The 59,241-nt window shown below is 37.1% G+C and overlaps 5 pseudogenes; all 5 read left to right on the top strand.

The window, feature by feature from the left end:
• Positions 1-5,307: 5,307 nt before the first annotated feature.
• LOC145035012 (berberine bridge enzyme-like 8 pseudogene) lies at positions 5,308-7,230 on the top strand (annotated as a pseudogene).
• A 13,099-nt stretch (positions 7,231-20,329) lies between these two features.
• On the top strand, positions 20,330-22,252 carry LOC145035011 (berberine bridge enzyme-like 8 pseudogene; annotated as a pseudogene).
• A 13,051-nt stretch (positions 22,253-35,303) lies between these two features.
• On the top strand, positions 35,304-37,226 carry LOC145035010 (berberine bridge enzyme-like 8 pseudogene; annotated as a pseudogene).
• A 13,041-nt stretch (positions 37,227-50,267) lies between these two features.
• On the top strand, positions 50,268-52,212 carry LOC145035009 (berberine bridge enzyme-like 8 pseudogene; annotated as a pseudogene).
• A 1,496-nt stretch (positions 52,213-53,708) lies between these two features.
• LOC145035324 (syntaxin-23-like) lies at positions 53,709-55,724 on the top strand (annotated as a pseudogene).
• The last annotated feature ends 3,517 nt before the right edge of the window (positions 55,725-59,241 follow it).

The following is a 59,241-nucleotide window of genomic DNA, read 5'->3' as shown; positions in this document are numbered from 1 at the left end:
ACGCTTATGGGTGACTTCGGCTATGACTACAACTATTGTCATGACAAAAATAATTTGGCTAAGGAGTGCATGTTAAGGAGATTAAATGAGAAGAAAGAGGGAGAGGATAATGAGGCTTATTATCTCCGAAAGCTTGAGGAGTTCAAAAAGAAGAGAAATGTTGATGACACTAAACCTGCTTTGATTGTGTAGGAATAGGATGATGAGTTTGGAAGAGTCGAAGTTTGGTCGACTAATTTAGAGAACAAAGAGGTTCGAAGGCCAACTCACGGGAAAAGCTTCGTTGCGAAGGATTAAGTTTCACAGTTCAGTGGAAGATGCTTAATGGTTATCAAAGACATTTTAGAGAGAAAGGGTTACGCCACTGATGACAGTTGGGTCCCTAACAACTGCTTCGTAGCGAAACTTGTCTTGGAGCAGATCAGTGAATGTGAAAAGATGATCCGTAAGATAAATTCCATTCTTAATTCTCTAAATAATCCTGCATCTCAGATGAAACTGAATTAAATGACTTAAAATTCACATTTTAAAGTTTCAGTGATAGTCTAAAACGAACCCGTTTAACTAATTCTAATTTAACTTATCAACTCGGCAGGGTTTCGAACAAAAGTGAAGAGAGGCGCATATGGATTGAGAAGTTAGAATCAGATTTAGCAAGGTCTAGGGATGATTTAATTTATTCACAATGTGACAATGTGGGCATTTTAAAACAACGTAATATTTTTTGTTTGATTGCTAAACGTCTTTACTTTAATATCACTCAACTTCATATCGATTGTGAGATAGGAAAGAAAATTCATAAAATGATTTTGCTATTTCTTGAATTGAAAGAGGACGAAATCGATGCAGACTATTACAAGTGCGAATCAACCGTATCATCAGATGAAGTCTCAGATGCCTACAGAATTGGTCATGACAAAATTGAATCTTACATACAGTCCAAAGAACATAAAGAAATGTTAATACAAATTTTGGATGAAAAAGATACAGAAAAGATCAAATCTGAAACTATACCAAAATTTGACTCTCTATGTACTAATTTGAATTCAGAAAATAAACTTAATGTTGAAAATGTGTCTGAATTCAATGACAGTAACATGAGTGAGATTTCTGTAGAGGATGAGGTTGACTATTCATAATTTGTTAAAAGTGAACCTGAACCTGCGAAAGTCTTAATTTCTGAAAATTCAGTTGAGTTTGCTCGTATTTCTAAAAAATAAATCAAAGGTTTTAAAAGAAAAGGCTTTAGTTATCCAAAAGGTTAGAATTGTTCCTAACCAAGTATTTGCAACTAAGGGACTAAACAAAAATCAGACATTAGAACTAACGTCCCTGGTGGAAGAAGACAATGATGATGGGTGCGACAAATATTTTTGGACTGCCCCTATTGGCAATGCAGACGAAACCAAAGGTCTCTTTGAAATGATCTCTTGGAGAATGTAGGGAAGATACGTAGTAGAACCGTTGAACAAGGTAAACTCAACCTACAAAAAGGGAAGTCTGAGTGGAAATAAGAACTTTCCAAATGATACATCATCCGAAAAGGCTGAAACTCCTGTTAGAAAGTCAAAATCTAAGGCTAGTTTTCATAAGTCATCTAAGGAATTTGTTGCTCAAAAACGTCGAAGAAATGCCAGATATAATAAAAATCTAAAGGAAAGAAAGCATTTTTGGAGTCTAAAAATCCTAACTTCGTTTATCAAGGAAAATCATCCAATCCAAGTGCTAAAGTCTCCTCACATCCGAAAACTAAATGTTTTTCAAAAGCTCAGTCTTAGTGTCCACAGGTTTCAAAACAAAAAGTTTTTCAAAAATCCTCTATTTCAAATCAAGCAAAACCTATGGAAAAGTCATAGTCTCACTTCTCTTCTAACAAGAATGGTTCACATTCTGCCAAGATATCAAAAGATGTTAAGGGCAAAGGAAAGGTAGTTTCGAAGCCTAAAATTCCATTTGAGAGGTCCGAAACTAACTCAAAGAAAGTTGAGAAGAAGTTGGTAAAGCAACAAATCAAATATAATCAAGGAAAAATATCCTCAAAGGATAAGAAATCAAAAGATAATATGGTCACTGTTTTTCAAATCGCAAAGAAAGATAACTCCACCTTGATTAAACGATCTTATTTAGTTGATGTTGCAATTACTTTTCCTATTTTTGTGAAAGCCTCACGTGGACCCAAACAAATTTGGGTTCCTAAATCTCTTTGATTTTTGTAGGTGATTCGTAACAAGCAGTTTGGCTCCAAATGGTACATTGACAGTGGCTGCTCACATCACATGACAATAAGGAAGGAAGAGCTGAGAGAGTTTAGAGAACTGAAGGACAGAGGAAAAGTGAAGTTTGAAAATAATTCACTTGGAGAAATCAAGGGATACGATATGATTATGAATGAGGAATTTTCCATTCGCAAGGTAGCATACGTGGAAGGCTTGCAACACAGCCTAATAAGTGTTTCTCAATTGATTGTGGGTACCAGATTAAAAGTATCATTTGATGAAGAGGGATCAGAGATCATTGAAAAGGAGACCAAAACAGTGCTCCTAAAGTCTAAGCGAAAAGGCGAGATGTATCCACTAAATTTGAAATCCATCAAAGGGAAACCTGCTATCTACCTACTTACGAAAGCTTCTCCAGATGATAGTTGGCTGTGGCACCATAGACTCTCGCACCTCAATTTCAAATACATCAATAAACTCATTCTTGGTGATCATGTGCGAGGACTTCCACGCTTGAAATTCGATAAGGAACATCTTTGTGCAGCCTGCAAATTAGGGAAGCAGAGCAGGAAGAGTCATCCAACAGTTGTGAACACCAAAGTCATAGAACCACTTGAACTTTTGCATATAGACCTTTGTGGTCCTTCTACAATTGAAAACATTGGTGGTAACAAATATATCCTTGTAATTGTTGATGCTTTTTCTAGATTTACCTGGGTGCATTTTCTTAAACAGAAATCCAAGGCCACTACCTAGCTCAAGGATTTTATAAAGCAGATAGAGATTCAACTACGAAAGTCGGTTCGTAACATTCACAGTGACAATGTTTGGAATTCAAAAACCAAGCATTTGAAGAATTTCTGACTGCGAAAGGAGTAACTCACAACTTTTTGGCTCCTTACGCTCCTCGACAGAATGGGACAGTTGAAAGACGAAATTGATCTTTGTTCGAAGCTGCGAGAACCATGCTATCATTTGCGAATCTACCACTTTACTTCTAGGTGGATGCTATTGGAACAGCCTGCTTTACTCAAAATCGATCAATCCTCAATAAGCGATTGTCTGTTACTCCCTATGAAATATTGAATAATCGAAAACCTAATGTCAAATTCTTTCATGTATTTGATGGGTTTTGAACAAAAGAACATTCTTATGTGCACATGTTTAATCCTAAAGCTTTGGATCTAGGTTTCTCTATTGTATATACAAATTTATCCAAAGCTTGTAAACCCTAATCTAGAATACTATAAAATTCGAAATCTACATCTAATGCAAGTTTAGATGATTACCTTTGATAGTAGCAAGAATCTTCAATCTTCAAGAGCTTAGTATCACAAGTGTAATACCTCCAATAACCAAAGTAAGAAGATGATTGAGAAGAGAGGGTGAGGAGGCATAATTTCAGCTATTGTAACTCTAGGGTTCCACTGGTGGCCGAAATCTGTATCCCTAGGGGTCCTTCAATAGCTGAGCTGCTACGGTTTCAGTCAAAACCCTAATTGGATAGCTTAGGTCCTAAGCAGCTCCAAGAACCTTCTGGAATAAGGCCCTTGGACGAAATCATAGTGGGCTTCCACTCTAATTTCATCCCCCTCATTTCCATAGGTATCCACAACCCAAATTCAACTATCTTATAATTGGCAATACCAGTCCCCCTTAGTTCAATCAATCTCTTTTAATCACATAATTAATTTCCTAATTAATTCATGATTAATATTAACTAACTAATATGATTTCTCTTCTAAAATATTATTCATACTATATATTAATAAACCATAATAACCTCTCTCTCTCTCTCTCTCTCTCCATAAATCATCTTTCCAGTTGCTTTGGTAAAGGCAACCCAAAAGGACGATGCACAACTGGGTCAAGTACATACCAAACATAGTTATGGACTTAGACACTAATCCAATAATCTCCCACTTGGATAAGTCTAATAACTATAAATTCAAATATAGTTAGTAGCACGTTGATCAAATCAAATGTACCATGCTTTCAGGGCCTATTTAAGACAACATAATAGTTTCTAAAGGTATCAAATATGATTCAGATAGATACTTGATATCCCCGAAAACATGGTGGTCGATGCATGTACAATGCCACCTTCATGTGGTTGTGTACAAATGATTTCTTCACATCTAGCAGATAGATAGGCTGTTATACTGCTGATAACGTATTTTTTTTTGGTTTGACAATCGGCCTGAATGTCTCATCACAATCTACTCATTGATGTTGAAACGATAGTTAGCAGCCAAACAGGTCTTATATCTCAATAGAGAACCAACTGCATGAGTTTCTCATTGTTTAATCTTGCAAACGACCCTTGGCTGGGACCGTAGGCGGTAGCAACCAAACAGGCCTTGAGTGCATAGGCACTTTGCCGATCTTTGATCCCCAAATTTCACCATATAAGTCTCCAAATTTTATTTTGTATAATTATCACACAATTTCTATTTTTATTTTATTCTATTTTTATTATGTGTTTTGATTACTTTATGAATATTCTGCCTTTATTTAGGGGATTTTAAATGTGAATTTTTGTTCTAAAGAAATCTATAACTTCTATTAAATAAGAATTATTAAAAGTGTATAATTAAAAAACTTAATCATATTTTTTAGGTTTTGAGTATTAATTAAGAACGGTGAGGAGCCCATGATTTTAATTGATGTTAAAATTAAATCGCTTTGTAATTTGTATGCTTAGATTCCAAAGTCAAAGTCAACCCTTTATCTACGAACTAGTCACAGGACCTGGTATACGGCGCCAGGAAATTAACCACATATATTCGTATGAAATATTTTCAATTTATGTTTTGAGAAAAATATACTTTTGATGAGATACGTTCTATTTATGAGTTTGATAATTATTATATATTTTAGCAAAGATTTCAATCCGAAAGTTAAAAGAAAAAGGCTAAAAATCTGAACATATGTAATATCAATTTGTTCACTGCTTCATTGGTTTTTAGAATGCGAATTTAGTAGTCTATAGGGAAAAAGTCAACACGCCATATATCTTCAACGCTGCACCTGTATACCCTAAAATAGAATCAGTTGAACACCATCCTCCTTCCCGCATTTTTCAAACATCTTTGAATTGATCACCATCCTCCTTCCGAGGTTTTTCAAACACCTTAATTTGAACCGATCACAATTTTTATAACCCCATTTGAAGTCAACTGTATGCTCTCTGCTGTATATAAATACGCCATTGCTATTGATCAAGCTCACCAAATTAACTAAACATGAAGAAGTCTCAACTTAGATCTTCAGTTTTGCTCATGGTTCTAAGTTTCTTGTTTTCTGTTTCATGGGCAACGTCCTTATCAACCTCAAGTTCTGGCGATCTAATAAGCTGCCTACAGTCCAACTCCAACAATGTCACTGCCATTTCTCAACTCATTTTCAGCCCTGTCAATGCTTCCTTCCTACCCATTTGGCAAGTGGCAGTTCAAAACACCAGGTTCCTTAAACCCTCCACGCCTAGACCATCAGTGATCGTGACACCTATGGAGGAAACCCTTATAAAAACATGTGTATACTGCGCCAAGAAACACGGCTACGAGATCAGGATCAGGAGTGGGGGCCATGACTACGAGGGCCTCTCATACACTGCTGATGTTCCCTTTGTTATGCTTGATTTCACCAACATGAGGTCTATAGACGTGGACGTAGCAAAAAGGACTGCTTGGGTCCAAGCAGGCGCTACGCTTGGTGAACTCTACTACAAAATTTCACGAGAGACGGATACCTTGTATTTCCCGGCAGGTGTTTGCCCTACGGTGGGTGTTGGTGGTTACATGGGCGGTGGTGGCTACGGAAACCTGTTGAGGAAATACGGTACTGCAGCCGATAATGTTCTGGATGCTCGCTTCATGGATGTTGATGGGAATATTCTCGACCGGAAATCAATGGGAGAAGATTTGTTTTGGGCGATCCGAGGAGGTGGATCTTCAAGTTTTGGAATTGTTCTTGCATGGAAGCTGAGCTTGGTTCCAGTTCCAAAAAAAGTAACTGTCTTTATACTCAATAAAACTTTGGAACAAGGGGCAACCGAAATCTTCCATAAATATCAATACGTTGCACCAAATATCGATAGAAATTTGCACATAAGAACTCAAGTTTTTGCCGAATATATCGGCAACACCACCAAGAAAACCATAAGAATTATGTTTGAAGGAATATATCAGGGCACAACAGACACATTGCTTCCGTTGCTTTACAGAAAATTTCCAGAGCTCGGTGTTACCCGAGAGATTTGTGAAGAAATTAGAATGGTGCAGTCGACCCTTGTGTTTTGGGGGTTGCCAAGCTCAACCCCGACCGAGATTCTTACGAACCGATCTGCCATTGCCAAGCTGAACAACAAAAGCAAATCAGACTACACCCGGGCACCCATCCCCATAAGAGGACTCAAGAAGATATGGAGAAAGCTTATCCAAAACGATGAATCGGCGCTTCTGATGATCAATCCATTTGGCGGAAGGATGGCTGATTTCTCCGAGACAGCAATTCCGTATCCTCATAGAGCGGGGGTGTTGTTACAAATTCTAAAGACTGTCAATTTTAACGGTCAACCTTCAGACACAACCCCTACGTCCCTCAGGAGGATAGCTTGGCTGCGAAGCTTGGATGCGTTAATGACGCCTTATGTGTCAAACAACCCCAGAGAGGCATATTCCAACTACAATGATCTGGATTTGGGTGTTGGAAGTACTAACTACCAAGAAGCAAGTGTTTGGGGTGAGAGATACTGGAAGAGGGACAACTTCAAGAAGTTGATTCGAATCAAGGCCAAAGTTGATCCTCACAATTTCTTTAGGCGCCCACAGAGTATTCCTGTTTTCTAAAACCCCCGATCATTTTATTAATTCTTTTAATTGTTTTCATGAAAAACTAGCAACAATGCTACTTTCTGTCAGCTTCTTTTCCTAGTGTATATGATCTCCATGCTAACAAAGATGTTTAAAAGCATGTGGTCAAATTCTAATTATGAATTTATCTAATAAATACATTGTCTTATTAAGACATTTTACATCATATTTCTTTCTTATACTTCCTCTTGTCTAAAAATTATGTTTTTTTTTTATTAAGATAGTTTGGGTCAATACAACTTTAGACTTGGGATACGTACTGTGAAAAAAAAAATGTATCATTTGGACGGCCTACACCGAACCCGCCATAGAGTTATCATGTGGGAATAAATGCTGAAATATTACGATCAATATTTTGGCAGAACAATAACGTTAAAACTAGGGATGAGCAGCGGAAGCGGGTACCTGCTTACGAAACCGGAACTACCTCAGAACTGTGAGTTCTGGAACGGGAACCGCCTTAGGCGGTTCCGGTTCCAATTTTTATTTTTACGAAACCGATACCCGCTGGATACCCGCTGGTTCCGATTCCAATTTTTATTTTTACGAAACCGATACCCGCTGGATACCCGCCGGTTCCGATACTGGGTACCCGGAACCAGCAGTTAACCGGAACAGGTACCTCCGAGTACCCGTCTTTTTTTTAAAAAAATATATATTAAATTTTTTTATTTTGTTAATTTTGTTTTTAAAAAAATAGGGCAAAAGAACTTATACCTGATTTCCTTACCTTAGTCGTTTTAGGGTTTTTGATATTCATTTTTACGAAAAGAAAAAAGAACACGCCGACACCATAGCCTCTCTTCTTGTCGTCACTCTCCCTATCAAACCGGCAATAGTTTGTTCAATCGAAGCTTCAATCGCTCCCGTTACCGATTAACCAGAAATACCACAGTAGTCTTCAATCGTTATGTTCAATCGACGCGTCAATCAGTAGGCTCAATTGGTAGGCTCAATCGAAGTCAGTTTCCAATCTAAATCTCTTCACTCCTCCTTTTCCCTACGTCCCTCCACCTTCCATCGGAATGGATTCGTCGTCAAAGTTGTAAGTAGCTCCGAATCCCTCACTTTGTTTAGTTGTGTGGTGAGGATCAAACATTAGACATTAGTTCATTCAAAAAATTGAAACTATGTTGTACAACACCATTATACCAATATCTAAATTATATTATCATGTTCTCGTTGATTATGGAAGTAGATGTATTCGGTATGGATTTGAAATTCTGGAATGTATTTTAGTGTTTATAGGGCCTTCCACTGGTCGGAAATGTTGCACCAGATTTTGAAGCCGAAGCTTTTTTTTTGAGCAAGAATTCATCAACGTAACTAAATCGACTCATAATGATTACATATACATAATGATTATATATACATAAAATCCCAGATTTCATAACTTTGTAAGAACTTTATGAATTATAGGTTAAGCTCTCTGACTACATTGGCAAAAAAATGTTGGATTAGTGTCTAAGCCCGTAACTATATTTGGTAAAGTACTTGACCCGGTTGTGCATGGTTCTTTTGGGTTGTCTTCACCGAAGCAACATGATAGGATGATTTATTAAGAAAGAGGTTATTATGATTTATTAATATGTTATATGAATAATATATTAATGGAGAAATCACACAATTAAATTAATATTAGACAAGAATTAATTTTGTGGCTAAAAGATATTAATTTAATATTAGGGACTTCAACTGTCAAATGTGTGATAGTTGAGTATTGGGTTGAGGAGCCTCTTGGACTAGGCATGGATGAAATTAGGGTGTGTCCATCCATAATTTCGACCCTATGGCCTCATTCCAAAAGCTTCCTTGGATAGCTTAAGGCCTAAGTTGTCCATTAGGGTTTTTGACTGAAACCCTAACATCTCCAATATAAATAGGACCCTTAGGCCCCAAAATTCGGCTACCCTATTCCTAAGAGTGCAAGAGTCAAATTCAAGAGCCTCCAGCCTATCTCCAAGACCATTCTTTTGCTATTGGTGTTTGTAAACCATTAGATGAGTGACACTTGTGACTCTAAGCTTCAAAGACAAGAAGATTCAAGCAAGCAACAAGAGGTAATGATCTAGAACTAATTTGTTTAATTAATTTCGAATTATACTCATTAGATCTAGGGTTTGAAAGTCTTGGATAAATGAATGTATAATTAGAGAAACCTAGATCCAAGAATTAGGGTTTGCATGAGCACATAGGATGTTCTTTTGGCTCAAACCCATCAAGAAATATGTCATTTTCTTTTTCTACCCTCGTGATTTCACTTTCGTTTGTCCAACAGGTGAGTTTCACTTTCACTTTCACATTACTTTTAAACATAATTTGATCCAATTTTTCTCTTAATTATGTGTTTATCATGTAGAAATCAATGCATTCAGTGATAGATAGGCAGAATTTGACAAGAAAAACACAGAGATATTGGGTGTTTCAGTAGACAGTGTGGTAAATTCAAATCCTTCCTTTACCATGATTTTTTCTTAATACAAAATTTTACATTATGATTTATGAATTTATGATTCTATTTTCTTTTTTCTTAATACAAATATGACCCAATTGATTCGTGTTGTTGTTGTAGTTGTTGTGTTGTCTTTTGGATGAGCTCAAGCACATACAACAAGCTATTGCATTCCTGGTATGCATATAGATATTATTGCCTAATAAAAATCATTTAATAATCATGTATATGAGTCGTAATGTTGGTTTTTTTAGGTTACCCAGCAAAAGCAAAACAGGACAGTGCATGAAATACCTGTAAGTTTGTGGAGATTTTGAGATTATATTTTATCATGTTTAAACTTTCAGGTTTTTGCTAATCAAATGGTCTAACTTAAAGATTGTGATGGAATATGCATGCAATATACTGTTCTCGATGAGCTGACAAGATCAATGGATCTAATTCAAGGCTATGTTGTTTTTGCTGGGTTGTTTTTTCCTGTTGTTGTTTTATGTTTATTGTTTGTAATTTTTCATTTTCATCATCTTTACTTGTTAAATTTCACTTGAATTGAAATGTTTTCTATGATTTTTTTTAATTATGGGAAGTGTTTTTAATTTTTAATAGGTTGTTATGTAAAAGATCAAGTTATTATAATGGTTTTATTATCATATCTTATACATTTGATGTTTGTAAATGTTAATATCCATGCCATACACTCTATAATTTATAAATAAAAAGTTTTATATTTAAGAAGTCGGGTACTTGGAACCGGAACCGGTCCCGGCGGTTCCGGGAGCGGTTCCAATTTTCTAGGAACCGATGTAGGCGGTTCCGGTTCCAATAATTTAAGAACAGCCGGTTTCGGAAGCAGTTCTCGTTACAACAAATTATACATAACAATATGAATAAATTACTTAATTAAGTATAATGATTTTTCAAAGCATAAATAACATGAGTATGTTTGTTCGTTTGACATCTACTTTCAAATAAAAATTGATTTGATCAAAAGTGGCATCTTTGAATAAAAAGTTAGTTAAATTATCCATAACTTTACGCGATCCATATTTACTTATTATATATTCTTTTAGTTTATTTAAATAAGAATTGACGTGACTATCCAAATAACAACATTCTTTAGTCAACATTGTAGTTGTTAATTTGAACAAATTAAATTTAAATAGTAGAATGCATGCGACCTAGCATTTTGATTCCACTAGCTAGAAATAGTCAATTAGGCACTACATATTATGCGTTCATTCCTTTTATAGATTTTATTTCAATAGGAAAACTTGTGTCTTGAAGGTATGATATGACTAATTATATTTTGGTTAAGTTGGTCTCGTTAAATATTTTTGAATAATCGTTAAAAGTATATTACTTTGTTAACTAGAAGCATCGTGTTACAATTACTAGTCATGTGGGCTAATATGGATCGGAATCATGAATAAGAACAATAGATGTGTTTCTGTTTCTTGCCTGCCTAAAGATTTGGTAATTATGGATCTTCTTCTCGATTTCTAAATCATATAATTACAAATATAATAACACTTTTACAAGAACCGGCCATGGGCAGGCTATACACTAACACCTGCCGTAGTTTGATCAGAAGAGGAGACTTTCAAATGTTCAAACTTAATTAGATATTAATGAATAGAGAATTCAATACACCAATGTTGAAGATTTCCGCATGTTTGGTGCTTGAAGGAATATACATTAATTTGGTGTCGATTGCCGCTCCGATAGCTAAGGCACCTTACCGTCTAGCTCAGCCCGAGATGCAGGAGCTGTCTATGCAGTTTCAGGAGCTGCTAAACCGAGGGTTTATTCGTCCGAGTAGTTCCCCTTGGGGAGCATCGATCCTGTTCGTGAAGAAGAAGGACGGGTCACACAAGATGTGTATTGATTATCGGAAGCTAAAAAAGATAACGGTCGAAAACCGTTATCCGCTTTCGAGGATCAATTATTTGTTCAATCAGCTATTGGGTGCATTTGTGTTTTCCAAGATTGATCTTTGGTCGGGGTACCATCAGATGAGGATATACTGAGGACAACTTTCAAGACTCGGTACGGGCACTATAAGTTTGTGGTGATGCCATTCAGGCTCACCAATGCCCCAACAACATTCATGGATCTCATGAACAGAGTGTGTAGGCCGATGTTGGATCTGTCAGTGATCGTGTTTATTGATGATATCTTGGTCTATTCTAAGACCAAGGAGCATCACGAGCAACATCTGAGGGAGGTGTTGGAGACATTGAGAATATAAGGGCTATATGCCAAGTTCTTAAAGTGTGATTTCTGGTTGCGAGAGGTATAGTTTTTAGGGCACATCATCAATGAGGAGGGTTTTTCGGTTGATCCAGCCAAGGTTGAGGTGGTGGTGCAGTGGGAAGTATCGAATAACACATCAGAGATTTGTAGCTTCTTCGTTCTAGCGGGGTATTATTAGAGATTGATCTAGGATTTTTCCAAGGTCGTTGTACCATTGACCTGTTTGACCAAAAAGAATGCGACTTTTTGGTGGGGCCTAGACTAGCAGTCGGCATTCGAGACCTTGAGGTAGAGGTTATGTGAGACCCTGATTCAAGTACTACCTGAGGGGCTTGATGATTTGGTGGTGTATTGTGACACATCGATCTCAGGGTTAGGGGCAGTACTAATGCAGAGGGGACATGTGATCGCATACACCTTGAGGCAGCTGAAGCCTCATGGGGAGAACTACCCCACTCATGACCTTGAATTGGGGGCGGTGGTGTTTGCCCACAAAATCTAGAGGCATTACTTGTATGCAGTGCGGTGAACCCATCTTTGCTGACCACAAAAGTTTGAAGTATTTGATCGATCAGCAGTACCTCAACATGACAGAGGAGGTGATTGGATGTGCTAAAAGATTATAATTGTGAGATCTTATACCATCCAGGGAAGGCCAACATGGTGGCCGATGCTTTGAGTCAAAAGGCGGTTGGTTCTCCGATCGGGAACATTTGTTTGAGGATGACAGTGATCTCTCCATTGTTGGATATGATCTAGGAGGCTTAGGTGGAGGGTTTGAAGAGAGAAAATTAGAAGTTGGAGAGGATTTAGGATCAGATTCCCTTGTTTGTTCGACATGGTTGGGGTCTTTTGGCACACTGTAGCCGAGTGTGGGTTCCGATATCTGGAGGATGAGATAGAGGATATTGGAAGAGGCACACAAGTCTAAGTTTACTATACATCTGGGGCCACAACAATGTATAGAGACCGGAGACTGAGTAACTAGTGGCCCTGCATGAAGTGGGAGATCATCTGGTTTGTGGATTGGTGCTTGACCTGCAGGAAGGCCAAGGCCGAACATCAGCGGCCTCATGGCAAGGTTCAGCCGATCTGTTTATGTTTGCGTACTTCGAGGATGAAGTCTAGTTCAAGTGGGGGAGAGTTGTAACACTCCAAATCAAGTGTTACCTTTGAAGCCCTTGAAATTATAAATATGGCATAATGTTCCCTTAAGTATGTTGGGCGTACTCATGATATGGCATAATGTTCCCTTTGGTATGTTGGGCGTACTTCATGAGTACGCTTAGCATACCATGCATGGATGATCGCTGAGGGACAACACATATGTTGCGCGTACCAAAGGGTACGCGGGGAGTACGTGACAAATGCTCAAACCCTAATTTCTGAACTTAAGACCTATATAAGCATCCTTATCTCATTTAAGCTTCACCTTAACCAGCCTCCTTCACTCTCAAACGTCCCTGAAAACCATAAAATCATCAGAGAGTGTGTTCTTGAGCTTGTGGGTGTTTAAACATCATCCTTTTGGTGTGCTAGCTACAAGGAAGAAGAGGAATCAAGCTTGAACGACGAAGACCTTGTGGATCTTACATTTTCAGCTGCTTAGGGAGCTTGAGGAGGTAAAAATCTTTCACCTTGGTCATCATTTTCATTCCTAGAGCTAGGGTTTTCTCTTTAGTCCCTTTTTGTGTTCTTGAACCACCTCTTGAGAGTTTAAGAAACTCCAGAGCTTAGGGAGGATAAATCTAAAGTCCTTTGGTCCATTCATAGCATAAAAATGGAGTCTTGAAGGGTGTTTTGACCTCATGCATGGATTAAGACTCTTGGAAAGGTCTTAATGGGTTGTTGGGAGCATATGGGACATGCAAAGGCATAAAGTTGCCAACTTTATGCCTTGGGACGTCTTAATGTACTCAGATCTAAAGATTGGACATTGGAACATCAAGTATTAAGTAGTTAATGTAAAAGGTGCTTAAGCGGTTTGTACGTTGGGCGTAGTATAGCGTACGCAACGCGTACAACATACGGACCCAGTACGCTAAGCGTACAGGAGTGGTACGTAGGGTGTACGCACTCAGATAGGTTTGGACTTGTTTTGGGCATGTAAGCCCTTTGGGCCCTAATCAGTCATTGGGCCTGGTTATGTTTTGAGTTAGTGGGCTAATTTATCTATTGTGGGCCATGAATGCTATGGTTTGGCTTTATTCGACCATGAGGCCTATTAATGATATTTGGACATGGACTTTGGGCCCATCAACAATAAGACACTTTTGGGCCATAAGGAAAGGACTTGGGGCTTGGGTCATTTAATTGTATTATGTTGAACCCTAACCTTGGTTTATTGGTATTATTGCTCAGCATGGGTGGTCACATACTGTTAGGAAAGCGGCTTCGGATTCAGCAGACAGAGGTGAGTCTCCTCACCATACCAATAAGTTGAAGGCACCAAGGTCGGCCCATTATGTGTTATGTGCAATGCGAATTTATATAGTGATATGTGGTAAATTAGTTGGTTATATGTTATGTGGTATGTTAGTTAGTTCTTTATGTTGCATGAATGGCACTTGGTTGTAAGAACATGTAGGGGTGCCCATGGCATTCCAGGTAAAGACCATGGGGGTGCCCATGGAACATGGCTAAAAGACCATGTGGGGGTGCCCATGGAATTCCAAGTAAGACCACGGGGGTGCCCATGGCACATAGGTATAAGACCATGTAGGGGTGCCCATGACATCCTGGATAAAGACCCTGGAGGGTGTTCTGGGCATCCTTATATGTTTATATGCATGGTTTATGTGATTGTTATGGATTATGAGGTTATGTGGATTATATGGGGTATGCTCTTGGGAACTCACTGAGCATTAACTTATAGTTTGTTGATTGTTTTAGGTACTTCAGATCCTAAGGGCAAGGGTAAGGTTTGATGGTGCGGCGTGCACTCTCCCGCATTTCATATGGGGACACTCTGATATTTAAAATAAAATGTTGATATTATGGATTTTGAAAACAATGCACTAATGAATAAGCCACTCTGCAAATGTGCTTATGGTTGTATTACTCGTGATGGTGCACTAATGAATGTAAAAGCATATTTTCCAATTATTCCACTTACACTTAATCAACACCGTGCATTTTTTAGGGTGGTTTGACCATTATTAACCACCACAACACAACCATCCGACCACCAATAGGTGTTGGTTTTAAGAAGGACTTATTTCTCATCCATTTGGTATCATAAGGAGCACAATTGGTTGTAACCTAACCCTAATACGATGATTTTGAACGTAAAGTTCCTAACTCTAAATCCTCATTAAGCTAAGTATCATGACCTTTAGGTTAATTTGAATTACATATAAAGACAGCCTAATGAGTAACCACTAATTATGATAAAAGTATTAAAGTGAAAGCTTAATCACTAAGTCCTTCATGGGACACCTAAAGTGACCTAAAGGTTAATATGATCAATTTCACTGAATCTGTCCTCGAACTTCTAGAAATCATACAAGACTATCAGAAGCTCCAAAAATCATAAAGGTTGGTTTTCTAGAAAATTTGATGAGTCTAGTTTCTCTAAACTTTGAATCAAATTACCAAATTACAACTCCTTGAAAGGTATTATTCACAATCTTCTTAAACTAGTATGTATTGTCACATATTTCATATGTTGTGTTTCAAAAATTATTATAAATTCAATAGAACTCCAAATGTCAAAATTCCAGGGTCTATAGTTAGATATGGATGTCTAGTTTACTCCATCTCATGGGCTTGATGAAATTCATAGTGCTACTAACATCAGTTTTAACCATAACCAAACCGATCCATCTATGTTTATCTAAGAATCATTTCATGTTACCATATACCGACTTCTCTATGCATATGAAATTATTTTCACAATAGCTTCCATCGACCTTATGTAAGTTCGGTAGTGAATTTACTATGATAGACCAGGCTAGACATACCGACTAAGCTACGATATAAAGTAGGATAATCTATCGGGATGCCTATCGAATCCAATTTTGGAACTTAATCGAATGGTGATATGGGATTTTAGTGTTGTATAATAACACACATAGAATCTATGTTCCATACTTTTGTTGATATAAAAATAGTCGTTTAAGTGAATAAACAGGAAATGCCTAAAATATAATTTAAGTGTGCCAAGGGATATTATAGCAAATTCACTAGTGAACTGACTATTAAAGAAGCTCGATGGAAAGCATTGTGAAAATAATGTAATGCATATAGAAGCTGGTATCTGATAGCATTGAATGATTGTTAGATAAAAATAAATGAATCAGTTTGTGTAACACCGATTCCATGTATGACTCTAAATTTCAGTGATTTATGTTTCTGGGTGGTCACGGAATAGTAGAGTTCCATCACGGCGTGGTAATTCTTTTTGGGTCGCAGGTTTTTGAAAGACCACCACGAAATGGCAATATGTGGCACGATGTGTTAGCCGCTGTTGGACAAACCCTAATTTCTAGGGTTTGCACCCTATTTAAGACTCATAAACCCTGAAGACCTTTTACCCTCATCAGCCTCCATTGCCCACTTAGTTCCTTTCAAACCCTAATCTCCATTAGTGGTGTTTTGAGCTCATTTTGGTGTTTGGTGTCTATTTTAGAGGGAAGGAAGCCATTGGAAAGCAAGAACGAAGCTCCAAGCCTTGTAGATCTAAGTTGTAGACTTCTTGAGCAACCCCTAGGAGATATAAAGTTTTCAACTTGATGATTATCTCTCTATATCTTGCTAATGTTAGAAAGTATGTGCTTTTGTCCCATATTTTTGGTCTAAATGAGTATGATGTGGCGGACCCCCACTTAGGAGCCAGGGGAGGCCATGCCCCCCCCCTGCTTTTGAAGCTCATAATACCTATTATACATAATCAAGTTAAAAAATATTTACTAGAATGAAAATTTTGCCCTCCCGTTTTCCAGATTTTTAAGTATAAGCAATACATTTAATTTATACAATTTAGTTTTTAACTAAAACAATAAATACCTGATGACAAGCTTTCAGAAAATCACTAAACAAAATCACACATCAAAACTAATTCTCTTTTTTTGAGGAATCTGCTGTAAATAAAAGCTATATACCGATTAAATCTATAAAATAAATAATATCCAAAGATACAATCAAATTTAAAACCATTTAACTTTGAGTTTAAGAAATCTATAAACCTAAAATTATATTTTTGACGCGGTGAAAGACCTCTCAAAACACACCAGAAGAACAATGTCGTACGCTTAAATCGCTGCTACCTTTGTACGCCCTTTTGGTGTTCATCGCATGTGTTTATGGTATGGTCTCTATTTCTCTCACTCGTCTTTGTTGGATGTCAGAGCTGGTTTTCCTCAAGTCCCACTGCTCTGTGGGTAGCCTCTTTTTTCCTTTTCTCTATTTTTTTCTTGGTTATTTAATACATAAAGAAGAGCTTAAAATTGTGATTAAACCTAGTCCCTATAACTAGTCCCTATAGTTTGCAATGTGACTACTCCCTGTAAAACTGTAAAGTTGTCAAGCTAACAGGCTCACATTGCTCTTTTATTGGATTAAACTATTTATTTTTATATGTAAGTTTATTGTTTATTAATATCTATAAATCAATTCCGACATTTTAAATATTTAGATGCTTATTACTTGTTTGTTGATTTATTTAAAAGATATAACTGTGAATAACTACATAAACATTAAAATAATCCTTAAATTTACATATATGATCCATTTCATATAAGATTTACATATATGATCCCTTTCGTACCTACCAAATGGAAGTAATTTAGTATGACTAAAAATTTACTTATAATTGTCATAATTTTGAACCATATAAAACAATTTTTATATTGAAGTTTTGATTTCGGCCCCTCTAGTTCTAATATTCGTGTTCCGCCCCTGTGAGTATGGACTACTCAAGATCCAATGAGTTTCCTTTTTAGATGTTTTTGGGTGTTTAGAGTTATAAAATAGAATCTTGACCCTTTCTTTTCCTCCATGCATGCATTTGATTACTTGTTGCATTTTGAAATGTTAGTGTTTATGATTTGGACACTTTATAGCCATGAAAGTTCATAAAGTTTTAAACTTTATGGATTAGAATGTTATTTGGGATCAAAAATGAGTTTTAGAGGAAAGGACTTCAAGGATTAGGAGCTTAATGTTTAAGCCATGTTGAGAGTTTGCTCTTTTGAACATAGAATTTAAGATCCTTATTCGTTGGATGGACTTAAGGGATAAAGTTGGAACTTTATCCATTTAGACCCCATAATAGACCAGATTTAGGCTTTGGAGCCCAGAGATGGAAGAAATCGGCTTATTCCATTAAGAGGTTCGAGGAATAGTAACCATGGTGTGGTTTGGACAACCATGTCGTGACGATTGGGTTAAGGCTCGTCTGTTTTGGCATTTTATGGCCACAACATGGCCAAGGAAGGCCACAACGTGGCGGTTAGCTATACGTTGAATTTTGGACTTTGACCAATTTTAGCCAAGTTAACCTAAGTGTATTTTGGGTATTTTGAGTTGTATTTGAGATTGGTTTGTATCTATTGTATAGGTGACAAGTAGAGCTGAGACTCGTAGTAGAGATCTATTCATCTATTTGTTCAGACTAAGATGTGCGTTTTCCTTACTGTACTTATGGGTCGAAGGCCCCAAGGTTTGCCCATTGAAGTTGATCTACTGATATGTATTGATTGATGATATGTTGATTATGTGGTAGACATGTATGATTATATGATGGCTGTTGATATGCGTTAGACTAATAGATTTGTAGGACTACCTGTGATTCCTAGCTATATGATTATATGTCCGTTGAATATGTTTGTTATCAATTATATGTGGACATATTATGTTTTGGTTGAGACTACTCCTTTGTGTTGTCAGTCCACAGATCGGGGCAATCCAACTAGGAGGTTGTGGGCCAGAGGAATCCAACTGGGAGGTGATGGGCCAGGGTAATCTAACTGGGAGGTTGTGGAACCAATACGTTATATGCAAGGTAGTCCAACCCAGATGTTGTGGGCCATGGTAAGCCAACCAGGAGGTTATGGACCCAACATGCAAAATTTCATATAATATTATTTGTGTTGTGGTAATTTGGGGGAACTCAGTAAGTTTTGGCTTACAGTTTCAGTTTATTCTTTCAGGTACTTTTGATGATCGTGGAAAAATGAAGGTGTGATCATATACATTTTCCTGTTTTTATGATATTAGATCTTGGGAAAAGCTCTGATTGTGTTTATACATTTGAAATTATGGTTTCGTAAATACCATATGGTTGAAATGGGTTCTTTCTTTGAAAATTTTAATTTTCTATGTTTTTGGGATGTTATAGTTTAATTATGTTGAAAGCCGATGTTAATAGCACGTTGATCAAATCAAATGTATGATGCTTTCGGCATTTATTAAGACAACATAATAGTTTCTAAAGGTATCAAATATGATTAAGATGTATACTTGATATCCCAAAAACATGTTGGTCGATGCATGCACATTGCCTCCTTCATGTGGTCGTGTACAAATGGTTTCTTCACATCTAGCAGATAGATAGGCAGATGATAATGTGTTCTTCTTTTCGGTTTGACAACCGGTGTGAATGCCTCATCACAATCTTCTCATTGACATTGAAACGACCGTTAGCAGCAAAACAGGTCTTGTATTCGGATAGAGAACCAACTGCACGAATGTTTCACTGTGTAAACCTCCAAACGACCATTGGCTGGGACCGTAGGTGGTAGCAACCAAACAGGCCTTGTGTGCGTAGGCAACTTGCCGATGTTTGATCCCCAAATTTCACCATATAAGTCTCCAAATTTTATTTTGCCTAATTATCACACAATTTCTATTTTTATTTTATTCTATTTTAGATTATGTGTGTTCATTACTATCTGAAAATTCTACTTCTATTTAGGGAATTTTAAATGTTAATTTTAGTTTTTCCATATATTAAATAATAATGTATTAAAAGTGTATAATTAAAAAACTTAATCATATTTTTTAGGTTTTGAGTACTAATTAAGAACGGAGAGGAGCGTGAAGCCGGTTCCCAAAATGCCTATATAACAGCACAGCATTTGAATTGATGTTAAAAGTAAAATCGCTATGTTATTTGTATGCTTATATTCCAAAGTCAAAGTCAACACTTTATCTACAAACTAGCTAGTCCCAGGACTTGGTATACGGTGCCAGGAAATTAAAGCACATATATTTGTAAGAAATAATTTCAATTTATGTTTGAGAAAAATATACATTTGATGAGATACGTTTTATTTATAAGTTTGATAATTATTCTAAAAAACGTGTGTTGTTCAAATTTTTGCAAAGATTTCAATCCGAAAGTTAAAAGAAAAAGGCTAAAAATCTGAACATATGTAATATCAATTTGTTCACTGCTTCATTGGTTTTTAGAATGCGAATTTAGTAGTCTATAGGGAAAAAGTCAACACGCCATATATCTTCAACGCTGCACCTGTATACCCTAAAATAGAATCAGTTGAACACCATCCTCCTTCCCGCATTTTTCAAACATCTTTGAATTGATCACCATCCTCCTTCCGAGGTTTTTCAAACACCTTAATTTGAACCGATCACAATTTTTATAACCCCATTTGAAGTCAACTGTATGCTCTCTGCTGTATATAAATACGCCATTGCTATTGATCAAGCTCACCAAATTAACTAAACATGAAGAAGTGTCAACTTAGATCTTCAGTTTTGCTCATGGTTCTAAGTTTCTTGTTTTCTGTTTCATGGGCAACGTCCTTATCAACCTCAAGTTCTGGCGATCTAATAAGCTGCCTACAGTCCAACTCCAACAATGTCACTGCCATTTCTCAACTCATTTTCAGCCCTGTCAATGCTTCCTTCCTACCCATTTGGCAAGTGGCAGTTCAAAACACCAGGTTCCTTAAACCCTCCACGCCTAGACCATCAGTGATCGTGACACCTATGGAGGAAACCCTTATAAAAACATGTGTATACTGCGCCAAGAAACACGGCTACGAGATCAGGATCAGGAGTGGGGGCCATGACTACGAGGGCCTCTCATACACTGCTGATGTTCCCTTTGTTATGCTTGATTTCACCAACATGAGGTCTATAGACGTGGACGTAGCAAAAAGGACTGCTTGGGTCCAAGCAGGCGCTACGCTTGGTGAACTCTACTACAAAATTTCACGAGAGACGGATACCTTGTATTTCCCGGCAGGTGTTTGCCCTACGGTGGGTGTTGGTGGTTACATGGGCGGTGGTGGCTACGGAAACCTGTTGAGGAAATACGGTACTGCAGCCGATAATGTTCTGGATGCTCGCTTCATGGATGTTGATGGGAATATTCTCGACCGGAAATCAATGGGAGAAGATTTGTTTTGGGCGATCCGAGGAGGTGGATCTTCAAGTTTTGGAATTGTTCTTGCATGGAAGCTGAGCTTGGTTCCAGTTCCAAAAAAAGTAACTGTCTTTATACTCAATAAAACTTTGGAACAAGGGGCAACCGAAATCTTCCATAAATATCAATACGTTGCACCAAATATCGATAGAAATTTGCACATAAGAACTCAAGTTTTTGCCGAATATATCGGCAACACCACCAAGAAAACCATAAGAATTATGTTTGAAGGAATATATCAGGGCACAACAGACACATTGCTTCCGTTGCTTTACAGAAAATTTCCAGAGCTCGGTGTTACCCGAGAGATTTGTGAAGAAATTAGAATGGTGCAGTCGACCCTTGTGTTTTGGGGGTTGCCAAGCTCAACCCCGACCGAGATTCTTACGAACCGATCTGCCATTGCCAAGCTGAACAACAAAAGCAAATCAGACTACACCCGGGCACCCATCCCCATAAGAGGACTCAAGAAGATATGGAGAAAGCTTATCCAAAACGATGAATCGGCGCTTCTGATGATCAATCCATTTGGCGGAAGGATGGCTGATTTCTCCGAGACAGCAATTCCGTATCCTCATAGAGCGGGGGTGTTGTTACAAATTCTAAAGACTGTCAATTTTAACGGTCAACCTTCAGACACAACCCCTACGTCCCTCAGGAGGATAGCTTGGCTGCGAAGCTTGGATGCGTTAATGACGCCTTATGTGTCAAACAACCCCAGAGAGGCATATTCCAACTACAATGATCTGGATTTGGGTGTTGGAAGTACTAACTACCAAGAAGCAAGTGTTTGGGGTGAGAGATACTGGAAGAGGGACAACTTCAAGAAGTTGATTCGAATCAAGGCCAAAGTTGATCCTCACAATTTCTTTAGGCGCCCACAGAGTATTCCTGTTTTCTAAAACCCCCGATCATTTTATTAATTCTTTTAATTGTTTTCATGAAAAACTAGCAACAATGCTACTTTCTGTCAGCTTCTTTTCCTAGTGTATATGATCTCCATGCTAACAAAGATGTTTAAAAGCATGTGGTCAAATTCTAATTATGAATTTATCTAATAAATACATTGTCTTATTAAGACATTTTACATCATATTTCTTTCTTATACTTCCTCTTGTCTAAAAATTATGTTTTTTTTTATTAAGATAGTTTGGGTCAATACAACTTTAGACTTGGGATACGTAGTGTGAAAAAAAAATGTATCATTTGGACGGCCTACACCGAACCCGCCATAGAGTTATCATGTGGGGGTAAATGCTGAAATATTACGATCAATATTTTGGCAGAACAATAACGTTAAAACTAGGGATGAGCAGCGGAAGCGGGTACCTGCTTACAAAACCGGAACTGCCTCAGGACTGTGAGTTCTGGAACTGGAACTGCCTTAGGCGGTTCCGGTTCCAATTTTTATTTTTACGAAACCGATACCCGCTGGATACCCGCCGGTTCCGGTTCCGATACTGGGTACCCGGAACCAGCGGTTAACCGGAACAGGTACCTCCGAGTACCCGTCTTTTTTTAAAAAAAATATATATTAAATTTTTTTATTTTGTTAATTTTGTTTTTAAAAAAATAGGGCAAAAGAACTTATACCTGATTTCCTTACCTTAGTCGTTTTAGGGTTTTTGATATTCATTCTTACGAAAAGAAAAAAGAACACGCCGACACCATAGCCTCTCTTCTTGTCGTCACTCTCCCTATCAAACCGGCAATAGTTTGTTCAATCGAAGCTTCAATCGCTCCCGTTACCGATTAACCAGAAATACCACAGTAGTCTTCAATCGTTATGTTCAATCGACGCTTCAATCAGTAGGCTCAATTGGTAGGCTCAATCGAAGTCAGTTTCCAATCTAAATCTCTTCACTCCTCCTTTTCCCTCCGTCCCTCCACCTCCCATCGGAATGGATTCGTCGTCAAAGTTGTAAGTAGCTCAGAATCCCTCACTTTGTTTAGTTGTGTGGTGAGGATCAAACATTAGACATTAGTTCATTCAAAAAATTGAAACTATGTTGTACAACACCATTATACCAATATCTAAATTTTATTATCATGTTCTCGTTGGTTATGGAAGTAGATGTATTCGGTATGGATTTGAAATTTTGGAATGTATTTTAGTGTTTATAGGGCCTTCCACTGGTCGGAAATGTTGCACCAGATTTTGAAGCCGAAGCTTTTTTTTTGAGCAAGAATTCATCAACGTAACTAAATCGACTCATAATGATTACATATACATAATGATTATATATACATAAAATCCCAGATTTCATAACTTTGTAAGAACTTTATGAATTATAGGTTAAGCTCTCTGACTACATTGGCAAAAAAATGTTGGATTAGTGTCTAAGCCCGTAACTATATTTGGTAAAGTACTTGACCCGGTTGTGCATGGTTCTTTTGGGTTGTCTTCACCGAAGCAACATGATAGGATGATTTATTAAGAAAGAGGTTATTATGATTTATTAATATGTTATATGAATAATATATTAATGGAGAAATCACACAATTAAATTAATATTAGACAAGAATTAATTTTGTGGCTAAAAGATATTAATTTAATATTAGGGATTTCAACTGTCAAATGTGTGATAGTTGAGTATTGGGCTGAGGAGCCTCTTGGACTAGGCATGGATGAAATTAGGATGTGTCCATCCATAATTTCGGCCCTATGGCCTCATTCCAAAAGCTTCCTTGGATAGCTTAAGGCCTAAGTTGTCCATTAGGGTTTTGACTGAAACCCTAACATCTTCAATATAAATAGGACCCTTAGGCTCCAGAATTCGGCTACCCTATTCCTAAGAGTGCAAGAGTCAAATTCAAGAGCCTCCAGCCTATCTCCAAGATCATTCTTTTGCTATTGGTGTTTGTAAACCATTAGATGAGTGACACTTGTGACTCTAAGCTTCAAAGACAAGAAGATTCAAGCAAGCAACAAGAGGTAATGATCTAGAACTAATTTGTTTAATTAATTTCGAATTATACTCATTAGATCTAGGGTTTGAAAGTCTTGGATAAATGAATGTATAATTAGAGAAACCTAGATCCAAGAATTAGGGTTTGCATGAGCACATAGGATGTTCTTTTGGCTCAAACCCATCAAGAAATATGTCATTTTCTTTTTCTACCCTCTTGATTTCACTTTCGTTTGTCCAACAGGTGAGTTTCACTTTCACTTTCACATTACTTTTAAACATAATTTGATCCAATTTTTCTCTTAATTATGTGTTTATCATGTAGAAATCAATGCATTCAGTGATAGATAGGCAGAATTTGACAAGAAAAACACAGAGATATTGGGTGTTTCAGTAGACATTGTGGTAAATTCAAATCCTTCCTTTACCATGATTTTTTCTTAATACAAAATTTTACATTATGATTTATGAATTTATGATTCTATTTTCTTTTTTCTTAATACAAATATAACCCAATTGATTCGTGTTGTTGTTGTAGTTGTTGTGTTGTCTTTTGGATGAGCTTAAGCACATACAACAAGCTATTGCATTCCTGGTATGCATATAGATATTATTGCCTAATAAAAATCATTTAATAATCATGTATATGAGTCGTAATGTTGGTTTTTTTAGGTTACCCAGCAAAAGCAAAACAGGACAGTGCATGAAATACCTGTAAGTTTGTGGAGATTTGAGATTATATTTTATCATGTTTAAACTTTCAGGTTTTTGCTAATCAAATGGTCTAACTTAAAGATTGTGATGGAATATGCATGCAATATACTGTTCTCGATGAGCTGACAAGATCAATGGATCTAATTCAAGGCTATGTTGTTTTTGCTGGGTTGTTTTTTCCTGTTGTTGTTTTATGTTTATTGTTTGTAATTTTTCATTTTCATCATCTTTACTTGTTAAATTTCACTTGAATTGAAATGTTTTCTATGATTTTTTTTAATTATGGGAAGTGTTTTTAATTTTTAATAGGTTGTTATGTAAAAGATCAAGTTATTATAATGGTTTTATTATCATATCTTATACATTTGATGTTTGTAAATGTTAATATCCATGCCATACACTCTATAATTTATAAATAAAAAGTTTTATATTTAAGAAGTCGGGTACTTGGAACCGGAACCGGTCCCAGCGGTTCCGGGAGCGGTTCCAATTTTCTAGGAACCGATGTAGGCGGTTCCGGTTCCAATAATTTAAGAACAGCCGGTTTCGGAAGCAGTTCTCGTTACAACAAATTATACATAACAATATGAATAAATTACTTAATTAAGTATAATGATTTTTCAAAGCATAAATAACATGAGTATGTTTGTTCGTTTGACATCTACTTTCAAATAAAAATTGATTTGATCAAAAGTGGCATCTTTGAATAAAAAGTTAGTTAAATTATCCATAACTTTACGCGATCCATATTTACTTATTATATATTCTTTTAGTTTATTTAAATAAGAATTGACGTGACTATCCAAATAACAACATTCTTTAGTCAACATTGTAGTTGTTAATTTGAACAAATTAAATTTAAATAGTAGAATGCATGCGACCTAGCATTTTGATTCCACTAGCTAGAAATAGTCAATTAGGCACTACATATTATGCGTTCATTCCTTTTATAGATTTTATTTCAATAGGAAAACTTGTGTCTTGAAGGTATGATATGACTAATTATATTTTGGTTAAGTTGGTCTCGTTAAATATTTTTGAATAATCGTTAAAAGTATATTACTTTGTTAACTAGAAGCATCGTGTTACAATTACTAGTCATGTGGGCTAATATCGATCGGAATCATGAATAAGAACAATAGATGTGTTTCTGTTTCTTGCCTGCCTAAAGATTTGGTAATTATGGATCTTCTTCTCGATTTCTAAATCATATAATTACAAATATAATAACACTTTTACAAGAACCGGCCATGGGCAGGCTATACACTAACACCTGCCGTAGTTTGATCAGAAGAGGAGACTTTCAAATGTTCAAACTTAATTAGATATTAATGAATAGAGAATTCAATACACCAATGTTGAAGATTTCCGCATGTTTGGTGCTTGAAGGAATATACATTAATTTGGTGTCGATTGCCGCTCCGATAGCTAAGGCACCTTACCGTCTAGCTCAGCCCGAGATGCAGGAGCTGTCTATGCAGTTTCAGGAGCTGCTAAACCGAGGGTTTATTCGTCCGAGTAGTTCCCCTTGGGGAGCATCGATCCTGTTCGTGAAGAAGAAGGACGGGTCACACAAGATGTGTATTGATTATCGGGAGCTAAAAAAGATAACGGTCGAAAACCGTTATCCGCTTTCGAGGATCAATTATTTGTTCAATCAGCTATTGGGTGCATTTGTGTTTTCCAAGATCGATCTTTGGTCGGGGTACCATCAGATGAGGATATACTGAGGACAAATTTCAAGACTCGGTACGGGCACTATAAGTTTGTGGTGATGCCATTCAGGCTCACCAATGCCCCAACAACATTCATGGATCTCATGAACAGAGTGTGTAGGCCGATGTTGGATCTGTCAGTGATCGTGTTTATTGATGATATCTTGGTCTATTCTAAGACCAAGGAGCATCACGAGCAACATCTGAGGGAGGTGTTGGAGACATTGAGAATATAAGGGCTATATGCCAAGTTCTTAAAGTGTGATTTCTGGTTGCGAGAGGTATAGTTTTTAGGGCACATCATCAACGAGGAGGGTTTTTCGGTTGATCCAGCCAAGGTTGAGGTGGTGGTGCAGTGGGAAGTATCGAATAACACATCAGAGATTTGTAGCTTCTTCGTTATAGCGGGTTATTATTAGAGATTGATCTAGGATTTTTCCAAGGTCGTTGTACCATTGACCTGTTTGACCAAAAAGAATGCGACTTTTTGGTGGGGCCTAGACTAGCAGTCGGCATTCGAGACCTTGAGGCAGAGGTTATGTGAGACCCTGATTCAAGTACTACCTGAGGGGCTTGATGATTTGGTAGTGTATTGTGACGCATCGATCTCAGGGTTAGGGGCAGTACTAATGCAGAGGGGACATGTGATCGCATACACCTTGAGGCAGCTGAAGCCTCATGGGGCGAGCTACCCCACTCATGACCTTGAATTGGGGGCGGTGGTGTTTGCCCACAAAATCTAGAGGCATTACTTGTATGCAGTGCGGTGAACCCATCTTTGCTGACCACAAAAGTTTGAAGTATTTGATCGATCAGCAGTACCTCAACATGATAGAGGAGGTGATTGGATGTGCTAAAAGATTATAATTGTGAGATCTTATACCATCCAGAGAAGGCCAACATGGTGGCCGATGCTTTGAGTCAAAAGGCGGTTGGTTCTCCGATCGGGAACATTTGTTTGAGGATGACAGTGATCTCTCCATTGTTGGATAGGATCTAGGAGGCTTAGGTGGAGGGTTTGAAGAGAGAAAATTAGAAGTTGGAGAGGATTTGGGATCAGATTCCCTTGTTTGTTCGACATGGTCGGGGTCTTTTGGCACACTGTAGCCGAGTGTGGGTTCCGATATCTGGAGGATGAGATAGAGGATATTGGAAGAGGCACACAAGTCTAAGTTTACTATACATCTGGGGCCACAACAATGTATAGAGACCGGAGACTGAGTAACTAGTAGCCCTGCATGAAGTGGGAGATCATCTGGTTTGTGGATTGGTGCTTGACCTGCAGGAAGGCCAAGGCTGAACATCAGCGGCCTCATGGCAAGGTTCAGCCGATCTGTTTATGTTTGCGTACTTCGAGGATGAAGTCTAGTTCAAGTGGGGGAGAGTTGTAACACTCCAAATCAAGTGTTACCTTTGAAGCCCTTGAAATTATAAATATGGCATAATGTTCCCTTAAGTATGTTGGGCGTACTCATGATATGGCATAATGTTCCCTTTGGTATGTTGGGCGTACTTCATGAGTACGCTTAGCATACCATGCATGGATGATCGCTGAGGGACAACACATATGTTGGCGTACCAAAGGGTACGCGGGGAGTACGTGAAAAATGCTCAAACCCTAATTTCCGAACTTAAGACCTATATAAGCATCCTTATCTCATTAAGCTTCACCTTAACCAGCCTCCTTCACTCTCAAACGTCCCTGAAAACCATAAAATCATTAGAGAGTGTGTTCTTGAGCTTGTGGGTGTTTAAACATCATCCTTTTGGTGTGCTAGCTACAAGGAAGAAGAGGAATCAAGCTTGAACGACGAAGACCTTGTGGATCTTACATTTTCAGCTGCTTAGGGAGCTTGAGGAGGTAAAAATCTTTCACCTTGGTCATCATTTTCATTCCTAGAGCTAGGGTTTTCTCTTTAGTCCCTTTTTGTGTTCTTGAACCACCTCTTGAGAGTTTAAGAAACTCCAGAGCTTAGGGAGGATAAATCTAAAGTCCTTTGGTCCATTCATAGCATAAAAATGGAGTCTTGAAGGGTGTTTTGACCTCATGCATGGATTAAGACTCTTGGAAAGGTCTTAATGGGTTGTTGGGAGCATATGGGACATGCAAAGGCATAAAGTTGGCAACTTTATGCCTTAGGACGTCTTAATGTACTCAGATCTAAAGATTCGACATTGGATCAAGTATTAAGTAGTTAATGTAAAAGGTGCTTAAGCGGTTTGTACGTTGGGCGTAGTATAGCGTACGCAACGCGTACAACATACGGACCCAGTACGCTAAGCGTACAGGAGTGGTACGTAGGGTGTACGCACTTAGATAGGTTTGGACTTGTTTTGGGCTTGTAAGCCCTTTGGGCCCTAATCAGTCATTGGGCCTGGTTACGTTTTGAGTTAGTGGGCTAATTTATCTATTGTGGGCCATGAATGCTATGGTTTGGCTTTATTCGACCATGAGGCCTATTAATGATATTTGGACATGGACTTTGGGCCCATCAACAATAAGACACTTTTGGGCCATAAGGAAAGGACTTGGGGCTTGGGTCATTTAATTGTATTATGTTGAACCCTAACCTTGGTTTATTGGTATTATTGCTCAGCATGGGTGGTCACATACTGTTAGGAAAGCGGCTTCGGATTCAGCAGACAGAGGTGAGTCTCCTCACCATACCAATGAGTTGAAGGCACCAAGGTCGGCCCATTATGTGTTATGTGCAATGCTAATTTATATAGTGATATGTGGTAAATTAGTTGGTTATATGTTATGTGGTATGTTAGTTAGTTCTTTATGTTGCATGAATGGCACTTGGTTGTAAGAACATGTAGGGGTGCCCATGGCATTCCAGGTAAAGACCATGGGGGTGCCCATGGAACATGGCTAAAAGACCATGTGGGGGTGCCCATGGCATTCCAAGTAAGACCACGGGGTTGCCCATGGCACATAGGTATAAGACCATGTAGGGGTGCCCATGACATCCTGGATAAAGACCCTGGAGGGTGTTCTGGGCATCCTTATATGTTCATATGCATGGTTTATGTGATTGTTATGGATTATGAGGTTATGTGGATTATATGGGGTATGCTCTTGGGAACTCACTGAGCATTAACTTATAGTTTGTTGATTGTTTTAGGTACTTCAGATCCTAAGGGCAAGGGTAAGGTTTGATGGTGCGGCGTGCACTCTCCCGCATTTCATATGGGGACACTCTGATATTTAAAATAAAATGTTGATATTATGGATTTTGAAAACAATGCACTAATGAATAAGCCACTCTGCAAATGTGCTTATGGTTGTATTACTTGTGATGGTGCACTAATGAATGTAAAAGCATATTTTCCAATTATTCCACTTACACTTAATCAACACCGTGCATTTTTTAGGGGTGGTTTGACCATTATTAACCACCACAACACAACCATCCGACCACCAATAGGTGTTGGTTTTAAGAAGGACTTATTTCTCATCCATTTGGTATCATAAGGAGCACAATTGGTTGTAACCTAACCCTAATACGATGATTTTGAACGTAAAGTTCCTAACTCTAAATCCTCATTAAGCTAAGTATCATGACCTTTAGGTTAATTTGAATTACATATAAAGACAGCCTAATGAGTAACCACTAATTATGATAAAAGTATTAAAGTGAAAGCTTAATCACTAAGTCCTTCATGGGACACCTAAAGTGACCTAAAGGTTAATATGATCAATTTCACTGAATCTGTCCTCGAACTTCTAGAAATCATACAAGACTATCAGAAGCTCCAAAAATCATAAAGGTTGGTTTTCTAGAAAATTTGATGAGTCTAGTTTCTCTAAACTTTGAATCAAATTACCAAATTACAACTCCTTGAAAGGTATTATTCACAATCTTCTTAAACTAATATGTATTGTCACATATTTCATATGTTGTGTTTCAAAAATTATTATAAATTCAATAAAACTCCAAATGTCAAAATTCCAGGGTCTATAGTTAGATATGGATGTCTAGTTTACTCCATCTCATGGGCTTGATGAAATTCATAGTGCTACTAACATCAGTTTTAACCATAACCAAACCGATCCATCTATGTTTATCTAAGAATCATTTCATGTTACCATATACCGACTTCTCTATGCATATGAAATTATTTTCACAATAGCTTCCATCGACCTTATGTAAGTTCGGTAGTGAATTTACTATGATAGACCAGGCTAGACATACCGACTAAGCTACGATATAAAGTAGGATAATCTATCAGGATGCCTATCGAATCCAATTTTGGAACTTAATCGAATGGTGATATGGGATTTTAGTGTTGTATAATAACACACATAGAATCTATGTTCCATACTTTTGTTGATATAAAAATAGTCGTTTAAGTGAATAAACAGGAAATGCCTAAAATATAATTTAAGTGTGCCAAGGGATATTATAGCAAATTCACTAGTGAACTAACTCTTAAAGAAGCTCGATGGAAAGCATTGTGAAAATAATGTAATGCATATAGAAGCTGGTATCTGATAGCATTGAATGATTGTTAGATAAAAATAAATGAATCAGTTTGTGTAACACCGATTCCATGTATGACTCTAAATTTCAGTGATTTATGTTTCTGGGTGGTCACGGAATAGTAGAGTTCCATCACGGCGTGGTAATTCTTTTTGGGTCGCAGGTTTTTGAAAGACCACCACGAAATGGCAATATGTGGCACGATGTGTTAACCGCTGTTGGACAAACCCTAATTTCTAGGGTTTTCACCCTATTTAAGACTCATAAACCCTGAAGACCTTTTACCCTCATCAGCCTCCATTGCCCACTTAGTTCCTTTCAAACCCTAATCTCCATTGGTGGTGTTTTGAGCTCATTTTGGTGTTTGGTGTCTATTTTAGAGGGAAGGAAGCCATTGGAAAGCAAGAACGAAGCTCCAAGCCTTGTAGATCTAAGTTGTACACTTCTTGAGCAACCCCTAGGAGATATAAAGTTTTCAACTTGATGATTATCTCTCTATATCTTGCTAATGTTAGAAAGTATGTGCTTTTGTCCCATATTTTTGGTCTAAATGAGTATGATGTGGCGGACCCCCATTTAGGAGCCAGGGGAGGCCATGCCCCCCCCCCCCCCCCTGCTTTTGAAGCTCATAATACCTATTATACATAATCAAGTTATAAAATATTTACTAGAATGAAAAATTAGCCCTCCCGTTTTCCAGATTTTTAAGTATAAGCAATAAATTTAATTTATACAATTTAGTTTTTAACTAAAACAATAAATACCTGATGACAAGCTTTCAGAAAATCACTAAACAAAATCACACATCAAAACTAATTCCCTTTTTTTTAGGAATCTGTTGTAAATAAAAGCTATATACCGATTAAATCTATAAAATAAATAATATCCAAAGATACAATCAAATTTAAAGCCATTTAACTTTGAGTTTAAGAAATCTATAAACCTAAAATTATATTTTTGACGCAGTGAAAGACCTCTCAAAACACACTGGAAGAACAATGTCGTACGCTTAAATCGTTGCTACCTTTGTACGCCCTTTTGGTGTTCATTGCATGTGTTTATGGTATGGTCTCTATTTCTCTCACTCGTCTTTGTTGGATGTCAGAGCCGGTTTTCCTCAAGTCCCACTGCTCTGTGGGTAGCCTCTTTTTTCCTTTTCTCTATTTTTTTCTTGGTTATTTAATACATAAAGAAGAGCTTAAAATTGTGATTAAACCTAGTCCCTATAACTAGTCCCTATAGTTTGCAATGTGACTACTCCCTGTAAAACTGTAAAGTTGTCAAGCTAACAAGCTCACATTGCTCTTTTATTGGATTAAACTATTTATTTTTATATGTAAGTTTATTGTTTATTAGTATCTATAAATCAATTCCGACATTTTAAATATTTAGATGCTTATTACTTGTTTGTTGATTTATTTAAAAGATATAACTGTGAATAACTACATAAACATTAAAATAATCCTTAAATTTACATATATGATCCATTTCATATAAGATTTACATATATGATCCATTTCGTACCTACCAAATGGAAGTAATTTAGTATGACTAAAAATTTACTTATAATTGTCATAATTTTGAACCATATAAAACAATTTTTATATTGAAGTTTTGATTTCGGCCCCTCTAGTTCTAATATTCGTGTTCCGCCCCTGTGAGTATGGACTACTCAAGATCCAATGAGTTTCCTTTTTAGATGTTTTTGGGTGTTTAGAGTTATAAAATAGAATCTTGACCCTTTCTTTTCCTCCATGCATGCATTTGATTACTTGTTGCATTTTGAAATGTTAGTGTTTATGATTTGGACACTTTATAGCCATGAAAGTTCATAAATTTTTAAACTTTATGGATTAGAATGTTATTTGGGATCAAAAATGAGTTTTAGAGGAAAGGACTTCAAGGATTAGGAGCTTAATGTTTAAGCCATGTTGAGAGTTTGCTCTTTTGAACATAGAATTTAAGATCCTTATTCGTTGGATGGACTTAAGGGATAAAGTTGGAACTTTATCCATTTAGACCCCATAATAGACCAGATTTAGGCTTTGGAGCCCCAGAGATGGAAGAAATCGGCTTATTCCATTAAGAGGTTCGAGGAATAGTAACCATGGTGTGGTTTGGACAACCATGTCGTGACGATTGGGTTAAGGCTCGTCTGTTTTGGCATTTTATGGCCACAACATGGCCAAGGAAGGCCACAACGTGGCGGTTAGCTATACGTTGAATTTTGGACTTTGACCAATTTTAGCCAAGTTAACCTAAGTGTATTTTGGGTATTTTGAGTTGTATTTGAGATTGGTTTGTATCTATTGTATAGGTGACAAGTAGAGCTGAGACTCGTAGTAGAGATCTATTCATCTATTTGTTCAGACTAAGATGTGCGTTTTCCTTACTGTACTTATGGGTCGAAGGCCCCAAGGTCTGCCCATTGAAGTTGATCTACTGATATGTATTGATTGATGATATGTTGATTATGTGGTAGACATGTATGATTATATGATGGCTGTTGATGTACGTTAGACTAATAGATTTGTAGGACTACCTGTGATTCCTAGCTATATGATTATATGTCCGTTGAATATGTTTGTTATCAATTATATGTGGACATATTATGTTTTGGTTGAGACTACTGCTTTGTGTTGTCAGTCCACAGACCGGGGCAATCCAACTAGAAGGTTGTGGGCCAGAGCAATCCAACTGGGAGGTGATGGGCCAGGGTAATCTAACTGGGAGGTTGTGGAACCAATACGTTATATGCAAGGTAGTCCAACCCGGATGTTGTGGGCCATGGTAAGCCAACCAGGAGGTTATGGACCCAACATGCAAAATTTCATATAATATTGTTTGTGTTGTGGTAATTTGGGGGAACTCAGTAAGTTTTGGCTTACAGTTTCAGTTTATTCTTTCAGGTACTTTTGATGATCGTGGAAAAATGAAGGTGTGATCATATACATTTTCCTGTTTTTATGATATTAGATCTTGGGAAAAGCTCTGATTGTGTTTATACATTTGAAATTATGGTTTCGTAAATACCATATGGTTGAAATGGGTTCTTTTTTTGAAAATTTTAATTTTCTATGTTTTTGGGATGTTATAGTTTAATTATGTTGAAAGCCGATGTTAATAGCACGTTGATCAAATCAAATGTATGATGCTTTCGGCATTTATTAAGACAACATAATAGTTTCTAAAGGTATCAAATATGATTAAGATGTATACTTGATATCCCAAAAACATGTTGGTCGATGCATGCACATTGCCTCCTTCATGTGGTCGTGTACAAATGGTTTCTTCACATCTAGCAGATAGATAGGCAGATGATAATGTGTTCTTCTTTTCGGTTTGACAACCGGTGTGAATGCCTCATCACAATCTTCTCATTGACATTGAAACGACCGTTAGCAGCAAAACAGGTCTTGTATTCGGATAGAGAACCAACTGCACGAATGTTTCACTGTGTAAACCTCCAAACGACCATTGGCTGGGACCGTAGGTGGTAGCAACCAAACAGGCCTTGTGTGCGTAGGCAACTTGCCGATGTTTGATCCCCAAATTTCACCATATAAGTCTCCAAATTTTATTTTGCCTAATTATCACACAATTTCTATTTTTATTTTATTCTATTTTAGATTATGTGTGTTCATTACTATCTGAAAATTCTACTTCTATTTAGGGAATTTTAAATGTTAATTTTAGTTTTTCCATATAATAAATAATAATGTATTAAAAGTGTATAATTAAAAAACTTAATCATATTTTTTAGGTTTTGAGTACTAATTAAGAACGGAGAGGAGCGTGAAGCCGGTTCCCAAAATGCCTATATAACAGCACAGCATTTGAATTGATGTTAAAAGTAAAATCGCTATGTTATTTGTATGCTTATATTCCAAAGTCAAAGTCAACACTTTATCTACAAACTAGCTAGTCCCAGGACTTGGTATACGGTGCCAGGAAATTAAAGCACATATATTTGTAAGAAATAATTTCAATTTATGTTTGAGAAAAATATACATTTGATGAGATACGTTTTATTTATAAGTTTGATAATTATTCTAAAAAACGTGTGTTGTTCAAATTTTTGCAAAGATTTCAATCCGAAAGTTAAAAGAAAAAGGCTAAAAATCTGAACATATGTAATATCAATTTGTTCACTGCTTCATTGGTTTTTAGAATGCGAATTTAGTAGTCTATAGGGAAAAAGTCAACACGCCATATATCTTCAACGCTGCACCTGTATACCCTAAAATAGAATCAGTTGAACACCATCCTCCTTCCCGCATTTTTCAAACATCTTTGAATTGATCACCATCCTCCTTCCGAGGTTTTTCAAACACCTTAATTTGAACCGATCACAATTTTTATAACCCCATTTGAAGTCAACTGTATGCTCTCTGCTGTATATAAATACGCCATTGCTATTGATCAAGCTCACCAAATTAACTAAACATGAAGAAGTGTCAACTTAGATCTTCAGTTTTGCTCATGGTTCTAAGTTTCTTGTTTTCTGTTTCATGGGCAACGTCCTTATCAACCTCAAGTTCTGGCGATCTAATAAGCTGCCTACAGTCCAACTCCAACAATGTCACTGCCATTTCTCAACTCATTTTCAGCCCTGTCAATGCTTCCTTCCTACCCATTTGGCAAGTGGCAGTTCAAAACACCAGGTTCCTTAAACCCTCCACGCCTAGACCATCAGTGATCGTGACACCTATGGAGGAAACCCTTATAAAAACATGTGTATACTGCGCCAAGAAACACGGCTACGAGATCAGGATCAGGAGTGGGGGCCATGACTACGAGGGCCTCTCATACACTGCTGATGTTCCCTTTGTTATGCTTGATTTCACCAACATGAGGTCTATAGACGTGGACGTAGCAAAAAGGACTGCTTGGGTCCAAGCAGGCGCTACGCTTGGTGAACTCTACTACAAAATTTCACGAGAGACGGATACCTTGTATTTCCCGGCAGGTGTTTGCCCTACGGTGGGTGTTGGTGGTTACATGGGCGGTGGTGGCTACGGAAACCTGTTGAGGAAATACGGTACTGCAGCCGATAATGTTCTGGATGCTCGCTTCATGGATGTTGATGGGAATATTCTCGACCGGAAATCAATGGGAGAAGATTTGTTTTGGGCGATCCGAGGAGGTGGATCTTCAAGTTTTGGAATTGTTCTTGCATGGAAGCTGAGCTTGGTTCCAGTTCCAAAAAAAGTAACTGTCTTTATACTCAATAAAACTTTGGAACAAGGGGCAACCGAAATCTTCCATAAATATCAATACGTTGCACCAAATATCGATAGAAATTTGCACATAAGAACTCAAGTTTTTGCCGAATATATCGGCAACACCACCAAGAAAACCATAAGAATTATGTTTGAAGGAATATATCAGGGCACAACAGACACATTGCTTCCGTTGCTTTACAGAAAATTTCCAGAGCTCGGTGTTACCCGAGAGATTTGTGAAGAAATTAGAATGGTGCAGTCGACCCTTGTGTTTTGGGGGTTGCCAAGCTCAACCCCGACCGAGATTCTTACGAACCGATCTGCCATTGCCAAGCTGAACAACAAAAGCAAATCAGACTACACCCGGGCACCCATCCCCATAAGAGGACTCAAGAAGATATGGAGAAAGCTTATCCAAAACGATGAATCGGCGCTTCTGATGATCAATCCATTTGGCGGAAGGATGGCTGATTTCTCCGAGACAGCAATTCCGTATCCTCATAGAGCGGGGGTGTTGTTACAAATTCTAAAGACTGTCAATTTTAACGGTCAACCTTCAGACACAACCCCTACGTCCCTCAGGAGGATAGCTTGGCTGCGAAGCTTGGATGCGTTAATGACGCCTTATGTGTCAAACAACCCCAGAGAGGCATATTCCAACTACAATGATCTGGATTTGGGTGTTGGAAGTACTAACTACCAAGAAGCAAGTGTTTGGGGTGAGAGATACTGGAAGAGGGACAACTTCAAGAAGTTGATTCGAATCAAGGCCAAAGTTGATCCTCACAATTTCTTTAGGCGCCCACAGAGTATTCCTGTTTTCTAAAACCCCCGATCATTTTATTAATTCTTTTAATTGTTTTCATGAAAAACTAGCAACAATGCTACTTTCTGTCAGCTTCTTTTCCTAGTGTATATGATCTCCATGCTAACAAAGATGTTTAAAAGCATGTGGTCAAATTCTAATTATGAATTTATCTAATAAATACATTGTCTTATTAAGACATTTTACATCATATTTCTTTCTTATACTTCCTCTTGTCTAAAAATTATGTTTTTTTTTATTAAGATAGTTTGGGTCAATACAACTTTAGACTTGGGATACGTAGTGTGAAAAAAAAATGTATCATTTGGACGGCCTACACCGAACCCGCCATAGAGTTATCATGTGGGGGTAAATGCTGAAATATTACGATCAATATTTTGGCAGAACAATAACGTTAAAACTAGGGATGAGCAGCGGAAGCGGGTACCTGCTTACAAAACCGGAACTGCCTCAGGACTGTGAGTTCTGGAACTGGAACTGCCTTAGGCGGTTCCGGTTCCAATTTTTATTTTTACGAAACCGATACCCGCTGGATACCCGCCGGTTCCGGTTCCGATACTGGGTACCCGGAACCAGCGGTTAACCGGAACAGGTACCTCCGAGTACCCGTCTTTTTTTAAAAAAAATATATATTAAATTTTTTTATTTTGTTAATTTTGTTTTTAAAAAAATAGGGCAAAAGAACTTATACCTGATTTCCTTACCTTAGTCGTTTTAGGGTTTTTGATATTCATTCTTACGAAAAGAAAAAAGAACACGCCGACACCATAGCCTCTCTTCTTGTCGTCACTCTCCCTATCAAACCGGCAATAGTTTGTTCAATCGAAGCTTCAATCGCTCCCGTTACCGATTAACCAGAAATACCACAGTAGTCTTCAATCGTTATGTTCAATCGACGCTTCAATCAGTAGGCTCAATTGGTAGGCTCAATCGAAGTCAGTTTCCAATCTAAATCTCTTCACTCCTCCTTTTCCCTCCGTCCCTCCACCTCCCATCGGAATGGATTCGTCGTCAAAGTTGTAAGTAGCTCAGAATCCCTCACTTTGTTTAGTTGTGTGGTGAGGATCAAACATTAGACATTAGTTCATTCAAAAAATTGAAACTATGTTGTACAACACCATTATACCAATATCTAAATTTTATTATCATGTTCTCGTTGGTTATGGAAGTAGATGTATTCGGTATGGATTTGAAATTTTGGAATGTATTTTAGTGTTTATAGGGCCTTCCACTGGTCGGAAATGTTGCACCAGATTTTGAAGCCGAAGCTTTTTTTTTGAGCAAGAATTCATCAACGTAACTAAATCGACTCATAATGATTACATATACATAATGATTATATATACATAAAATCCCAGATTTCATAACTTTGTAAGAACTTTATGAATTATAGGTTAAGCTCTCTGACTACATTGGCAAAAAAATGTTGGATTAGTGTCTAAGCCCGTAACTATATTTGGTAAAGTACTTGACCCGGTTGTGCATGGTTCTTTTGGGTTGTCTTCACCGAAGCAACATGATAGGATGATTTATTAAGAAAGAGGTTATTATGATTTATTAATATGTTATATGAATAATATATTAATGGAGAAATCACACAATTAAATTAATATTAGACAAGAATTAATTTTGTGGCTAAAAGATATTAATTTAATATTAGGGATTTCAACTGTCAAATGTGTGATAGTTGAGTATTGGGCTGAGGAGCCTCTTGGACTAGGCATGGATGAAATTAGGATGTGTCCATCCATAATTTCGGCCCTATGGCCTCATTCCAAAAGCTTCCTTGGATAGCTTAAGGCCTAAGTTGTCCATTAGGGTTTTGACTGAAACCCTAACATCTTCAATATAAATAGGACCCTTAGGCTCCAGAATTCGGCTACCCTATTCCTAAGAGTGCAAGAGTCAAATTCAAGAGCCTCCAGCCTATCTCCAAGATCATTCTTTTGCTATTGGTGTTTGTAAACCATTAGATGAGTGACACTTGTGACTCTAAGCTTCAAAGACAAGAAGATTCAAGCAAGCAACAAGAGGTAATGATCTAGAACTAATTTGTTTAATTAATTTCGAATTATACTCATTAGATCTAGGGTTTGAAAGTCTTGGATAAATGAATGTATAATTAGAGAAACCTAGATCCAAGAATTAGGGTTTGCATGAGCACATAGGATGTTCTTTTGGCTCAAACCCATCAAGAAATATGTCATTTTCTTTTTCTACCCTCTTGATTTCACTTTCGTTTGTCCAACAGGTGAGTTTCACTTTCACTTTCACATTACTTTTAAACATAATTTGATCCAATTTTTCTCTTAATTATGTGTTTATCATGTAGAAATCAATGCATTCAGTGATAGATAGGCAGAATTTGACAAGAAAAACACAGAGATATTGGGTGTTTCAGTAGACATTGTGGTAAATTCAAATCCTTCCTTTACCATGATTTTTTCTTAATACAAAATTTTACATTATGATTTATGAATTTATGATTCTATTTTCTTTTTTCTTAATACAAATATAACCCAATTGATTCGTGTTGTTGTTGTAGTTGTTGTGTTGTCTTTTGGATGAGCTTAAGCACATACAACAAGCTATTGCATTCCTGGTATGCATATAGATATTATTGCCTAATAAAAATCATTTAATAATCATGTATATGAGTCGTAATGTTGGTTTTTTTAGGTTACCCAGCAAAAGCAAAACAGGACAGTGCATGAAATACCTGTAAGTTTGTGGAGATTTGAGATTATATTTTATCATGTTTAAACTTTCAGGTTTTTGCTAATCAAATGGTCTAACTTAAAGATTGTGATGGAATATGCATGCAATATACTGTTCTCGATGAGCTGACAAGATCAATGGATCTAATTCAAGGCTATGTTGTTTTTGCTGGGTTGTTTTTTCCTGTTGTTGTTTTATGTTTATTGTTTGTAATTTTTCATTTTCATCATCTTTACTTGTTAAATTTCACTTGAATTGAAATGTTTTCTATGATTTTTTTTAATTATGGGAAGTGTTTTTAATTTTTAATAGGTTGTTATGTAAAAGATCAAGTTATTATAATGGTTTTATTATCATATCTTATACATTTGATGTTTGTAAATGTTAATATCCATGCCATACACTCTATAATTTATAAATAAAAAGTTTTATATTTAAGAAGTCGGGTACTTGGAACCGGAACCGGTCCCAGCGGTTCCGGGAGCGGTTCCAATTTTCTAGGAACCGATGTAGGCGGTTCCGGTTCCAATAATTTAAGAACAGCCGGTTTCGGAAGCAGTTCTCGTTACAACAAATTATACATAACAATATGAATAAATTACTTAATTAAGTATAATGATTTTTCAAAGCATAAATAACATGAGTATGTTTGTTCGTTTGACATCTACTTTCAAATAAAAATTGATTTGATCAAAAGTGGCATCTTTGAATAAAAAGTTAGTTAAATTATCCATAACTTTACGCGATCCATATTTACTTATTATATATTCTTTTAGTTTATTTAAATAAGAATTGACGTGACTATCCAAATAACAACATTCTTTAGTCAACATTGTAGTTGTTAATTTGAACAAATTAAATTTAAATAGTAGAATGCATGCGACCTAGCATTTTGATTCCACTAGCTAGAAATAGTCAATTAGGCACTACATATTATGCGTTCATTCCTTTTATAGATTTTATTTCAATAGGAAAACTTGTGTCTTGAAGGTATGATATGACTAATTATATTTTGGTTAAGTTGGTCTCGTTAAATATTTTTGAATAATCGTTAAAAGTATATTACTTTGTTAACTAGAAGCATCGTGTTACAATTACTAGTCATGTGGGCTAATATCGATCGGAATCATGAATAAGAACAATAGATGTGTTTCTGTTTCTTGCCTGCCTAAAGATTTGGTAATTATGGATCTTCTTCTCGATTTCTAAATCATATAATTACAAATATAATAACACTTTTACAAGAACCGGCCATGGGCAGGCTATACACTAACACCTGCCGTAGTTTGATCAGAAGAGGAGACTTTCAAATGTTCAAACTTAATTAGATATTAATGAATAGAGAATTCAATACACCAATGTTGAAGATTTCCGCATGTTTGGTGCTTGAAGGAATATACATTAATTTGGTGTCGATTGCCGCTCCGATAGCTAAGGCACCTTACCGTCTAGCTCAGCCCGAGATGCAGGAGCTGTCTATGCAGTTTCAGGAGCTGCTAAACCGAGGGTTTATTCGTCCGAGTAGTTCCCCTTGGGGAGCATCGATCCTGTTCGTGAAGAAGAAGGACGGGTCACACAAGATGTGTATTGATTATCGGGAGCTAAAAAAGATAACGGTCGAAAACCGTTATCCGCTTTCGAGGATCAATTATTTGTTCAATCAGCTATTGGGTGCATTTGTGTTTTCCAAGATCGATCTTTGGTCGGGGTACCATCAGATGAGGATATACTGAGGACAAATTTCAAGACTCGGTACGGGCACTATAAGTTTGTGGTGATGCCATTCAGGCTCACCAATGCCCCAACAACATTCATGGATCTCATGAACAGAGTGTGTAGGCCGATGTTGGATCTGTCAGTGATCGTGTTTATTGATGATATCTTGGTCTATTCTAAGACCAAGGAGCATCACGAGCAACATCTGAGGGAGGTGTTGGAGACATTGAGAATATAAGGGCTATATGCCAAGTTCTTAAAGTGTGATTTCTGGTTGCGAGAGGTATAGTTTTTAGGGCACATCATCAACGAGGAGGGTTTTTCGGTTGATCCAGCCAAGGTTGAGGTGGTGGTGCAGTGGGAAGTATCGAATAACACATCAGAGATTTGTAGCTTCTTCGTTATAGCGGGTTATTATTAGAGATTGATCTAGGATTTTTCCAAGGTCGTTGTACCATTGACCTGTTTGACCAAAAAGAATGCGACTTTTTGGTGGGGCCTAGACTAGCAGTCGGCATTCGAGACCTTGAGGCAGAGGTTATGTGAGACCCTGATTCAAGTACTACCTGAGGGGCTTGATGATTTGGTAGTGTATTGTGACGCATCGATCTCAGGGTTAGGGGCAGTACTAATGCAGAGGGGACATGTGATCGCATACACCTTGAGGCAGCTGAAGCCTCATGGGGCGAGCTACCCCACTCATGACCTTGAATTGGGGGCGGTGGTGTTTGCCCACAAAATCTAGAGGCATTACTTGTATGCAGTGCGGTGAACCCATCTTTGCTGACCACAAAAGTTTGAAGTATTTGATCGATCAGCAGTACCTCAACATGATAGAGGAGGTGATTGGATGTGCTAAAAGATTATAATTGTGAGATCTTATACCATCCAGAGAAGGCCAACATGGTGGCCGATGCTTTGAGTCAAAAGGCGGTTGGTTCTCCGATCGGGAACATTTGTTTGAGGATGACAGTGATCTCTCCATTGTTGGATAGGATCTAGGAGGCTTAGGTGGAGGGTTTGAAGAGAGAAAATTAGAAGTTGGAGAGGATTTGGGATCAGATTCCCTTGTTTGTTCGACATGGTCGGGGTCTTTTGGCACACTGTAGCCGAGTGTGGGTTCCGATATCTGGAGGATGAGATAGAGGATATTGGAAGAGGCACACAAGTCTAAGTTTACTATACATCTGGGGCCACAACAATGTATAGAGACCGGAGACTGAGTAACTAGTAGCCCTGCATGAAGTGGGAGATCATCTGGTTTGTGGATTGGTGCTTGACCTGCAGGAAGGCCAAGGCTGAACATCAGCGGCCTCATGGCAAGGTTCAGCCGATCTGTTTATGTTTGCGTACTTCGAGGATGAAGTCTAGTTCAAGTGGGGGAGAGTTGTAACACTCCAAATCAAGTGTTACCTTTGAAGCCCTTGAAATTATAAATATGGCATAATGTTCCCTTAAGTATGTTGGGCGTACTCATGATATGGCATAATGTTCCCTTTGGTATGTTGGGCGTACTTCATGAGTACGCTTAGCATACCATGCATGGATGATCGCTGAGGGACAACACATATGTTGGCGTACCAAAGGGTACGCGGGGAGTACGTGAAAAATGCTCAAACCCTAATTTCCGAACTTAAGACCTATATAAGCATCCTTATCTCATTAAGCTTCACCTTAACCAGCCTCCTTCACTCTCAAACGTCCCTGAAAACCATAAAATCATTAGAGAGTGTGTTCTTGAGCTTGTGGGTGTTTAAACATCATCCTTTTGGTGTGCTAGCTACAAGGAAGAAGAGGAATCAAGCTTGAACGACGAAGACCTTGTGGATCTTACATTTTCAGCTGCTTAGGGAGCTTGAGGAGGTAAAAATCTTTCACCTTGGTCATCATTTTCATTCCTAGAGCTAGGGTTTTCTCTTTAGTCCCTTTTTGTGTTCTTGAACCACCTCTTGAGAGTTTAAGAAACTCCAGAGCTTAGGGAGGATAAATCTAAAGTCCTTTGGTCCATTCATAGCATAAAAATGGAGTCTTGAAGGGTGTTTTGACCTCATGCATGGATTAAGACTCTTGGAAAGGTCTTAATGGGTTGTTGGGAGCATATGGGACATGCAAAGGCATAAAGTTGGCAACTTTATGCCTTAGGACGTCTTAATGTACTCAGATCTAAAGATTCGACATTGGATCAAGTATTAAGTAGTTAATGTAAAAGGTGCTTAAGCGGTTTGTACGTTGGGCGTAGTATAGCGTACGCAACGCGTACAACATACGGACCCAGTACGCTAAGCGTACAGGAGTGGTACGTAGGGTGTACGCACTTAGATAGGTTTGGACTTGTTTTGGGCTTGTAAGCCCTTTGGGCCCTAATCAGTCATTGGGCCTGGTTACGTTTTGAGTTAGTGGGCTAATTTATCTATTGTGGGCCATGAATGCTATGGTTTGGCTTTATTCGACCATGAGGCCTATTAATGATATTTGGACATGGACTTTGGGCCCATCAACAATAAGACACTTTTGGGCCATAAGGAAAGGACTTGGGGCTTGGGTCATTTAATTGTATTATGTTGAACCCTAACCTTGGTTTATTGGTATTATTGCTCAGCATGGGTGGTCACATACTGTTAGGAAAGCGGCTTCGGATTCAGCAGACAGAGGTGAGTCTCCTCACCATACCAATGAGTTGAAGGCACCAAGGTCGGCCCATTATGTGTTATGTGCAATGCTAATTTATATAGTGATATGTGGTAAATTAGTTGGTTATATGTTATGTGGTATGTTAGTTAGTTCTTTATGTTGCATGAATGGCACTTGGTTGTAAGAACATGTAGGGGTGCCCATGGCATTCCAGGTAAAGACCATGGGGGTGCCCATGGAACATGGCTAAAAGACCATGTGGGGGTGCCCATGGCATTCCAAGTAAGACCACGGGGTTGCCCATGGCACATAGGTATAAGACCATGTAGGGGTGCCCATGACATCCTGGATAAAGACCCTGGTGGGTGTTCTGGGCATCCTTATATGTTCATATGCATGGTTTATGTGATTGTTATGGATTATGAGGTTATGTGGATTATATGGGGTATGCTCTTGGGAACTCACTGAGCATTAACTTATAGTTTGTTGATTGTTTTAGGTACTTCAGATCCTAAGGGCAAGGGTAAGGTTTGATGGTGCGGCGTGCACTCTCCCGCATTTCATATGGGGACACTCTGATATTTAAAATAAAATGTTGATATTATGGATTTTGAAAACAATGCACTAATGAATAAGCCACTCTGCAAATGTGCTTATGGTTGTATTACTTGTGATGGTGCACTAATGAATGTAAAAGCATATTTTCCAATTATTCCACTTACACTTAATCAACACCGTGCATTTTTTAGGGGTGGTTTGACCATTATTAACCACCACAACACAACCATCCGACCACCAATAGGTGTTGGTTTTAAGAAGGACTTATTTCTCATCCATTTGGTATCATAAGGAGCACAATTGGTTGTAACCTAACCCTAATACGATGATTTTGAACGTAAAGTTCCTAACTCTAAATCCTCATTAAGCTAAGTATCATGACCTTTAGGTTAATTTGAATTACATATAAAGACAGCCTAATGAGTAACCACTAATTATGATAAAAGTATTAAAGTGAAAGCTTAATCACTAAGTCCTTCATGGGACACCTAAAGTGACCTAAAGGTTAATATGATCAATTTCACTGAATCTGTCCTCGAACTTCTAGAAATCATACAAGACTATCAGAAGCTCCAAAAATCATAAAGGTTGGTTTTCTAGAAAATTTGATGAGTCTAGTTTCTCTAAACTTTGAATCAAATTACCAAATTACAACTCCTTGAAAGGTATTATTCACAATCTTCTTAAACTAATATGTATTGTCACATATTTCATATGTTGTGTTTCAAAAATTATTATAAATTCAATAAAACTCCAAATGTCAAAATTCCAGGGTCTATAGTTAGATATGGATGTCTAGTTTACTCCATCTCATGGGCTTGATGAAATTCATAGTGCTACTAACATCAGTTTTAACCATAACCAAACCGATCCATCTATGTTTATCTAAGAATCATTTCATGTTACCATATACCGACTTCTCTATGCATATGAAATTATTTTCACAATAGCTTCCATCGACCTTATGTAAGTTCGGTAGTGAATTTACTATGATAGACCAGGCTAGACATACCGACTAAGCTACGATATAAAGTAGGATAATCTATCAGGATGCCTATCGAATCCAATTTTGGAACTTAATCGAATGGTGATATGGGATTTTAGTGTTGTATAATAACACACATAGAATCTATGTTCCATACTTTTGTTGATATAAAAATAGTCGTTTAAGTGAATAAACAGGAAATGCCTAAAATATAATTTAAGTGTGCCAAGGGATATTATAGCAAATTCACTAGTGAACTAACTCTTAAAGAAGCTCGATGGAAAGCATTGTGAAAATAATGTAATGCATATAGAAGCTGGTATCTGATAGCATTGAATGATTGTTAGATAAAAATAAATGAATCAGTTTGTGTAACACCGATTCCATGTATGACTCTAAATTTCAGTGATTTATGTTTCTGGGTGGTCACGGAATAGTAGAGTTCCATCACGGCGTGGTAATTCTTTTTGGGTCGCAGGTTTTTGAAAGACCACCACGAAATGGCAATATGTGGCACGATGTGTTAACCGCTGTTGGACAAACCCTAATTTCTAGGGTTTTCACCCTATTTAAGACTCATAAACCCTGAAGACCTTTTACACTCATCAGCCTCCATTGCCCACTTAGTTCCTTTCAAACCCTAATCTCCATTGGTGGTGTTTTGAGCTCATTTTGGTGTTTGGTGTCTATTTTAGAGGGAAGGAAGCCATTGGAAAGCAAGAACGAAGCTCCAAGCCTTGTAGATCTAAGTTGTACACTTCTTGAGCAACCCCTAGGAGATATAAAGTTTTCAACTTGATGATTATCTCTCTATATCTTGCTAATGTTAGAAAGTATGTGCTTTTGTCCCATATTTTTGGTCTAAATGAGTATGATGTGGCGGACCCCCATTTAGGAGCCAGGGGAGGCCATGCCCCCCCCCCTGCTTTTGAAGCTCATAATACCTATTATACATAATCAAGTTATAAAATATTTACTAGAATGAAAAATTAGCCCTCCCGTTTTCCAGATTTTTAAGTATAAGCAATAAATTTAATTTATACAATTTAGTTTTTAACTAAAACAATAAATACCTGATGACAAGCTTTCAGAAAATCACTAAACAAAATCACACATCAAAACTAATTCCCTTTTTTTTAGGAATCTGTTGTAAATAAAAGCTATATACCGATTAAATCTATAAAATAAATAATATCCAAAGATACAATCAAATTTAAAGCCATTTAACTTTGAGTTTAAGAAATCTATAAACCTAAAATTATATTTTTGACGCAGTGAAAGACCTCTCAAAACACACTGGAAGAACAATGTCGTACGCTTAAATCGTTGCTACCTTTGTACGCCCTTTTGGTGTTCATTGCATGTGTTTATGGTATGGTCTCTATTTCTCTCACTCGTCTTTGTTGGATGTCAGAGCCAGTTTTCCTCAAGTCCCACTGCTCTGTGGGTAGCCTCTTTTTTCCTTTTCTCTATTTTTTTCTTGGTTATTTAATACATAAAGAAGAGCTTAAAATTGTGATTAAACCTAGTCCCTATAACTAGTCCCTATAGTTTGCAATGTGACTACTCCCTGTAAAACTGTAAAGTTGTCAAGCTAACAAGCTCACATTGCTCTTTTATTGGATTAAACTATTTATTTTTATATGTAAGTTTATTGTTTATTAGTATCTATAAATCAATTCCGACATTTTAAATATTTAGATGCTTATTACTTGTTTGTTGATTTATTTAAAAGATATAACTGTGAATAACTACATAAACATTAAAATAATCCTTAAATTTACATATATGATCCATTTCATATAAGATTTACATATATGATCCATTTCGTACCTACCAAATGGAAGTAATTTAGTATGACTAAAAATTTACTTATAATTGTCATAATTTTGAACCATATAAAACAATTTTTATATTGAAGTTTTGATTTCGGCCCCTCTAGTTCTAATATTCGTGTTCCGCCCCTGTGAGTATGGACTACTCAAGATCCAATGAGTTTCCTTTTTAGATGTTTTTGGGTGTTTAGAGTTATAAAATAGAATCTTGACCCTTTCTTTTCCTCCATGCATGCATTTGATTACTTGTTGCATTTTGAAATGTTAGTGTTTATGATTTGGACACTTTATAGCCATGAAAGTTCATAAATTTTTAAACTTTATGGATTAGAATGTTATTTGGGATCAAAAATGAGTTTTAGAGGAAAGGACTTCAAGGATTAGGAGCTTAATGTTTAAGCCATGTTGAGAGTTTGCTCTTTTGAACATAGAATTTAAGATCCTTATTCGTTGGATGGACTTAAGGGATAAAGTTGGAACTTTATCCATTTAGACCCCATAATAGACCAGATTTAGGCTTTGGAGCCCCAGAGATGGAAGAAATCGGCTTATTCCATTAAGAGGTTCGAGGAATAGTAACCATGGTGTGGTTTGGACAACCATGTCGTGACGATTGGGTTAAGGCTCGTCTGTTTTGGCATTTTATGGCCACAACATGGCCAAGGAAGGCCACAACGTGGCGGTTAGCTATACGTTGAATTTTGGACTTTGACCAATTTTAGCCAAGTTAACCTAAGTGTATTTTGGGTATTTTGAGTTGTATTTGAGATTGGTTTGTATCTATTGTATAGGTGACAAGTAGAGCTGAGACTCGTAGTAGAGATCTATTCATCTATTTGTTCAGACTAAGATGTGCGTTTTCCTTACTGTACTTATGGGTCGAAGGCCCCAAGGTCTGCCCATTGAAGTTGATCTACTGATATGTATTGATTGATGATATGTTGATTATGTGGTAGACATGTATGATTATATGATGGCTGTTGATGTACGTTAGACTAATAGATTTGTAGGACTACCTGTGATTCCTAGCTATATGATTATATGTCCGTTGAATATGTTTGTTATCAATTATATGTGGACATATTATGTTTTGGTTGAGACTACTGCTTTGTGTTGTCAGTCCACAGACCGGGGCAATCCAACTAGAAGGTTGTGGGCCAGAGCAATCCAACTGGGAGGTGATGGGCCAGGGTAATCTAACTGGGAGGTTGTGGAACCAATACGTTATATGCAAGGTAGTCCAACCCGGATGTTGTGGGCCATGGTAAGCCAACCAGGAGGTTATGGACCCAACATGCAAAATTTCATATAATATTGTTTGTGTTGTGGTAATTTGGGGGAACTCAGTAAGTTTTGGCTTACAGTTTCAGTTTATTCTTTCAGGTACTTTTGATGATCGTGGAAAAATGAAGGTGTGATCATATACATTTTCCTGTTTTTATGATATTAGATCTTGGGAAAAGCTCTGATTGTGTTTATACATTTGAAATTATGGTTTCGTAAATACCATATGGTTGAAATGGGTTCTTTTTTTGAAAATTTTAATTTTCTATGTTTTTGGGATGTTATAGTTTAATTATGTTGAAAGCCGATGTTAATAGCACGTTGATCAAATCAAATGTATGATGCTTTCGGCATTTATTAAGACAACATAATAGTTTCTAAAGGTATCAAATATGATTAAGATGTATACTTGATATCCCAAAAACATGTTGGTCGATGCATGCACATTGCCTCCTTCATGTGGTCGTGTACAAATGGTTTCTTCACATCTAGCAGATAGATAGGCAGATGATAATGTGTTCTTCTTTTCGGTTTGACAACCGGTGTGAATGCCTCATCACAATCTTCTCATTGACATTGAAACGACCGTTAGCAGCAAAACAGGTCTTGTATTCGGATAGAGAACCAACTGCACGAATGTTTCACTGTGTAAACCTCCAAACGACCATTGGCTGGGACCGTAGGTGGTAGCAACCAAACAGGCCTTGTGTGCGTAGGCAACTTGCCGATGTTTGATCCCCAAATTTCACCATATAAGTCTCCAAATTTTATTTTGCCTAATTATCACACAATTTCTATTTTTATTTTATTCTATTTTAGATTATGTGTGTTCATTACTATCTGAAAATTCTACTTCTATTTAGGGAATTTTAAATGTTAATTTTAGTTTTTCCATATAATAAATAATAATGTATTAAAAGTGTATAATTAAAAAACTTAATCATATTTTTTAGGTTTTGAGTACTAATTAAGAACGGAGAGGAGCGTGAAGCCGGTTCCCAAAATGCCTATATAACAGCACAGCATTTGAATTGATGTTAAAAGTAAAATCGCTATGTTATTTGTATGCTTATATTCCAAAGTCAAAGTCAACACTTTATCTACAAACTAGCTAGTCCCAGGACTTGGTATACGGCGGCAGGAAATTAAGCACATATATTTTTAAGAAATATTTTCAATTTATGTTTGAGAAAAATATTTTTTTCATGAGATACGTTTTATTTATAAGTTTGATAATTATTATAAAAACCTGTGTAGTTCAAATTTTAGCCAAGATTTCAATCAGAAAGCTAAAAGAAAAAGGCTAAAAATCTGAAAATATGTAATCAATTTGTTCACTGCTTCATTGGTTTTCAGAATGCGAATTTAGTAGTCTATAGGGAAAAAGTCAACACGCCATATATCTTCAACGCTGCACCTGTATACCCTAAAATAGAATCAGTTGAACACCATCCACCTTCCCGCATTTTTCAAACATCTTTGAATTGATCACCATCCTCCTTCCGAGGTTTTTCAAACACCTTAATTTGAACCGATCACAATTTTTATAACCCCATTTGAAGTCAACTGTATGCTCTCTGCTGTATATAAATACGCCATTGCTATTGATCAAGCTCACCAAATTAACTAAACATGAAGAAGTGTCAACTTAGATCTTCAGTTTTGCTCATGGTTCTAAGTTTCTTGTTTTCTGTTTCATGGGCAACGTCCTTATCAACCTCAAGTTCTGGCGATCTAATAAGCTGCCTACAGTCCAACTCCAACAATGTCACTGCCATTTCTCAACTCATTTTCAGCCCTGTCAATGCTTCCTTCCTACCCATTTGGCAAGTGGCAGTTCAAAACACCAGGTTCCTTAAACCCTCCACGCCTAGACCATCAGTGATCGTGACACCTATGGAGGAAACCCTTATAAAAACATGTGTATACTGCGCCAAGAAACACGGCTACGAGATCAGGATCAGGAGTGGGGGCCATGACTACGAGGGCCTCTCATACACTGCTGATGTTCCCTTTGTTATGCTTGATTTCACCAACATGAGGTCTATAGACGTGGACGTAGCAAAAAGGACTGCTTGGGTCCAAGCAGGCGCTACGCTTGGTGAACTCTACTACAAAATTTCACGAGAGACGGATACCTTGTATTTCCCGGCAGGTGTTTGCCCTACGGTGGGTGTTGGTGGTTACATGGGCGGTGGTGGCTACGGAAACCTGTTGAGGAAATACGGTACTGCAGCCGATAATGTTCTGGATGCTCGCTTCATGGATGTTGATGGGAATATTCTCGACCGGAAATCAATGGGAGAAGATTTGTTTTGGGCGATCCGAGGAGGTGGATCTTCAAGTTTTGGAATTGTTCTTGCATGGAAGCTGAGCTTGGTTCCAGTTCCAAAAAAAGTAACTGTCTTTATACTCAATAAAACTTTGGAACAAGGGGCAACCGAAATCTTCCATAAATATCAATACGTTGCACCAAATATCGATAGAAATTTGCACATAAGAACTCAAGTTTTTGCCGAATATATCGGCAACACCACCAAGAAAACCATAAGAATTATGTTTGAAGGAATATATCAGGGCACAACAGACACATTGCTTCCGTTGCTTTACAGAAAATTTCCAGAGCTCGGTGTTACCCGAGAGATTTGTGAAGAAATTAGAATGGTGCAGTCGACCCTTGTGTTTTGGGGGTTGCCAAGCTCAACCCCGACCGAGATTCTTACGAACCGATCTGCCATTGCCAAGCTGAACAACAAAAGCAAATCAGACTACACCCGGGCACCCATCCCCATAAGAGGACTCAAGAAGATATGGAGAAAGCTTATCCAAAACGATGAATCGGCGCTTCTGATGATCAATCCATTTGGCGGAAGGATGGCTGATTTCTCCGAGACAGCAATTCCGTATCCTCATAGAGCGGGGGTGTTGTTACAAATTCTAAAGACTGTCAATTTTAACGGTCAACCTTCAGACACAACCCCTACGTCCCTCAGGAGGATAGCTTGGCTGCGAAGCTTGGATGCGTTAATGACGCCTTATGTGTCAAACAACCCCAGAGAGGCATATTCCAACTACAATGATCTGGATTTGGGTGTTGGAAGTACTAACTACCAAGAAGCAAGTGTTTGGGGTGAGAGATACTGGAAGAGGGACAACTTCAAGAAGTTGATTCGAATCAAGGCCAAAGTTGATCCTCACAATTTCTTTAGGCGCCCACAGAGTATTCCTGTTTTCTAAAACCCCCCATCAGCTAAGCGGTTGAAGAAAGACCCAACAGATGCATTTTATTAATTCTTTTAATTGTTTTCATGAAAAACTAGCAACAATGCTACTTTCTGTCAGCTTCTTTTCCTAGTGTATATGATCTCCATGCTAACAAAGATGTTTAAAAGCATGTGGTCAAATTCTAATTATGAATTTATCTAATAAATACATTGTCTTATCACTACTAGAAACTTGACCTTTAGCAACAGAATCAGCTACGGATTCTATCCGTAGCTAATCAACGACGACTTACCAAGGGATTAACGATGGAATGCACAAAAATTTTAACTAACATACTTTAGAGAGGCATTAACAAGGGATCACCGACTGATTGCTAATAATATCTCGACAAAAACATTTAATTGTTAATCCGTCTCAGATTAAAACATTTAGCGAGGGAATAACGATGGATTGCTAACAATCCCAGGCCTGGCCTCGCGAGTCGCTGGCAGAAAATTGTCGCCTCGTTTTTTCATTCCCACTTTTCTTCTTTTCTTGTTCGTTGGTTTATTTTCATTCCCACAGATATCTTTCCCAAAGCCCTAATTGGCCTTATGTCGACTCAAATCCCTCTCACATCCTCTTTGGCTTCCCTATCGATTCGTCTCCATTCCTCATTGCTCATCGTTTCCCTGCCACCGCCGTTCAATCTTCTATTGTCTCTTCAGATCTCTTAGTATAACTTCTCAGCAATCTCCAACCGAAGAGGAAGGAGAGTTGACTCTCAAATCCGCTCGAGTCACGTTTCCGATCATGGCAACTAGGAAAAATTGACCACAACTAATCACCTCCGTCATTTGGAGTCAATGGCGACTCGCCCGTCGGGTGCCGTCATGATACCAAAGCTGAATGTCGTGATACTCGGAGAGTCTCTTGCATCCGAGGAGGACGATCTCGTATTTCCCGGTCACGATTTCTCCCAACAGGCACACGTACCCTCTCCTCGAAAGGTATCATCCTCAAAATTGATCAATAGCAGATCATCTGCATATATTGTTTCATTTCGTCGGAAAAATAGAGTCAGTGTCGAGTCAAATACATAAGTTTTGAACTATAAAGGCGATACTCTAGTTTTGATTATTGAGAAAGGATTGGTGGCTACATAAACATATAGATCTGTTATTTCAATGAGAATATATTTTGACCTAACAAGAACAAAGAGGACAGAATTCCTATTTTCATTTGAAGTCTTCTACTTTGGATTTTCAAAATACGAAGTGAACTATAATCACAAGAAGGAAACATGACCTATTCGCTGTTCTTTTTAATAAACATTTTCATCATATAATCGGTGATTTGGAGCACCATTTCAGTACTTAGAGATGTACAACATATCAATTGAAGATCCTGGTGGCTTTTGGTATGATATTGCGCATCAGAATTCTATTGGAAAGAGAAATGGGGTCAATAGGTTTACTCAGAGAATCTTGATGTTAGAAATGGGAACATCAAAATTGAGGTAAACAATACTTTTATCTTTCTGTCATCTGCCTCTTTCATCTTGTATCACATGCCTAATCAGCTATTGGCCATTCCTATCTATCTACTCGGTGGTTCAAGGGTGGCATCACCAACATCTGTTATAATTGCTTGGATAAAAACATAGAGTCTGGGAATTGCGATAAAGTTGCAGTTGTTTGGGGCTAATTGCAAACATGGCCATTCTCAGGCAGATGTTTGAGGAATTGAAAAAAACCCTAATTATGGCCCTTCTTAGGAAGATGTTTGGGGCTAGTGCCAAGAAGGTCTTTCTAAAATTCTGACTCTTATCTCTTTTGTTTAATTTTATGTCCCTCTAATCGGATGATGAAACTGCCTGTTCTTCCTGAATTTGGTTAATTTACAGGTGAAAGTGGAGAAAAAAACCTGGAAAGTTGATGTAAGTATCTCCCTTATGAATTATTTGTTATTCCTGATTATGCAGAGGTACCTAACAAGATTGAAACATGGCTGTTTTGCAGGCTGGAAGTAGAACTGTTGATTTGGAACTGACGACTCTTTCAAGCACCCACCACATGGAGCTGAACCCAAGTGATGCTGGGTTCCAGGAGCGGTACATTGTTCAAGAAATCATTAAAGAAATGGCAAAGAACAGACCAATTGACGTTAAAGGCAAGAAGGGTTTCAAAGGTTTGCAAACAAGTATTCTTATATATATATATATATATATATATATATATATATATATATATATATATATATATATATATATATATATATATATATGTGTGTGTGTGTGTGTGTGTGACATCCGTCCTACCAATGTACTCATGGTGTTTCATATATGTTGTATCAGTATTAGTACTCAATGAGGTTGATAAACTTTCAAGAGAAGCACAACACTCTCTAAGAAGAACAATTTAAAACTTCAGAGAAACTCAAACAAGCTAATGAAACAGATCATCGTGCTGAAGTTAGTGTAAGTAATTGATTCCTTATCAATTCTCATACACAAGCACATCAAAAAATATTTACACTCCTTTCATGGTGATTGATTTTTGTTTTTGTTGGAATGCAGACTAGCAAAAAGATTATAGATGCTAAACTTGCAAAAGATTTTCAAGCAGTTCTAAAAGAATTTCAAAAAGCTCGATGCCTTTCAGCTGAAAGAGAGACAACTTACACTCCTTTTGTTCCTCAAGCCGTTCTTCCTTCAAGGTAGATTTCCAATTCACATATGGAACTAAATTAAATTAGCTTTGTGAATTAACAGATTGTTATGGTTGTATTTGCAGTTATGCAGCCAGTGAAATCGATATAAGTTCAGACAAAAACTCATAACAATGTGCACTTCTTGTGGAATCTAGAAGGTGAGGTGTTGTTGTTCTTCCGTTTTTACCTTTTTATGGCCATGTCATCATTATTTTTATAAGTTCTTTCTTTGTGTTGTGTAGACAGGAGGTAGTATTGAGGAAAGAGAACAGGGGATTCAAGAAATACTGTATCAAACTGGGGAAGTAAATGAGATTTTTAAAGATCTTGTTGTTTTGGTTCATGTACAAGGAGCCATGATTGGTAAGTAGCTTGAAAGTACAGTCTTGAAATGAAAAAAAAAACATAAGTGCAATGCTATATAAAGGAAAGTAAATTACATGATGTTTGTTTTTTCAGTTGATATCGGGTCAAATTTTGAGAATTCTCATGCTGCAACTGCACAAGCAAGAATCCAGCTTTCAGAAAGTATATTTATTGGTTAGTTTATGTTATTTGTTATTGTGTTGATGAGGGTTCTAATTTTAAATATTTGTCGTTTGATCCTATGCTGTGACAGCTCATCAAAGGTTACTGAAGCTGTTCATTCTGGTTGTCTTAATGTGCAAATAAGTGCACCAAAAGAAGACCAAGTCAGTATTTGCAATTTCAGTTTTAGTAGGGATGAATAACTGATTGATTATACATAGGAATATTAATAGGGATTTATGTCGAACTTTGTTTTTTTATTCAGATTGTTAACGTTCTGGAATTTATTGGCAAAAAGGAGTTTAAGGAGGGCTTTATTGTCATTTGAGACATGCCGTGTCCTGCAGTTAAGATCAGTCTTGCACTTTTTCTTGTGTTTTCTTGTGTCCAGCAGCTAAGATCAGTTAAGACCTTCTCAGTGGTCCATAATGGTTGATACAAATGTTCAAAGATCAAATCCCAAAAGAGAAATTTCTGAAGACTAATATGCAAACATGGTATTTTCTTTCACAAACATGTTTTTTTTTATATATTTTTTGGTTGGAATCGGAATTCAATTCTATTCTAGTCTTGTATTTAGTTTAGCTTCAAATGAGTAGACAATAATGTCCTTCATCAACAGAAAATCATGTTTCCAACAAATACCATGTCTCATTCCATTGCAGGAAAAAATAAGTAGAACTTGGTTCACCTAATTCCATGGGGTCTAATGGGAATCGGAATGCAATTCCATTATGGTCCTTTCGGATGCAATGCAAGATATGAAGCAATGGGGAATATGTATGTGAAAACTCAAAATATGAGACAAAATTGAGATTATGGTACATTATACTTAGAAATAAAAATCAATGAATATTAAACTTTGATATTTGATGATTTTGATCATTTTGGTAAACATTGATATTTGATGTTTTTGGATGTTTTGTTAAATTTTGATATTTGTTTTTAGTATTTTAATATTAGTGTTTGGTTTTGGATTGTATAGTTATATGATTCCTTTGGTATTAATTTGTTATTGTTTAATTTGGGATTGTATAATTTTTTGATGTTTTTAGTATTTTTTTGTTTTAGATTTGTAATAAAAAAAAACTAATACTATATATTTGCGAGGGATCAGCTATGGAAACAAAAAAGAATCACATCTAAAATTTGCTAGTGATTAGCGACGGACATATGAAAAGACATATATAGAGGTTTGCAAGGGATTAGTGATGGAATATTTTTGTTGTTGATATCCTGAATAACGGTGGTAAGGGACCAATTTGCGATGGATATTCCGTTGCTAAAGTCGTCGCAAGGAAAAACAAGTCCGTCGCTAAATCTCTAGCTAAGTCATTAGCCATGTTATATTTGCCTATGGAGCAAGTCTGTCACAGATCCGTCGCTAAAGACCTTTAGTGACGGAATAGCGACGGATTTATCTGTCACAAAAACCTTGTTTCTAGTAGTGTATTAAGACATTTTACATCATATTTCTTTCTTATACTTCCTCTTGTCTAAAAATTATGTTTTTTTAATAAGATAGTTTGGCTCAATACAACTTTAGACTTGGGATATGTGCTATGAAAAGAAAAACAGGTTATCTGTATCATTTGGACGGCCTAAACCGAACCCGCCATAGAGTTATCCTGTGGGGGTAAATCCTGAAACATTATGATCAATATTTTGGTAGAACAATAACGTTATAACATTAAGCTTTATTTTTGGACTTTCACAGCTCAATCTATCTAAACGTATAAAATCTATAAGATATTAAATAAACTTTATTTAATTAGAATGGCGGCCCACCAAATTTTTAGTATGTGAGATTGAAACCCAAAACAACTTCGTTTGAATGCTTAATTCTAGAATAATCAGTATATGTGGGATCCTGCATGGACGTTGATATAGACTTCCCATATGGTATAAGAGTATAAGTTGGGAAACATACATGCATGGGATATTGGTGCTAATGAACCCAAATTATACATAACCATATAAATAACTTACTTAATAATTATAATTATGGAAGTATAATAATTTTTAAAAGCATAAACAATATGAATATGTTTGTTCGTTTGACATCTACTTTTAAATTAAAATTGATTTGATCAAAAGTGGCATCTTTGAACAAAAAGTTAGTTAAATTATCCATAAGTTTACGCGATCCATATTTACTTATTATATATTCTTTTACTTTATTTAAACAAGAATTGACGTGATTATCCAAATAACAACATTCTTTAGTCAACATTGTAGTTGTTAATTTGAATAAATTAAATTTAAATAGTAGAATGCATGCGACCTAGCATTCTGATTTCTCTAGCTAGAAATAGTCAATTAGGCTTTACATATGATGTGCTCAATCCTTTTAATAGATTCCATTTCAATAGGAAAACTCGTGTCTTGAAGGTATGAGATGACTAATTATATCTTGGTTAAGTTGGTCTCGTTAAATATTTTTGAATAAACATTAAAAGTATATTACTTTGTTAACGAGAAGCATCGTGTTACAATTACTAGTCAATTACTAGTCATGTGGACTGAGATCGATCGAAATCAAGAATCAGAAGACTAGACATGATGTTTTTGTTTCTTGCCTGCCTAAAGATTTGGTAATTGTGGATCTTCTCCTTGATTTCTAAATCACATAATTACAAATATAATAACAATTTTTACAAGAACCGGCCATGGGCAGTCTATACACTAACATCTGTCGTAGTTTGATGTCATAGTTTAATAAGGAGAGGAGACTTTTTCAAATGTTTAAACTTAATTAGGAATCAATGAATTAATAGAGAATTCGATACACCAATCCTAAAGATCATAATCTAACCGTATTAAGTACCAAATCATCTCATTTCCACTTTCTTTTCTTTTTCTTTGGGCAACAGAGAATAGCCACCACTACTTCCGCAATCACGATCGTTGACTTGTTCCTTCTTCCAGTGACAGCCACCAAAGGGTGGGTGTGTTTGGGTGGTGTGGTTAATTCTTGCCACAGGCCCTATGATTTCTATGGTCTTGTGAACTTGGTGGTCGATTGTCGTCCTTAACCAAGGGTAGCATCCTGCTGCTGCAGTAAGTGTGTGTGTGTGTGAATGTGTGATAGAAAAACGAGAGCTAAAGAACAATCGTCTTCTGGAAAGGAAGAGTTATTTATATACTAAACACGATTAGGGTTTCATTATGGTTGGGCCGCCATTAGTTTCTTTGGAAGATAGTAATATTAATCCGAATTAGGGTTACCAAAAACTAACGAGTTTCGTTAGTTTTACCATAATCACCCTCACGAAATTGAATTTTTCATTATGTTCCCACATGCAAAATTCGGTGAGGTTTTGGGGCGCTACCCCTAGACCCCGCCAAAGGGGCGCTGCCCCTTTGGAAACCCCGGACCCCCGACTAGTCATCGAACCGACTTCTGACTCGATCTTATACATGCGTGCACTCTGCACAACCCCGTACATGTATTAGAGTACAAACCATGAAGCCCCTTAGCTCACATGTTAATTCCAGTTACTTAAAATGACATGGTGACACTAAAATCACCAACAAGTATAATAATTTTTCACAGCATAAATAATATGAGTATGTTTGTTTTTTCGACATCTACTTTTAAATAAAAATTGATTTGTCAAAAGTGGCACTTCTGAACAAAAAGTTATTTAATTATCTGTAACCTTACGCGATCCATATTTACTTATTATACATTCTTTTACTTTATTTAAATAAGAATTGACGTGACTATCCAAATAACAACATTCTTTAGTGAACATTGTAGTTGTTAATTTGAAAAAATTAAATTTAAATAGTAAAAGGCATACGACCTAGCATTCTGATTCCACTAGCTAGAAATAGTAAATTAGGTTGTACATATGATGCGCTCAGAAGGAGAAGACGCTTATGGGTGACTTCGGCTATGACTACAACTATTGTCCTGACAAAAATAATTTGGCTAAGGAGTGCATGTTAAGGAGATTAAATGAGAAGAAAGAGGGAGAGGATAATGAGGCTTATTATCTCCGA

The sequence above is a fragment of the Lactuca saligna genome, chromosome 3 (genome assembly GCF_052625555.1).
Source record: "Lactuca saligna cultivar CGN05327 chromosome 3, ASM5262555v1, whole genome shotgun sequence".
Lineage (NCBI taxonomy): Eukaryota > Viridiplantae > Streptophyta > Magnoliopsida > Asterales > Asteraceae > Lactuca > Lactuca saligna.
The sequence above is the reverse complement of the archived record's forward strand: the minus strand, read 5'-3'. Positions and strand labels throughout refer to the sequence as shown.